Consider the following 72,089-nt stretch of genomic DNA (forward strand, 5'->3'; position numbering starts at 1 on the left):
GAGCTATCTCGATACATGAGATTACAATACGATGCATGGGTTGTGCTGTTGGGAACCGAGATGACGATGAGATGCAACAATGTTGTGTCTCACATGATTGAACATGCACGCATAGACGGCGTGTGTGGTCAAACAAGTTTTAATTCCACATTATGGATGTTTGAATGCGGAAGAAAACTCTACCTAAGGTATAACAAAGCCATAAAGTCGAGTGAAAAATATGAATAGAGATTGAGTACTCCTTTAGATTTGTCGTGAGCATGACAAGATCACGAGACACTGGTTGGAGTTGGGTTAGAGTTGGGTTAGAATCTCTTCATAATAGACGAGTTTTAAAACCATACCCTTTTAAACCAGAGACTAAATCTAGCACCTTGGACCACTAAGCCAAACTATCCCAACAATTGTGTTTGGACTACTAAGATAGTCGAGCTATCTCAAGACATGAGATTGCATCACGATGCATGGGTCGTGTTGTTGGGAACCGAGATGACCATGAGATGCAATGTTGTTGTGTTACAAATGATTGAACATGCACGCATAGGCGGCGTGTGCGGTCAAATAAGTTTTAATTCCACATTATTCATGTTTGAAACCCATAGGCAAACCCTGCCTAAGGTCCAACAAAGCCACAAAGCCACAAAGCTAGATGAAAAATATGAAAGGGAATTAAGTACTCCTTAAGGTTTGTCATGATCGTGTCAAGATCACAAAGCCGCACATTTGAAAAAGTATGACTTTGACACGATGCACTGGTCGGAGTTGGGCTAGACTCTCTCCATATTAGACGCGTTTTAAAACTACGATGTTAACAACGATAAATAAAAAGTCAAAACAAACAATATGTGTTAGCAGTGGGCACGAGGCTTTACAAAACATTAAAATAAATGACAGCTGTGGGATTTGAATCCATGCCCTTTTGAACCAGAGTCAAAGTCTAGCACCTTCGACAACTCGGCCAAACTATCCCGACGAATGTGTTTGGACAAATCAAGATGGTCGAGCTTTCTCGAGACATGAGATTACAATACGATGCATGGGTTGTGCTGTTGGGAACCGAGATGACGATGAGATGCAATAATGTTGTGTCGCACATGATTGAACATGCAAGCATAGACGGCGTGTGTGGTCAAACAAGTTTTAATTCCACATTATGGATGTTTGAATGCGGAAGAAAACTCTACCTAAGGTATAACAAAGCCATAAAGTCGAGTGAAAAATGTGAATAGAGATTGAGTACTCCTTTAGATTTGTCGTGAGCATGACAAGATCACGAGACACTGGTTGGAGTTGGGTTAGAGTTGGGTTAGAATCTCTTCATAATAGACGAAACTAGAGTTGGGTTAGAGTTGGGTTAGAATCTCTTCATAATAGACGAAACTAGAGCCCAAATCTATTGGACTAAACTGTACGACAGATGTGCCTTGACAAACCAAGATAGTCAAGCTATCTCTAGACATGAGATTGCAATACGATGCATGGGTCGGACGATGAGATTGAAAAAGTATGATTATGACAGCTGTGGGATTTGAACCCACGCCCTTTCGGACCAGAGCCTAAATCTGGCGCCTTAGACCACTCGGCCAAACTGTCCCAACGAATGTGTCTAGAAAAACCAAGATGATCGAGTATCTCAAGACATGAGATTGCATCACGATACATGGATCGTGTTGTTGGGAACCGAGATAACCATGAGATGCAACATTGTTGTGTCGCACATGATAGAACATGCACGCATAGGCGGCGTGTGTGGTCAAACAAGTTTTGATTCCACATAAGTGATGTTTCAACGTTGAAGGCAAACCTTGCCTATGGTATAACAAAGCCACAAAGCCGAGGTGAAAAATGTGAATGGAGATTGTGTACTCCATAAGGTTTTTGGCTAGCGTGTCAAGATCACGAAGCCGCACATTTGAAGAAGTATGACCGTTACACGATGCACTGGTCGGAGTAGGGCTAGACTCTCTCTATAGTAGACGCGTTTTAAAATCATGAGGTTTTTATAATATGTGCTAGCAGCGGGCTTGAAGGTTTACAAGCTGTGGGACCACGCCCCTTCAAACCAAAGCCTGAATCTGGCACCTTAGACCACTTGGCCAAACTGTCCCGAGGGATGTGTCTACACAACCAAGATGGTCAAGCTATCTCGAGAAGCTATCTTGAGACTTGAGATTGCCTCACGATGCATGGGACGTGTTGTGAGGAACCGAGATGACGATGAGATGCAACGTTGTTGTGTCGTACACAATTGAACATGCATGCATAGACAGCGTGTATGGTGAAACAAGTTTTGATTCCACATAAGTGATGTTTGAATGTCGAAGGTAAACCTTGCGTAAGGTCCAACAAAGCCAGGTAAAAAATATGAATGTAGGCAGGTAAAATATATGAATGTAGATTAAGTACCCCATAAGATTTTTGGTGAGCGTGTCAAGATTAGAGGCCGCACATTTGAAGAAGTATGACCGTTACACTGCACTGGTCAAAGTACGGCGAAACTCTCAATATAGTAGACGCATTTTAAAACCATGGACAGCACCCATAGAGTATTTAAAAGAGTATTATACACCGACATTGTAGTTGATAGGAATGCTATTTATTGTTGGTATCAGAGCCAAGTTTCGATCCTGGGACCTGTGGGTTATGGGCCCACCACGCTTCCGCTGCGCCACTCTGATTTGTTAATTAATATCATTTTGATCCCTAACAGATGCTTTTAAAACCGTGAGACTCACGACGATACGTAACGGGCCAAAGTAGACAATATTTGCTGGTGGTCAACTTGGCTATTACATAACCTAAATCACTATAAGTGAATTCATTCCAAGGAATCTTATGCTTACACTCTTCATTGAGAGCGGTAGTTATCCTTCGAGAAATATACTTTGGAAGTCCTTCAATGAAGCGCATCATCCATAATTAAAGGGTACTATCATATCTTGTCATAACCTTAGTTACAATTATATCTTTGTACCATCAGAAGTAGCTAACTTTTCGCATCTTATAATCATAAGAATTTTCTCAAACGTTCAGTATGGATTTCTAGTTTGCCTACGACAAACTTTAAGACAATATATAAAAGGGTATTAATGGCTATTCAACACTTATATCATTCTCCATAACTTGAGATATTCCAATTTCACTTTTTATATTTGTACTTCTCTTTCTATAGTAGTATGGTTGAGTATCCTTTGCTTTTCTTCGTCGGAGATATGCTTCTCCAACCCATCCTTGAGTACTCCTGTGAAACCAAAAGTTACAATTTGAGCAATAGCGTGGTCAAACTTACCTCGAAGACTATAGGCGCTAGCTCCCATCAACATTTTGTTGATTACATTTACGACTAGATGACCGGATAGACCATCTATATTCCACTTATGTATGAATGTTCCTTCATAGGTGGATTGAGTCATTTGAGTTTTTTCTTCGAAAGGAACATCGGGGAAAGAGGGCTTAGGATACCAATTTTTCTTCATCTAGTTTTTTGGACTTTGTCCTCTAATTTAACAATTTTGTTGATGAGGTCTAGTTTTTTTGGGCATCTTTTCTTCTTTGGAGAAATCATTTTTAAAATTTTTGAGGTCATTCTCATATGGTTCATTAGGACACTAAAAGTTTAATTACTTAAGCTTCTATCAAAATTGAAAGATTGTTTAGCTTTTCTTCAATCAGAGCAAGTGCCTCTTCTGTTGAGCCGAGACTAATTACTTTGTCTAAAATAGCTGGTATGAAGAAAAGAATTTTCCTCAACTTTTGGGAATCTCACGCCATTAATATTTGCAATAGTTTTTTTTATTTCTTTTGTTGTCGTTTTTCCTTGATTTTTTCTTCAATCTTCTTAACTTGTCTTGCAATGGTTGAGAGAATCTTGTTTGAGAAGTTATTTTGATGTTGGATATTTAGGATATCCTTCGAGGTTGTAATGCGTTTTTAAGGAATTCTTTATTAGTGGACAATTCATTTGTGATAATATGGATTTGGTTGAAGATAGATGTAGTATCCAATTCGGTTTGAGTTGGAGATCTGGGATTGCCCTCATAATCGACTAAAACTACTTCTTTGTTGTAATCAACCGGCTCTATTTGCATAGACTTTGACATGTTGATTTTTTATGGAGATCTCGAGATTCATGAGGTACTAGATCTCGAGCTTAAGAATCTTTACCTTTGGAAAGAAAATTTAATTTTCATTGAATTTTACTTTTACGCTTTCCATCATCATGTTCGATGACTTGAGCAAACTGTGGGTCTTTCCTGATTGGAAGGCTCACATATTTAAGGATCCAGGTAGAATTCTTAGTAATCTGATCCCATGAAAGGGTTTTGGAAACAGGTTGACGATTTCTCCAGATTTACCTCTATGAGCATAGTAAATCTTTTTGGAGAAGATCTAAGAGTTGTGGGGGAGACATTTGAATGCTTCTGATGAGATGTTAAGGTTCTCTATGTGAACATCAAACATGAGGGCAGAAAGGATATGACGATCCTTTAACGAAAAGTAAATAGTTTTGATATGTCTTTCGACAAATGGTCATTTACAAGATCTGCCACAAAGGAAAAACACTGAATTTCTCAACTCAATGTCTAGGCTACTAGCAGTTTTAGCCCAGACATCTTCGGTAGGTGATTTTTAAAAGATTCTTCAAGGGTCCGCCTCAATCGGTTTAACGTCTTCTCCTTCCATCATTGAAGAAGAACACACAATATATGACCTTAATGATCGTTCTTAGATTCACATCCTCAAGGTTTGTAACAACAAACGCCACCGACCACAATTGTCATTTGAAAATGATGATTCCTTCGACACTATGAGTCATTTGAAAATTTTATATTCCATCATCAAGTTTTTGGCATGATTATTAGATTATGACATGTTTAACAAGATTTGCGTGAGGATTGTTATATGGTTGCAATGGCACATTACCCCTGTCCTATAAAATGTGGCCCTTATTTTCATATTTTTCCAAGCCAGGATTTATGCCTGAGCTAATGATTTATCTTAATCTTAAAATAGATAACATTTTCTATGGTTGATGAAAGAAACAAGAAAGTAAGAGATGGCATAGGTGTGCCAATATTGCTCCCCAACCAATGTGTCGAAGGTTGGATCATGCACCCGTTATCAAGAAAGTATGTCGTAAATGGTTTAGCATGTACACGGGAGAGTCTGATGCTCAAGAGAATCCAGATGGATGAATGTTTGAAATGTCCTAATGAGATGATCGACACATGGGTGAGTTCCCAACATATGGTTTGAGCAAACTAAGATGGTCATGCATCATATCATGATGCATGGATCGTGTTGTTGGGAACTGATATGACAATGAGAAGCAACGTTGTTGTGTTGCGCACGATTGAACATGCATACGCAGGCGACGTGTGTGGTCAAACAAAATTGAATTCCACAAAAGTGATGTTTGGTTGTCGAAGGCAAGCAATGCCTAAAGCTAGACTTGTAGCTCAAGGTTATTGTCAGGAGGAAGGTATAGACTATGAAGAAACTTTTGCACCTGTTGCTAGATTATAAGGTATTAGAATGTTACATGAATTTGCTTCTTACAAAAATTTTATATTATATCAAATGAATGTGAAAAGTGCATTCTTAAATTGTTATATTATGGAGGAAGTTTATGTAAAACAACCTCCTGGATTTGAAAATTTTGACTTTCCACGTCATGTTATAAGTTGAAAAAGGCTCTTTAGGGCTTAAAACAATCTCCAAGAGCTTGGTACGATAGACTTAGTATTTTTCTTATTGAGAATGATTTCAAAATGGGTAAGCTCGACACAACTCTCTTTATTAAAATTACAGAAAATGATATGTTATTAGTGCAAATATATGTGGATGATATTATATTTGGTTCTACTAACCCTTCTTTATGTGAAGAATTTTTCAAATGTACGTGTAATGAGTTTGAGATGAGTACGATGGGAGAGCTCAGTTTCTTTCTTGGACTTCAAATCAAACAACTGAAAGATGGTATGTTCTTAAATCAAGAGAAGTACATCAAGGATTTACTCAAAAGGTTAATTGATGTTCGGATGATAACAAACCTACCTTATAAACATGTTAAAATCTAAATATTCAAATATACATTGATAGGTTATGGAGCCTGATGCTTATTTATAGCTTGGTCAACGGTTATATCCGTAAAGCTATATTTGGTAAAGCTATATCCGGTAAAGTTATATATAGTAAATAGCTATATATAGTAGATGGTTAAATCGGGTAAAACTATATATAGTAAATAGCTATATATAGTAGATGGTTAAATCTGGTAAAGATATATATAGTAAATTGAACTATATATATATATCCCGTCCGGTAGAGCTTTGAGATGTAACTTTCTATTCTCTCTACTTTCTCTTGTTTTACATACCTGAAGTCATCAATAAAAAAAATCCTTTTAGCCAGAGTTCTCCTTGCAATTTTCTTTATCTCATTCTTTGTGTTCATCTAGATCGAGCGTGTGCGTTGTTGTGCGATCCTAACAACTGGTATCAGAGCTAGGCAAAATTCACCACGATCTTTGAAGATGGAAAGTTCAAAGATTGGAATTGAGAAGTTCGATGGATCCGATTTCGGTTTCTGGAAGATGTAGATTGAAGATTATCTGTACCAGAAAGATCTTCACGAACCTCTGTTGGGGGTGAAGCCGGATACCATGACCACGGAACAGTGGAAGCACAAGGATCGACAAACCTTTGGGATGATCCGGTTGACGCTATCCAGAAACGTGGCTTTCAAAATTATCAAGGAGAAGACAACGTCAGATTTGATGAAGGCGCTGTCGAATATGTACGAAAAACCGTCGGCTATGAACAAGGTGTATTTGATGCATAAATTGTTCAATCTACAGATGTCTGAAGGTGAACGTGTTGCTGATCATATAAATGAATTCAACATGATCGTAAGTCAACTGAGTTCGGTGGAAATTAATTTCGAAGATGAAATTAAAGCATTGATTTGGATGTCATCCTTACCCGAGTCATGGGATACTATTGTTGCCGCAATCAGCAGTTCCCGAGGATCTGATAAACTGAAGTTTGGTGAAATTCGAGATGTAGTTCTCAGCGAAAGTATTCGCAAACGAGAAACTGGAGATTCATCAGGCATTGCTCTCAGTGTTGATCGAAGGTGAAGAAGTAAACCAAAGGGCCCAAACAAAGGGCGATCAAAATCAAATAGCCGAGAAAAATATCCAAATAGACCAAACGTAACGTGTTGGAATTATGAAGAAAAAGGCCACTTTCGGACAGGTTGTACAAGACCAAAGAGGAAGCAGAATCACAAATCTGGAGATGATGATTTTATAAATTCAGCAGAAGACATTGGGGATGCTCTAATCCTCAGCGCGGACAGTTGGATTGAATCCTGGATTTTGGATTCAGGTGCATCTTTTCATTCATCTCCAAATAAAGAGTTGTTCTGGAATTCAAGTCTGGAAATTTCGAGAAGGTGTATCTTGCCGACAACAAAGATTTGGAGATTAAAGGAAAAGGAGATGTCTGCATAAAAACTCCAGCAGGAAATCAGTAGACATTAAATGATGTCAGATATATTCCTGGTCTCAAAAGGAACCTGATCTCTATTGGTCAGTTGGACAGCACAGGTTATGCAACAAAGTTATGGAAGGGTTCGTGGATGATTATGAAGGGTGCTACGGTGGTAGCACGTGGCTCAAAATCTGGAACCCTATACACCACTGCAGGGTGTATGAACATAGCTGCTGTTGCTGAGAGTACTTCAAATTCAAGTCTACAGCACAATAAACTTGAACCGATGAGCGTGAAAGGAATGAAGAGGCTGGCTGCGAAAGGAGTTTTAGAAGGTCTGAAATCTGCTGATGTGGGTCGTTGTGAGAACTACGTTATGAGCAAGCAGAAACGAGTTAGCTTCACAAGGACCGCCAGAGAGTTGAAGAAAGTGCGGTTGGAAATGGAACCAGATGTGGAGCAAGGTTCCAAGACCACGAAGCAAGTGGGAGTTGAGCTTGAGTTGCAGGGAAACTCACCTAGTGATGTTGTAGCAGATACTCAAGAAACTCCTAAGACTACTCTTGAGGAACTAGATGTGGAGCAAGGTTCCAAGACAACAAAGCAAGTGAGAGTTGAGGTTGAGTTGCGGAGAAAATCACCAAGTGATTTTGTAGCAGATACTCAACAAACTCCTGAGGTTGTTGCGGAGGAATCAGCAGTGGAGCAAGTGACACCTGAACTGGTGTTGAGAAGATCATCCTGTACTATCAGAGTACCAAATATGCATGTACCTTCATTAAACTATCTGTTGCTGATGAAAGGGAACCACAACCCTTTGATGAGGCCCTACAGTTGGAGGATACAACCAAATGGGAGCAAGTCATGGATGATGAGACGCCTAGGCTTAAAAAATGCGTTGTACTAAGGCTGAGTACGTGGCAATAGTTGAAGCTGGAAAGAAGACGATATGGATGACTGACTATCTGGAAGAATGGGCAAGAAGTAGCACGAAGATATTCTTTACAGAGATAGTCAGAGTGTCAAACAGTTGGCGAAGGAACTCGGTCTATCATTTCAAGAGAAAACACAGAAGACGATACCATTTCACTTGCAGGTTAGTGAAAGAGGGTGATGTATTTGAAGAAGATAAAGGGTGCAAAGAATCCAGCAAACATGTTGACAAAATGTGTTGATGTTGGAATATTGAGGTTGTGCAAAGCCTCAATTGATATGGTGCCATGAAGACCATGAAGATGCTCATGGTCGTTTGAGAATGAAATTCTTGGTTGACTAGATCAGTCTCCAAGTGGGAGAATTGATAGGTTATGGAGCCTGATGCTTATTTATAGGTTGGTCAACGGTTATTATCCGGTAAAGCTATATTTGGTAAAGCTATATCCGGTAAAGCTATATATGGTAAATAGCTATATATAGTAGATGGTTAAATCGGGTAAAGCTATATATAGTAAATAGCTATATATAGTAGATGGTTAAATCTGGTAAAGCTATATATAGTAAATTGAACTATATATATATCCCGTCCGGTAGAGCTTTGAGATGTAACTTTCTATTCTCTCTACTCTCTTGTTGTACATACCTGAAGTCATCAATAAAAAAAATCCTTTTAGCCAGAGTTCTTCTTGCAATTTTCTCTCTCCTATTCTTTGTGTTCATCTAGATCGAGCGTGTGTGTTGTAGTGCGATCCTAACATACATTCGTTTTTATAATGTATTTCGGCTTCTTTGAGCCCATTAATTTTTAATAGTATGACCCATTCCAGACCGTTAGTAAATGGCGCCGTTTACATCCGTACAAATCAGACGAATTACCGCAATACTTTTTTACCATTTTCTCCTCCGTAAATAAAACGCAACTGGCAAACGTTTCCGTAAAGCTCTATATAAACCAAGAGCGGGAACTTGAAGGAGAGTTAAAGAAGGCGAAATTTGCGTGCGGCCTTTGAGTTTTCTCGAAAAGAAATGCGACGAGTCAGTGGTTGGAATTTATCGGTGGCTCACAAATCACAAGCAATCAGGTATGTCGGATGGATAATCTTTCAGAAAACGTAACGATTTCCTCTTTAATCAGTAATCGTGATCTCTTGGTTCCATAGTTCGTAATCACTATACGATTTTGATTCTTCGATGAGGAAATCAAATAGTCTCTTTAGTTGAATATCTTGAATGCTAGGTCTTATAGTTTCTTCAATGTCGTTTATTAGTCGACGAGGAATATAACTCACTAATATTGATAGTGATTGCTACGAGTATAATTCGTCGAGAGGAAACTAAATAGTTTATTAAATAAATGAATCGTTGATTTATCTTTCAGTAAATCAAAGGATTTCTTCTTTAATCGGTAATAAAAGTCGTAATCACCTAGGATTTTGATTCGTTGAGGAAATCAAATAGTTTCTACAATTAATTAAGAGTCACGAACGACAGGTCTTATGATTTCTTTACTGTACGATTTTGACTAGTCGACGAGGAAATCAAACAGTTCTCTAATATAATGATAGTGATTACTAGGTCTAGTAATTTCTTTGTTCTACGATCTTGATTAGTCAAGAGGAAAACAAATAATTTTTATGAAGTAAATGATAGTGACGATACGTCTCTTAGTTTGTAGTCACTGAAGAGTTTTGATTAATCAACGAGGAAATCATATTGTTTCTTTACGATTTTGATTAGTCGAGAGGAAAACAAATAGTTTTTATTAAATAAATGATAGTGATGATACCATCTTTCACTTAAAGCCCAAATACATTATAAACACGAAGGTTAATTAATTAATTGATGTTCGGATGATATCAAACCTACCTTCAATTATTAACAATTCTCAGTATTCTGTCCACAGTGTAAGGTTGGGAATAACGATTTGAACGTCTTTTTTGGTTCACTCAAATTAGATATAAAACGGAGGAGTTTCAGTCAAAACAAGATACCCGACGTGATGATGTAGCGGCAAAATTGACATCATGGACCAATCAAATTCAAAACAAGATAGTTGACGTGATGATATGGTGACAAAATTGATGATATGGTGACAAAATTGATGATGTAGTGACAAAATTGACGGACCAGCGGACAAAATTGACATCATAGACCAATCGAAGTATGACATTTATAACTTTGGTAGAGTAACAAATGGTGGAATTTTCAATTGCTTTAAACTAAAATAAAAGTTGTTACTATTTCAATGAAAACTAGTTTTCTTGAATTTTAAAATTATTAAAATTACATTTATAATATTTCAATTAGAATTATAAAACTTTCTAATTTGTAACTCACATGTTTTTCATTAATATTTTTTTTTATTATATTATTACATACTTGGCTCATTATTGTTGAGATAATGGTATTTATATATCTATATATATATATATATATATATATATATATAGATATACTTAAATGAAACATGTGATCTATAATTTTTTACGATAAATTTAAAAATAAATAAATATTATTTTTCGTGTTTCACATTTTATTGGTCCGTATCAATTCCTATTTTTACAACTTCATCCCTATTTAAACTCATCACCTCTTCATATTTTTCAGAATAAACACACACAACATAGAACATAATACACAATTTCCATAGTTTTCTCAACTTCATCACTATTTAAACTCATCACCTCTTTATATTTTTCAGAACACAACACGCACAACATAAACACAATACACAATGTCCATAGTTTTCTCGATCTAAAATTTTTGTTTAAAAGCCTCATTCTATTTCTCTCATCACTTCTTCATATTTTTCAGAACACAACACACAACATAGAACACAATACACAATTTTCATAGTTTTCTCGAAATAAATTTTTTGTTTAAAAGCCTCATTTTATTTTGTTTAAAAGCCTCATTTTATTTCTCTCATCACCTCTTCATATTTTTCACAACACAAGACACACAACATAGAACACAATACACAATTTTCATAGTTTTCTCGATCTAAAATTTTTGTTTAAAATACTCCATTGTTGCTCTCTCAAAAGCTTCCAATTCTATTTCTTGTTTATCTTATTCTTGAGAGAGATGTCTGTTGTATTGTGAGAAAATTGTAAATTTATTACTTCAGAGAGCTGTGGTCTTGCTCTCTCCAAAGCTTCCTGTATTTAACTCATCACCTCTTCATATTTTTCAGAACACAACACACACAACATAGAATACAATACACAATTTCCATAGTTTTCTCGATCTAAATTTTTTTGTTTAAAAGCCTCCATTGTTGCTCTCTCCAAAGCTTCCAATTCTATTTCTTGTGTATCTTATTCTTGAGAGAGATTGAGAGATGCTTCCAATTCTATTTCTCTCATCACCTCTTCATATTTTTCAGAACACAACACACACAACATAGAACACAATACACAATTTTCATAGTTTTATCGATCTAAAATTTTTGTTTAAAAGCCTCCATTGTTGCTCTCTCCAAAGCTTCCAATTCTATTTCTCTCATCACCTCTTCATATTTTCCAGAACACAATACACAATTTCCATAGTTTTCTCGATCTAAAATTTTTGTTTAAAAGCCTCATTCTATTTCTCTCATCACCTCTTCCTATTTTTCAAGAACACAACACATACAACATAGATTTCTGGATTTAAAATTTTTGTTTAAAAGCCTCTATTGTTGCTCTCTCCAAAGCTTCCAATTCTATTTCTTGTTTATCTTATTCTTGAGAGAGATTGAGAGAGATGTCTATTGTATTGCGAGAAAATTGTAAATCTATTACTTCAAAGAGTTGTGGTGCGTTTCGATCTAAATTTTTTGTTTAAAAGTCTCCATTGTTGCTCTATCCAAAGCTTCCAATTCTATTTCTTGTTTATCTTATTCTTGAGAGAGATCAATTGTATTGTGAGAAAATTGTAAATCTATTACTTAAGAGAGTTGTGGTGTGTTTCTATAAGATTTCAGACAGTTGTACCGGTTTGATCTTGAGCCGTGGAAACGATTGAGTTTGCTCTTGAACTCGTAAAAAGAACTGTATACCGGTTTGATCCTGAGCCGTGGAAAGGATTGAGTTTGCTCTTGCACTCGTAAAAGGAGCGGTGTAGCGGTTCGGCTCGGGCTCTGATCCGAGGAAAGAGTCAGAAAGTTTTATTCAAATTCCCAAGAGGCGCTTGGGTAGTGGAGTATGTCGAGTTTGACCCAAACACTACAAAACTAAGGTGTTATATTTTCTAACCCTTTTCCTATTTAAATTCCTTTTTCAATTTAAATTCTAAATTATTGTTAATTTTTATGGCATGGTATTGATGGTGTTAATATAACACATGCGGAAACAATTTGTGTAACAGCCCAAAAATAAATAAATAAACAAATAAAAATTATTATTATGTATAAAAAAAATAATAATAAATTAATAAATAAGTAAATAAAAAAAAAACAATTATTCACTCTTTTCTCTCCCGTAAGTCACTTCCCCAATAATTTCTCCTCAACACACCTCACAATCCTAGCAAATGAAACACAAATGAAAAATCTCAGATTTGAGAAAACAGACATGCCTTGCATCAAATTTATAGGAGATGGGTTGACAGAGATGATCAAGATTTATCTGGAGAGGGGAGAGAGATTTGAGATTTCTCTGTAAGTTATATCTCAGATCTCCTCTCCTTTTATCCAATTATTTAGTTTTATTTAGCAATTTAATTAGAAAGATACGTCATGATGCAGAAACAAAATAGAATCGATTAAATTGGCCAGAAGTAATTGCCAACCTAATTGAAAAAGTAACAAACAAAAATAAAAAGAAAGGATTAAACCGATTTAACTAATCAGATTTTTTTCTCTCCTGCAAAAACAAGCACAAAAAGGGTTCAGATAAAATTTTGTTTTGGTAGAAAGAGATATTTTTGCTAAAAAGAGATATTGCATTTGAAGAGGTTAGTTTTCGTTTTATTTTATTTAATGATATTAAAAGTCATTCTCAAACAGAGAGAAAGATAATTAAAAGAAAGAAAATACAGTAAGAGACAGAGAGGGAAGACTGTAAATATAATTGAAAATTATCTGGAAAATGTTAAGAGGGTATTAAACACAATCAGAGAAAATAGAATATCTGGTAACTTTTAATGAGTATTAAATGGTTTGTATGAAAATAATACTATAACAAACATATATAAATATTTCAACACCTAACTCAAGCAAAGACCCTAACGTTCAAGACTCTAACGTTCGCGTGAAGTATAACACATGGGTCAACATAAATTAGAGAAATAATTTTATAGAGTTCAAACTTGAAACTGATGTCATGGGCTCACATAGGTTGACTTGGAGTTCAATGGACTTTCATCAAGGATAACGACGGAATCGAACTTTCATTAAGGATATATTCGTGACAACGACTTAAGCTAACCAGGTAAGTGACCTTACTATCGGCATGGTTATTTTTTATGTTGACACGTGCCCTGTGGTTCTGCACGTGTCATATATATTGATATGTGTGCATTGTTTGTGGATCGATATGCTTCCTATATGTTATGTTATGTTATAATATGTGGATTGTATGATAATAATTATGGTACGATGTTCTCTAGGAGATGTTTGAGATAGGATACGAGAAGGATGCACAAAACAAAATGTAACGATAGGAGTAAGATACGTTCATGAAACGTTAAGGTTAGGTTACATACCGGAGTGCTATGGATAGGAGAGATTGATGAAAGAATACGGTTAGGTTATGGGTAGAAAGGGATAGGTTTGTGATAGGTTGATAGAACGATGGTGTTAGGATACGTTCTGGTGATGATATGACTAAGGTACGTCACGTAATGATATGTCTGTGATAGGTATAAGAACGTTAAGGCTATGGTAAGTTAGAGAACGATATGACTATGAAGTGTTTACGTTATGACTTGGTTATGATATGATACATTGTATGCTAGATTATTGTGCTTAAGTACGAACTCATGTGAACGTGAATGTATGTTATTTATGCTGCTTAGTTGATGTGATATGAATGCATGTGACGATATGTGGCCCTTGTACGATTATGGCTTGTTGTATGGATATTGAAATGTAACTGAATGAATTGTATGACATGAAATACGGTAAATTGCATGATACATAACCCCGCTAGGAATATGTATGATATGTAACGAAATGAGAATGAGAATGACATGTAAGCATGAAAACGTGACACGGGGTCATGTTCATTAAATGATGACTGTAGGACTAGTGGGACCTCATGCATATTGTGTGATCATGCATTTGGGGGGATACCCCTATCCCATCACGAGGGTACGGACGCGTATATCCAAATGGCAGGACAACGATCGTTATGCCCTACATAGCGCTGTCGTGACGGTTTTAGTTTTAACGGGTCCTGGTGGGCCTCCAGAGCATGCCCACCGGCTAGGGACAGTGGCCCAGCGGTGTGTGAACTAGCTGGTGAGCCCATACTCGCACGTATGGGCTGCGTGTAGAGTATATGGTACACGTCCACGATTACCTGTTAGGATTACACCGTAGGGAAAACGAAACGAAATGAAATGAAACGAAATGAAAGATAGGTCCCATCATTTCATTGCATGTGATTGTTGCATTTAACCCCAATAGTGGGGTCACTTACTGAGTATTTCTTTAAATACTCAGGCCATGTGCTACTACATTTTTTCAGGTTAAGGCAAGGCATTCCTGTACGGCTGACGACGGCATCGCAACTCGAGATCATGGCACATGCATAGGATAGTGGTATTTATTTTCTTAGACTTAGGATAGAATAGGATGTTTTAAACTTAAACGCTTATTTATTTTATTTCGGGTCTTTTGTTGTGTCGTTTTAAAGATGTTTTCGAAACACGTAAGTCCATGGCTGTGTTTTTAAGTTAAAGGTTATGTTTTATGGAATTTAAATGAAGTCTTCCACATTCAATGTTTATGGTATGTATACAGTAGCGACCTTAAATTAAGTAGAAAATTTTGGGTCGTTACAATTTGGATCTTAGGCACTTTTAGAACATCAATTATAGTAAATAACTAGCATGTTCATAAGTATTAAAACTTAATAAGTTTGAATACTAACCTTTTGTAGTTCAAACTTCTTTTTCCTCACGAACCGGTTTCGAACCACCACTAGTGTCTTCTCCACTATCCTCCGGCCTTAGAACGGGATTGTGGAATCCAGTGAGTGACTAAACTTGGGAGGGATTTTGTATATATGAAGAGAGTGTTTGTGAGAGGTTTTTCTCAAGGTTTTCACCAAGAAGAAGAAGACCTTCCATGTACCATGATCACTCTATTTAAAGAGTCATGTTTGCATGTTCATGCAAATTTGAGATCACCAAATTTTGACACTTAAAATTCAACTCAAATATTTGGGATTATGTGGCAAGCATGCATGTTTGAGTTAACCAAATTTTGACACTCAAAATTCCACTCAAACTTGTGGGGTTTATTTGGCAAACATACAAGTTTGGTTAAACCAAATTTTGACATCTCAAAATTCCACTAACATGGATTTTTCCATTAAATGAAGTCAACATTTTGACTTTCTCCATTTTAATTCAACAATTAATTTGAATAATGAATTTCAAATTAAAGTAACATTAAATGATTAATTAAACTATTTAATTAATATTTAATATTAATTCAAATGCCAATCCCAATCAATTCCGACACATAATTGATTAAGATATTTAAATCTTATTTAAATATCTCAGATTCTCTCCTTTTGTTTAATTCGTAAATAAAACAAAAATGCGGTTAAATATATCGTATATATGTAGCGCATATTCCCTAATTTGAATTCGAACACTTCGAACTCACTCGTCATACTGTTCTATGGTTTAGTCCGATATGAGCTAGCAGAGGGACCTAATGGACCTATAGATTATGGGCTCCAACGATCCAAGATTAACCGGCTAAACTCATTAATCTTGTTAACCAACATTCGTTAACTACTAGGGCACTCCACTATAGCCTAGTAGTTGCACTCCCCTCACTATAGATATATTTATGTCCATTTGATATAACCATGATTAGTAAGTCGATCCTTCACAGGTTGTTCGTAACTAGAGCTGGATCAATTTACCGTTTTACCCCTAAAGTTACTTCTTGTTCGTTATGTCTCACTGATCCTCTAATGAACAATTGGTTTGTGGTCCAACCAGTAAACCGAATCCCTCTCAGGCCAATGAGAGGGTGGGGCACCTTGTTCAAGACCTGGAGTCAGTGCTTAAGGGAACTACCTTTCTTCTATCCCTAAAAGTGGGTAGGAGTGAATTCCGTCTTGCACCCCACGTCCCCAGCCATTCACCCAGTCTTACCCCTGAAATGGGAGGCCTATTGAGTCGGCGAACTAGAGCCACTCTCACCCATGCAAATCTAAGGATAATTCCGAATAAACAGGAGTTCATGGTTAGCTCAGGATTAAAACCGAGTTACCTAGGTTATCGAATGAAAAAAAAAAATCAGTCTTAACAGTAAACGACATTATAAAGTGAGAGTGGTTTTCTTCATGGTCCGATCTTATGCAATACTCATTGCATAGGATGCCCCCACTCACATGTCTCCACATGTACAATTTAGTGATCACATTGTTTATATCATATACAAAAGTTGGCCGCATCCATAGTGTCCCCAGAATAAGGTACTCAACCTTATCCTCATACTATAGATCATTTTGACTATATACTTGAACTTGATCCACTCTTATGTCTCTACATATAGTTCAAGTAATCATACTATAGCCAGAGTGTTCTTAGTTTATTGGATTTAGATTAATGATCGTAAAGTTCACTTTATTCAATAACAATCTTTACTGAATAAACAACAATAATAACTTTATTGAAAATAGAATATGTTTTTGTTTACAAACTATGAGTTTTAGGACATAAAACCCTACACGTATCAAGTTTTATTGTTATTAAAAAAAATTATTGTTGAAACCCTGTTCACCCCTTCTAGGGTTGTCATATCAATCCAACAAGCTCTCCATACAAACTAAATTAAACAGAGGAATTTGCATCTCAATCATGTAAAATTGATGGAATGAGAAAAGAGAATAAGGAAATAGAAAGTTATCCTGTTTTGTTGTCGTTCTGGAAGTTCCCTTCCCTTGAGCTCTCACGTCCACCTCTTTGCCCTAATCAATCCTTGTTGGTCTCCTTTTCCTTCTGCTGTCAATAGTTGCTGGATTAGGATTTTCTTCTTCTTCCCTCGTTTCACAACAGCGAAGGCTGCTGCTGTCTAATCCGATTTCTCTCCCCAAGTGTGGCCCCTCCGCTGCTGCTATCTAATCCGATTTCTCTCCCCCAAGTGTGGCCCCTCCCTATTTTAGGTATCCTTTTCCTTTTATAATGCTTGTTTCTTCTAATTTAGGGCTGAGAAAGGATAAAATTGTCCACCTACGATGTTTCTAATTTGGTAGCCAATGATCCACATGGACTGCTGATGTGGATTAAAATTTTCAGGTCATCCCCGAAAAGTTTACTTTCCGGACTGCTTCAGCATCAAGGTCTGCAATTTATTTCTAGATTTGCAAGCAGTGTTGTTTCCAGATTTGCTATAGCATCATGGTTTCAACATAAATGTTCTAGAATTTTACCAAATAGCTCAATTAAGCTCGATTTATGGAAATTAATCTTCTTTTCATATTAAACCACAATTGGCTATTTCATGTATACTAATTAGAATAAATGGAGCAATTAATGAGAAAATGGTGAGTATAAGTGCAAAATTAACTGTAAAAAGACTTGATATAACTCTACTTTTGGAGAGTTATCAAAAAACGAAAAAAAAAAAAAAAAAAAAAAAAAAGAAGAAAAAGAAACAAGGTCGAAAATTACCAAAAGAAGAGACGAGGAGCAATATCATCGCAATAATGAAAGCAAAGTTGAGACTAAGTTTGTTTGCGATTATGTTGTATTGTAAATGGTTTGATGGGATGAGGTTCGTTTCATTGTTGTCCATCCCATTGTATAATCTTTGGGACAATATTCAATTAATTTGCTAATATGAATTTTAGAAATACAACATTAAATGGGATGTTATGAATTTAATACACTAAGATTATCATTTACAAACTTAGTGTAAAGACCACAAAAGGGATGCACCCCTAAGAAATATTTTTCGGCTTGACCGGTTACAACAGCCCAAGTCCACCGCTAATAGATATTGTCTGCTTTGATCTGTTACAATAGTCCAAGCTTACTGTTAATAAAAATTGTCTTCTTTGATATGTTACAACGGTCCAAGCCCACCGCTAAAAAATATTGTCCGTTTTGAGCCGTTACATATTGCTCTCAACCTCACGGTTTTAAAACGTGACTGCTTGGGAGAAGTTTCTACGACATTATAAGGAATGTTTCGTTCCCCTCTTCAACCGATGTGAGATCCTACAGTTACATTTTTATTATACTTCGAAGTTTAGTTTTCATTTGGTTATTGGTTCAAATATTTTACATTTTACTCCTAATTGTCACTGATGCTCAGTTTGGTCTTTAGCATTATCTTTTGGTTAATTAATTTAAAATAATTATGATGCTGATCCATTTTGTATCATATCGAAGAGATTCCTAGGTTCGAGCAGAAGAAGCAATGTCACTCGATCACTATCAAACTGACTGCAATCTTTTTTGTCCGTGAGGATCCCAATCCAAACAGAGCGCCTTCTACTTCTAATAGGTCATGAACTAGATCAGAATCATTCTCATCGAGTCCATAAGAAGTGTTCCCATTTTATTCATCGGGTCCGGATAGAGATCAAAGGTCTTGAACGATCGATCCAGCACAACAACTCAAAAAATAAAAAAGTATCGTTAATTTCTTCATAAATTTTTTTATAAATTTATTTAATTCTTTTAAACGTTTATAGATATTAACCTTTTACAAACCAAAACATCGTAATTAGTAAAAATTCATGGATGAAAATGTAAATTATGTGTAACGTCTCTAATATTAAGGTATGCAATATACATATTAGGAGAGTTTTCAAATGTTTTCATGAAACCTTGGAGCCTTTATAGAAATATTTCAAATATTTACTTTACAATAAAATTTAAATTAATAGTTATGAATCATGTTTTTAACAGAAAAATTGTTAGGAAGAGAATGACTATTTAAAAAAACACCATAAGTGACCCTATTGTTAAGATAAAAAAAATACACACATGTAAGTCTTTCAATGTCTAATGGGACCTAAAATCATATTCTGGTTTTAGGCTTATTTAAGACAAGGTCGTAGTACCGGACTAGTGAGGAAGGTGACAACATCAACCATGTGATGACTCCAGTATTTTTGTGTATTAAAATACACCTACTTCAATTTTTTTTAAGTTTTCGGGTATAGACAAGGTCGTGGCACGCGAGAGGGACGAGGAGATTGAACTGATTCTGATCTTTTAATAACTTTCATAGTATTGTAATTTTTTGTTTAATGAATTGTGCTCATCTTATAGAGTGAAAAGTCAAAATTAAGTTGTAGTCTTGTTGTTCGTTGTTCGCTTCCACCACAGATTCCTTTCTCTCCCGCACATAATCCCACACTAAAAAGAGAGAGCATAGAGCTTTGACTGGTCCTACTAACACAAAGTAAGGACTTGAGCATGAAGTGGCTAATCAAGAATGCTCTGTTTATTGTTTTTAGTTGAAAGATTTGGATTTTCGGCAGCAAAGACATTTGCCTGTAAGATATATTACAACTAAAGTATAACTACTCAAGCCCTCCACTAAGAGATATTGTTCGCTTTGGCTTGATATGTATCGTCGTCAGCCTCATGGTTTTAAAATGTGTCTATTAGGAAGAGGTTTCCACACCCTTGTAAGGAATGTTTCGTTCCACTCTCCAACCAATGTGGGATCTCACAATCCACCCCTTTGAGGGCCTAACGTCCTCGCTAACACACCGCCCGGTGTTTGGCTCTGATACCATTTGTAACAGCCAAGCCCAACTTTGTCTGCTTTGGGCCATTACAAATGGTACGAAAGCCAGTCACCAGACGACGCAAAGACTAGTCGGAGTAAGGCTAGACCCTCTCCATAGTAGATGCGTCATAAAACTTTGAGGCTGACGACGATACATAACGGCCCTATAAAACGTTGTATAAAACGACGGAATTCACGCAGTCATTTCTCATCTACCTCAATCGCTCATCCACAATAATCATACTCGAACTCATAAATCATAAATGAAAAGTAATTTTTCAATTTAATCTAATATATAATATTGAAATACATGGTTTTATCACAGTCTTATTCATTTGTGTAAAGCATATTGCAATGAAAATAATGGTATTTATTGAATAGTTGTTGAGAGTCACTTCTTAGTTTTGAGTGGTATCACTGATGTTGTCATGGTGGAAGCTGAAGTGCGGCGACGGGCTCATAGGTACGCAAAAACACAGCCCAAATTTGCACTCACAAACCTTAGGATTAAAGCAATCTTGGACAGTGTTGCACGTAATATGAATATGACTTCCTTGTATTCCCAATGGTTTGCTTGTCACTGTTCATCAAACAAAGTAATACTCAAATTAATATCAAAATCAATCTAATGACTCAAAAAATTCGATCAACCCAACCCAACCTGTGCGGTTCGAGTTAGGTTATGAACTTATTTGGACTGAATTCAAATAACTGAAAACTTTTATGATTGAGTTGGTTTAAGAGTTCTCCCGAAACTAGATGGATTGACTGAACCAATCTGGTTCGAGTTCAATTATGAACTTATTTGGACTAGATTCAAATAACTGAAAACTTTTATGAGTGAGGTTGTTTATGGGTCCCCAAAACTAGATTGAACCAAAACCATCTAAAGTGATTGTTAATTTTAAAATGTACATTTTTGTGTACAATAAAATTATATATACGTATTTATTTTATTTCATGATTATTTATTTTCTACTAGATCCGGTAAAAGTGTTTATATATATGTATTTATTTTATTTCATAATTATTTATTTTCTACCAGATCTGGTTAAAGTAATTTTTCAAAACATATGTTGAATTGAGTTCTACTGGTTCGTTCTTTGGTAACCCTAAAACTTATTAGTTTGAATCTTTGTACAATCAAACTTACGTTTAATTTTAAGATATACATGTTTGCTCACAAAATTGAATTGCAAATGGTAACCAAACGTATGAAAATAAATAAACATATATTTTACAAACTAATTTTTATTTTTATCAAAATAAAAAAAAAAATGAATAAATAACTCGAACTACCTGAACCAACTATCTATCCCAAAAATTTATGGTCGAGTTGGGTTGAGTTGGATTCATTATATAACAAGGGTTGTTTATGCTGAAAAATTTATAATGCAAATAATTGAGTTCGGTCTAGAAAATCTCATAATCTGACCTGACCCGACTCAACCCTCAAACACTTATACATTTTTTAATAACTACAAGATACCTGTATCGAAGACGGTGAAGAACAAGATGATTGCACTTGTACATTTTTGGGGGCTGATAATTCTACCCAAACTCTTATATAATTGAGAATCTTAACTCCTTTCCAAATTAGGTAATATGAAACCAAAATATGGTAGGATAACTAAAATGGGAAGATTAAAAAAAAAAAAAAAAAAAAGAACTAATGTACAAATCAATGAATAAATTTATTTAAGGTCATCACTGTATAAATATCATTAACATTGAATGCGGAAATACTTTATTTAAACTTTCATAAGACGACATCTTCATTTTAAGATACAGTCATTTTCTTACGTGTTTTGAAAACACTTTTAAAAACGACACAACAAAAGAATAAATAAAATAAATAAATGTTTAAATTAAAAACATCCTATTCTAGCCTAAGTCTAAGAAAATAATACAACTACCCTATGCATGTGCCATGGTCTCGAATTACAATATCGTCGTCAGCCGTACAGAAATGCCTTGCCTTAACTTGAAATAGAGGTAACACGTGGCTTGAGTATTTTGAGAAATACTCAGGAAGTGACCCCATTATTGGGATTAAATGCAATAAACATGCGAATGCAATGACGGGACCTATCATATCAGTCTTTTTTCCCACGATACTATATTAATGGGCAGCTTAAATGTGTGTCATATACTCTACACACAGCCCATACGTGCAAGTACAAGCTCATTAGATAGTTCGTACACCGCTGGACCCCTTTTCTTGTCGGACAAGCCTACTCTGGTAGCTCCTTATGCTAGACACCCATTAGAATTAATAACCGCAATGGCAGCATTATCTAAAACATAATAATACTTCATCTGTCTAGTGGTGTATGTGTCCGTTCCCTCGTGATGGAATAGGGGTATCTCCCAATGCATGAGCATAATGCATGAAGTCTCGATTAGGGTCGAGAAATGCACACATGCAAATATGAGTTCGTGTCTAGTGGCATAAAACATCATGTCTTGGTTTTGGCTCTAATTTCATTTTTTGGTGGATTTGGATGCATTGTACTTTTCTACACACTGCCCACACACATGCTCCCTGCTTGGGTTCTAGATGCTCTATTTTATTTTTTTCTATTGAGGAACCTAAACCAAAGCTTGAGAGATAGTCATAAATATAATAATGAGGGATGTATATGCTCTCTATAAGAGAGGAGCAAAGATGTTCCCCAAACCGACTAGATTCCATAAGGGAATTGAACGTTATGTCCATGATAGATCTCACCTGAACCGCCTCATCATAATATAATAATTGAATCAACAAAGTAATTCGTTCTCATGAAGCATGATTTAACTTCGGTTTGATGACGGAGACGCCTCGTGGAGGGACACTGAAAGAAGGACAATCAAACCAAAAAAGATAGGTGAGTGATGTGTGGTTCGCTGCCACTTTTATGTATTGTAGGATAAGTAGTGTCCCTTATTTTTGCTGACTATGTTATTTCACATGTAGTATGATGATATCAAAGCTAGGTTTCAATCGTGGGACCTGTGAGTATTGGGCCCACCACGCTTCTGCTGATATTAATCATTTTGATCTCTAGCTTTCATCATAGATGTTTAGTTCACTTATGGCAAACTTTGAGACAGTATATAAAAAGGTATTAACGGCCCTTCAACCCTTATATCTATCTCCATGACTTGAGACATTCTAACTTTACTTTTGATATTTGTACTACTTTTTCTATATTTGTGCTATTTTTTTTTTAATTTTTTTTTTTAATTTTTTATTATAGTAGTATGATTGGGTGTCCTTTGCTTTTCTTCGTCGCCAGATAGCTTTCATCTATGCTTTCCGTTATGATGTTCGATGATTTGAGTAGACTGTGAGTCTTACCTTATTGGGGGGCTCTCATCTACAATGAGATGCAACGTGTTGTGTCGCACATGATTAAACATGCATGCATAGGCGGCGTGTGTGGTCAAACAAGTTTGAATTCCACATAAGTGATGTTTGAATTCCGAAGGAAAATCCTGCCCAAGGTCCAACAAAGCCACAAAGCCACAAAGCCACAAAGCCACAAAGCCACAAAGCCACAAAGCCACAAAGCCACAAAGCCGGGTGAAAAATGTGAATGGGGATTGAGTACTCCTAAAGGTTTTAAAAAAATAAAAATAAATGACAGTTATGGGATTAGAAACCAATCCCTTTGTAAACCAAAGACTAAATCTAGCACCTAGGACCACTAAGCCAAACTATCCCAACAATTGTGTTTGGACTACTAAGATAGTCGAGCTATCTCAAGACATGAGATTGCATCACGATGCATGGGTCGTGTTGTTGGGAACCGAGATGACCATGAGATGCAATGTTGTTGTGTTACAAATGATTGAACATGCACGCATAGGCGGCGTGTGCGGTCAAATAAGTTTTATTTCCACATTATTCATGTTTGAAACCCGTAGGCAAACCCTGCCTAAGGTCCAACAAAGCCACAAAGCTAGATGAAAAATATGAGAGGGAATTAAGTACTCCTTAAGGTTTGTCATGATCGTGTCAAGATCACAAAGCCGCACATTTGAAAAAGCATTGACTTTGACACGATGCACTGGTTGGAGTTGGGCTAGACTCTCTCCATATTAGATGCGTTTTAAAACCACGATGTTAACAACGATAAATAAAAAGTCAAAACAAACAATATGTGTTTGCAGCGGGCACGAGGCTTTACAAAAAATTAAAATAAATGACAGCTGTGGGATTTGAATCCATGCCCTTTTGAACAAGAGTCGAAGTCTAACACCTTAGACAACTCGGCCAAACTATCCCGACGAATGTGTTTGGACAAATCAAGATGGTCGAGCTATCTCGAGACATGAGATTACAATACGATGCATGGGTTGTGCTGTTGGGAACCGAGATGACGATGAGATGCAACAATGTTGTGTCGCACATGATTGAACATGCACGCATAGATGGCGTGTGTGGTTAAACAAGTTTTAATTCCACATTATGTTTGTTTGAATGCGGAAGAAAAACTCTGCCTAAGGTATAACAAAGCCATAAAGTCGAGTGAAAAATGTGAATAGAGGTTGAGTACTCCTTTAGATTTTTCGTGAGCGTGACATGATCACGAGACACTGGTTGGAGTTGGGTTAGAATCTCTTCATAATAGACGAGTTTTAAAACCATACCCTTTTAAACTAGAGCCCAAATCTATCTGGCATCTTAAACCACTCGACTAAACTGTAGGACAGATGTGCCTTGACAAACCAAGATAGTCAAGCTATATTGCAATACGATGCATGGGTCGGACGATGAGATTGAAAAAGTATGATTATGACAACATTGTGGGATTTGAACCCACGCCCTTTTGGACCAGAGCCTAAATCTAGCGCCTTAGACCACTCGGCCAAACTGTCCCAACGAATGTGTCTAGAAAAACCAAGATGATCGAGTATCTCAAGACATGAGATTGCATCACGATACATGGATCGTGTTGTTGGGAACCGAGATAATGATGAGATGCAACATTGTTGTGTCGCACATGATAGAACATGCACGCATAGGCGGCGTGTGTGGTCAAACAAGTTTTGATTCCACATAAGTGATGTTTCAACGTTGAAGGCAAACCTTTCCTATGGTATAACAAAGCCACAAAGCCGAGGTGAAAAATGTGAATGGAGATTGTGTACCCCATAAGGTTTTTGGCTAGCGTGTCAAGATCACGAAGCCGCACATTTGAAGAAGTATGACCGTTACACGATGCACTGGTCGGAGTAGGGCTAGACTCGCTCTATAGTAGACGCGTTTTAAAATCATGAAGTTTTTATAATATGTGCTAGCAGCGGGATTGAAGGTTTACAAAAAATGAAAATAAATGACAGCTGTGGGACCACGCCCCTTCAAACCAAAGCCTAAATCTGGCACCTTAGACCACTTGGCCAAACTGTCCCGAGGGATGTGTCTACACAACCAAGATGGTCAAGGTAGAATTCTTAGTAATCTGTGCTAGCAGCGGGCTTGATTGGAAGGCTCACATATTTAAGGATCCAGGTAGAATTCTTAGTAATCTGATCCCATGAAAGGGTTTTGGAAACAGGTTGACGATTTCTCCAGATTTACCTCTATGAGCATAGTAAGTTGTGGGGGAGACATTTGAATGCTTCTCATAAGATGTTAAGGTTCTCTATGTGAACATCAAACATGAGGGCAGAAAGGATATGACGATCCTTTAACGAAAAGTAAATAGTTTTGATATGTCTTTCGACAAATGGTCATTTACAAGATCTGCCACAAAGGAAAAACACTGAATTTCTCAACTCAATGTCTAGGCTACTAGCAGTTTTAGCCCAGACATCTTCGGTAGGTGATTTTTAAAAGATTCTTCAAGGGTCCGCCTCAATCGGTTTAGCATCTTCTCCTTCCATCATTGAAGAAGAACACACAATATATGACCTTAATGATCGTTCTTAGATTCACATCCTCAAGGTTTGTAACAACAAACGCCACCAACCACAATTGTCATTTGAAAATGATGATTCCTTCGACACTATGAGTCATTTGAAAATTTTATATTCCATCATAAGTTTTTGGCATGATTATTAGATTATGACATGTTTAACAAGATTTGCGTGAGGATTGTTCATTACCCCTGTCCTATAAAATATGGCCCTTATTTTCAAATTTTTCCAAGCCACAATTTATGCCTGAGCTAATGATTGATCTTAATCTTAAAATAGATAACATTTTCTATGGTTGATGAAAGAAACAAGAAAGTAAGAGATGGAATAGGTGTACCAATACTCCTAATTGTCACTAATGCTCAGTTTGGTCTTTAGCATTATCTTTTGGTTAATTAATTTAAAATAATTATGATGCTGATCCATTTTGTATCATATCGAAGAGATTCCTAGGTTCGGGCAGAAGAAGCAATGTCACTCGATCACTATCAAACTGACTGCAATCTTTTTTGTCCGTGAGGATCCCAATCCAAACAGAGCGCCTTCTACTTCTAATAGGTCATGAACTAGATCAGAATCATTCTCATCGAGTCCATAAGAAGTGTTCCCATTTTATTCATCGGGTCCGGATAGAGACCAAAGGTCTTGAACGATCGATCCAGCAGAACAACTCAAAAAATAAAAAGTATCGTTAATTTCTTCATAAATTTTTTAAAAAATTTATTTAATTCTTTTAAACATTTATAGATATTAACCTTTTACAAACCAAAATATCGTAATTAGTAAAAATTCATGGATGAAAATGTAAATTATGTGTAACTTCTCTAATTTTAAGGTATGCAATATACATATTAGGAGAGTTTTCAAATGTTTTCATGAAACCTTGGAGCCTTTATAGAAATATTTCAAATATTTACTTGACAATAAAATTTAAATTAATAATTATGAATCATGTTTTTAACAGAAAAAATGTTAGGAAGAGAATGACTATTTAAAAAAACACCATAAGTGACCCTATTGTTAAGATAAAAAAATACACACATGTAAGTCTTTCAATGTCTAATGGGACCTAAAATCATATTCTGGTTTTAGGCTTATTTAAGACAAGGTCGTAGTACCGGACTAGTGAGGAAGGTGAAAACATCAACCATGTGATGACTCCAGTATTTTTGTGTATTAAAATGCATCTACTTCAATTTTTTTTATGTTTTCGGGTATAGACAAGGTCGTGGCACGTGAGAGGGACGAGGAGATTGAACTGATTCTGATCTTTTAATAACTTTCATAGTATTGTAATTTTTTTTTAATGAATTGTGCTCATATTATAGAGTGAAAAGTCAAAATTAAGTTGTAGTCTTGTTGTTCGTTGTTCGCTGCCACCACAGATTCCTTTCTCTCCCACACATAATCCCACACTAAAAGAGAGAGCATAGAGCTTTGACTGGTCCTACTAACACAAAGTAAGGACTTGAGCATGAAGTGGCTAATCAAGAATGCTCTGTTTATTGTTTTTAGTTGAAAGATTTGGATCTTCGGCAGCAAAGACACTTGCCTGTAAGATATATGACAACTAAAGTATAACTACTCAAGCCCTCCACTAAGAGATATGGTCCGCTTTGGCTTGATATGTATCGTCGTCAGCCTCATGGTTTTAAAATGTGTCTATTAGGAAGAGGTTTCCACACCCTTGTAAGGAATGTTTCGTTCCCCTCTCCAACCAATGTGGGATCTCACAATCCACCCCTTTGAGGGCCTAACGTCCTCGCTAACACACCGCCCAGTGTTTGGCTCTGATACCATTTGTAACAGCCAAGCCCAACTTTGTCTGCTTTGGGCCATTACAAATGGTACGAAAGCCAGTCACCAGACGACGCAAAGACTAGTCGGAGTAAGGCTAGACCCTCTCCATAGTAGATGCGTCATAAAACCTTGAGGCTGACGACGATACATAACGGCCCTATAAAATGTTCTATAAAACGACAGAATTCACGCAGTCATCTCCCATCTACCTCAATCGCTCATCCACAATAATCATACTCGAACTCATAAATCATAAATGAAAAGTAATTTTTCAATTTAATCGAATATATAATATTGAAATACTTGGTTTTATCAGTCTTATTCATTTGTGTAAAGCATATTGCAATGAAAATAATGGTATTTATTGAATAGTTGTTGAGAGCCACTTCTTAGTTTTGAGTGGTATCACTGATGTTGTCATGGTGGAAGCTGAAGTGCGGCGACGGGCTCTTAGGTACGCAAAAACATAGCCCAAATTTGCACTCACAAACCTTAGGATTAAAGCAATCTTGGACAGTGTTGCACGTAATATGAATATGACTTCCTTGTATTCCCAATGGTGTGCTTGTCACCGTTCATCAAACAAAGTAATACTCAAATTAATATCAAAATCAATCTAATGACTCAAAAAATTCTATCAACCCAACCCAACCTGTGCGGTTCGAGTTAGGTTATGAACTTATTTGGACTGAATTCAAATAACTGAAAACTTTTATGATTGAGTTGGTTTAAGGGTTCTCCCGAAACTAGATGGATTGACTGAACCAATCTGGTTCGAGTTCAGTTATGAACTTATTTGGACTAGATTCAAATAACTGAAAACTTTTATGAGTGAGGTTGTTTATGGGTTCCCCAAAACTAGATTGAACCAAAACCATCTAAATTGATTGTTAATTTTAAAATGTACATTTTTGTGTACAATAAAATTATATATACGTATTTATTTTATTTCATGATTATTTATTTTCTACTAGATCCTGTAAAAGTGTTTATACATATGTATTTATTTTATTTCATAATTATTTATTTTCAACTAGATCTGGTTAAAGTAATTTTTCAAAACATATGTTGAATTGAGTTCTACTGGTTCGTTCTTTAGTAACCCTAAAACTTATTAGTTTGAATCTTTGTACAATCAAACTTACGTTTAATTTTAAGATATACATGTTTGCTCACAAAATTGAATTGCAAATGGTAACCAAACGTATGAAAATAAATAAACATATATTTTACAAACTAATTTTTATTTTTATCAAAATAAAAAAAATGAATAAATAACTCGAACTACCTGAACCAACTATCTATCCCAAAAATTTATGGTCGAGTTGGGTTGAGTTGGATTCATTATATAACAAGGGTTGTTTATGCTGAAAAATTTATAATGCAAATAATTGGGTTCGGTCTAGAAAATCTCATAATCTGACCTGACCCGACTCAACCCTCAAACACTTATACATTTTTTAATAACTACAAGATACCTGTATCGAAGACGGTGAAGAACAAGATGATTGAACCTAGGATAGCGAACTTATAGAAATGTTCTTGTCCATGACTAAGGGATTTTAGAGCTTTTTGGGGGCTGATAATTCTACCCAAACTCTTATATAATTGAGAATATTTACTCCTTTCCAAATTAGGTAATATGAAACCAAAATATGGTATGATAACTTAAATGGGAAGATTAAAAAAAAAAAAAAAAAAAAAAAAAAAAAAAAACTAATGTACAAATCAATGAATAAATTTATTTAAGGTCGTCACTGTATAAATATCATTAACATTGAATGCGGAAATACTTTATTTAAACTTTCATAAGACGACATCTTCATTTTAAGAAACAGTCATTTTCTTACGTGTTTTGAAAACACTTTTAAAAACGACACAACAAAAGAATAAATAAAATAAATAAACGTTTAAATTAAAAGCATCCTATTCTAGCCTAAGTCTAAGAAAATAATACAACTACCCTATGCATGTGCCTTGGTCTCGAATTACAATGTCGTCGTCAGCCGTACAGAAATGCCTTGCCTTAACTTGAAATAGAGGTAACACGTGGCTTGAGTATTTTGAGAAATACTCAGGAAGTGACCCCACTATTGGGATTAAATGCAATAAACATGCGAATGCAATGACGGGACCTATCATATCAGTCTTTTATCCCACGATACTATATTAATGGGCAGCTTAAATGTGTGTCATATACTCTACACACAGCCCATACGTGCAAGTACAAGCTCATTAGATAGTTCGTACACCGCTGGACCCCTTTTCTTGTCGGACAAGCCTACTCTGGTAGCTCCTTATGCTGGACACCCATTAGAATTAATAACCGCAATGGCAGCATTATCTAAAACATAATAATACTTCATCTGTCTAGTGATGTATGTGTCCGTACCCTCGTGATGGAATAGGGGTATCTCCCAATGCATGAACATAATGCATGAAGTCTCGATTAGGGTCGAGAAATGCACACATGCAAATATGAGTTCGTGTCTAGTGGCATAAAACATCATGTCTTGGCTTTGGCTCTAATTTCATTTTTTGGTGGATTTGGATGCATTGTACTTTTCTACACACTGCCCACACACATGCTCCCTGCTTGGGTTCTAGATGCTCTATTTTATTTTTTTCTATTGAGGAACCTAAACCAAAGCTTGAGAGATAGTCATAAATATAATAATGAGGGATGTATATGCTCTCTATAAGAGAGGAGCAAAGATGTTCCCCAAACCGACTAGATTCCATAAGGGAATTGAACGTTATGTCCATGATAGATCTCACCTGAACCGTCTCATCATAATATAAAAATTGAATCAACAAAGTAATTCGTTCTCATGAAGCATGATTTAACTTCGGTTTGATGATGGAGACGCCTCGTGGAGGGACACTGAAAGAAGGACAATCAAACCAAAAAAGATAGGTGAGTGATGTGTGGTTCGCTGCCACTTTTATGTATTGTAGGATAAGTAGTGTCCCTTACTTTTGCTGACTATGTTATTTCACATGTAGTATGATGATATCAAAGCTAGGTTTCAATCGTGGGACCTGTGAGTTATGGGCCCACCACGCTTCTGCTGATATTAATCATTTTGATCTCTAGCTTTCATCATAGATGTTTAGTTCACTTATGGCAAACTTTGAGACAGTATATAAAAAGGTATTAACGGCCCTTCAACCCTTATATCTATCTCCATGACTTGAGACATTCTAACTTTACTTTTGATATTTGTACTACTTTTTCTATATTTGTGCTATTTTTTTTTTAATTTTTTTATTATAGTAGTATGATTGGGTGTCCTTTGCTTTTCTTCGTCGCCATATAGCTTTCATCTATGCTTTCCGTTATGATGTTCGATGATTTGAGTAGACTGTGAGTCTTACCTTATTGGGGGGCTCTCATCTACAATGAGATGCAACGTGTTGTGTCGCACATGATTAAACATGCATGCATAGGCGGCGTGTGTGGTCAAACAAGTTTGAATTCCACATAAGTGATGTTTGAATTCCACATAAGTGATGTTTGAATTCCGAAGGAAAATCCTGCCCAAGGTCCAACAAAGCCACAAAGCCGGGTGAAAAATGTGAATGGGGATTGAGTACTCCTAAAGGTTTTAAAAAAATAAAAATAAATGACAGTTATGGGATTAGAAACCAATCCCTTTGTAAACCAGAGACTAAATCTAGCACCTTAGACCACTAAGCCAAACTATCCCAACAATTGTGTTTGGACTACTAAGATAGTCGAGCTATCTCAAGACATGAGATTGCATCACGATGCATGGGTCGTGTTGTTGGGAACCGAGATGACCATGAGATGCAATGTTGTTGTGTTACAAATGATTGAACATGCACGCATAGGCGGCGTGTGCGGTCAAATAAGTTTTAATTCCACATTATTCATGTTTGAAACCCGTAGGCAAACCCTGCCTAAGGTCCAACAAAGCCACAAAGCCACAAAGCTAGATGAAAAATATGAAAGGGAATTAAGTACTCCTTAAGGTTTGTCATGATCGTGTCAAGATCACAAAGCCGCACATTTGAAAAAGTATTGACTTTGACACGATGCACTGGTCGGAGTTGGGCTAGACTCTCTCCATATTAGATGCGTTTTAAAACCATGATGTTAACAACGATAAATAAAAAGTCAAAACAAACAATATGTGTTCGCAGCGGGCACGATGCACTGGTCGGATTTGAATCCATGCCCTTTTGAACAAGAGTCGAAGTCTAACACCTTAGACAACTCGGCCAAACTATCCCGACGAATGTATTTGGACAAATCAAGATGGTCGAGCTATCTCGAGACATGAGATTACAATACGATGCATGGGTTGTGCTATTGGGAACCGAGATGACGATGAGATGCAACAATGTTGTGTCTTACATGATTGAACATGCACGCATAGATGGCGTGTGTGGTCAAACAAGTTTTAATTCCACATTATGTTTGTTTGAATGCGGAAGAAAAACTCTGCCTAAGGTATAACAAAGCCATAAAGTCGAGTGAAAAATGTGAATAGAGGTTGAGTACTAGAGCCCAAATCTATCTGGCATCTTAAACCACTCGACTAAACTGTACGACAGATGTGCCTTGACAAACCAAGATAGTCAAACTCTCTCTAGACATGAGATTGCAATACGATGCATGGGTCGGACGATGAGATTGAAAAAGTATGATTATGACAGCTGTGGGATTTGAACCCACGCCCTTTCGGACCAAAGCCTAAATCTGGCGCCTTAGACCACTCGGCGAAACTGTCCCAACGAATGTGTCTAGAAAAACCAAGATGATCGAGTATCTCAAGACATGAGATTGCATCACGATACATGGATCGTGTTGTTGGGAACCGAGATAATGATGAGATGCAACATTGTTGTGTCGCACATGATAGAACATGCACGCATAGGCGGCGTGTGTGGTCAAACAAGTTTTGATTCCACATAAGTGATGTTTCAACGTTGAAGGCAAACCTTGCCTATGGTATAACAAAGCCACAAAGCCGAGGTGAAAAATGTGAATGGAGATTGTGTACCCCATAAGGTTTTTGGCTAGCGTGTCAAGATCACGAAGCCGCACATTTGAAGAAGTATGACCATTACACGATGCACTGGTCGGAGTAGGGCTAGACTCTCTCTATAGTAGACGCGTTTTAAAATCATGAGGTTTTTATAATATGTGCTAGCAGCGGGCTTGAAGGTTTACAAAAAATGAAAATAAATGACAGCTGTGGGACCACGCCCCATCAAACCAAAGCCTAAATCTGGCACCTTAGACCACTTGGCCAAACTGTCTCGAGGGATGTGTCTACACAACCAAGATGGTCAAGCTATCTCGAGAAGCTATCTCGAGACTTGAGATTGCATCACGATGCAGGGAACGTGTTGTGAGGAACCGAGATGACGATGAGATGCAACGTTGTTGTGTCGTACACAATTGAACATGCATGCATAGGCAGCGTGTATGGTGAAACAAGTTTTGATTCCACATAAGTGATGTTTGAATGTCGAAGGTAAACCTTGCCTAAGGTCCAACAAAGCCAGGTAAAAAATATGAATGTAGATTAAGTACCCCATAAGGTTTTTGGTGAGCGTGTCAAGATTAGAGGCCGCACATTTGAAGAAGTATGACCGTTACACGATGCACTGGTCAAAGTAGGGCGAAACTCTCAATATAGTAGACGCATTTTAAAACCATGAGTGGGACAGCACCCATAGAGTATTTAAAAGAGTTTGGTGAAGTTCCTAATTTAAAATTCTTTTCTTGATCGGAATGTTATTTATGGTTGGTATCAAAGCCATATTTGTCTTTGAGTATGAGTATTCCTGTGAAACCAAAAATTATACCGACCTTGTAGTTGATGGGAATGCTATTTATTGTTGGTTTCAGAGCCAGGTTTCTGGCCTGGGACCTGTGGGTTATGGGCCCACCACGCTTCCGCTGCGCCACTCTGATTTGTTAATTAATATCATTTTGATCCCTAACAGATGCTTTTAAAACCGTGAGACTCACGACGATACGTAACGGGCCAAAGTAGACAATATTTGCTGGCGGTCGACTTGGCTATTACATAACCTAAATCACCATAAGTGAATTCATTCCAAGGAATCTTATGCTTACACTCTTCATTGAGAGCGGTAGTTATCCTTCGAGAAATATACTTTGGAAGTCCTTCAATGAAGCGCATCATCCATAATTAAAGGGTACTATCATATCTTGTCATAACCTTAGTTACAATTATATCTTTGTACCATCAGAAGTAGCTAACTTTTCGCATCTTATAATCATAAGAATTCTCTCAAACGTTCAGTATGGAGTTCTAGTTTGCCTACGACAAACTTTAAGACAATATATAAAAGGGTATTAATGGCTATTCAACACTTATATCATTCTCCATAAATTTCACTTTTTATATTTGTACTTCTCTTTCTATAGTAGTATGGTTGAGTATCCTTTGCTTTTCTTCGTCGGAGATATGCTTCTCCAACCCATCCTTGAGTACTCCTGTGAAACCAAAAGTTACAATTTGAGCAATAGCGTGGTCAAACTTACCTCGAAGACTATAGGTGCTAGCTCCCATCAACATTTTGTTGATTACATTTACGACTAGATGACCGGATAGACCATCTATATTCCACTTATGTATGAATGTTCCTTCATAGGTGGATTGAGTCATTTGAGTTTTTTCTTCGAACGGAACATCGGGGAAAGAGGGTTATGGGCCCACCACGCTTCCGCTGCGCCACTCTGATTTGTTAATTAATATCATTTTGATCCCTAACAGATGCTTTTAAAACCGTGAGACTCACGACGATACGTAACGGGCCAAAGTAGACAATATTTGCTGGCGGTCGACTTGGCTATTACATAACCTAAATCACCATAAGTGAATTCATTCCAAGGAATCTTATGCTTACACTCTTCATTGAGAGCGGTAGTTATCCTTCGAGAAATATACTTTGGAAGTCCTTCAATGAAGCGCATCATCCATAATTAAAGGGTACTATCATATCTTGTCATAACCTTAGTTACAATTATATCTTTGTACCATCAGAAGTAGCTAACTTTTCGCATCTTATAATCATAAGAATTCTCTCAAACGTTCAGTATGGAGTTCTAGTTTGCCTACGACAAACTTTAAGACAATATATAAAAGGGTATTAATGGCTATTCAACACTTATATCATTCTCCATAAATTTCACTTTTTATATTTGTACTTCTCTTTCTATAGTAGTATGGTTGAGTATCCTTTGCTTTTCTTCGTCGGAGATATGCTTCTCCAACCCATCCTTGAGTACTCCTGTGAAACCAAAAGTTACAATTTGAGCAATAGCGTGGTCAAACTTACCTCGAAGACTATAGGCGCTAGCTCCCATCAACATTTTGTTGATTACATTTACGACTAGATGACCGGATAGACCATCTATATTCCACTTATGTATGAATGTTCCTTCATAGGTGGATTGAGTCATTTGAGTTTTTTCTTCGAACGGAACATCGGGGAAAGAGGGCTTAGGATACCAATTTTTCTTCATCTAGTTTTTTGGACTTTGTTCTCTAATTTAACAATTTTTTTTATGAGGTCTAGTTTTTTTTGGGCATCTTTTCTTCTTTGGAGAAATCATTTTTAAAATTTTTGAGGTCATTCTCATATGGTTCATTATGACACTAAAAGTTTAATTACTTAAGGTTCTATCAAAATTGAAACACTAAAAGTTTAATTACTTAAGGTTCTATCAAAATTGAAAGATTGTTTAGCTTTTCTTCAATCAGAGCAAGTGTCTCTTCTGTTGAGCCGAGACTAATAACTTTGTCTAAAATAGCTGGTATGAATAAAAGAACTTTCCTCAACTTTTGCGAATCTCACGCCATTAATATTTGCAATAGTTTTTTTTTTATTTCTTTTGTTGTCGTTTTTCCTTGATTTTTTCTTCAATCTTCTTAACTTGTCTTGCAATGGTTGAGAGAATCTTGTTTGAGAAGTTATTTTGATCAATCTTCTTAACTTGTCTTGCAATGGTTGAGAGAATCTTGTTTGAGAAGTTATTTTGATGTTGGATATTTAGGATATCCTTCGAGGTTGTAATGCATTTTTAAGGAATTCTTTATCAGTGGACAATTCATTTGTGATAATATCGATCTGGTTGAAGATAGATGTAGTATCCAATTCGGTTTGAGTTGGAGATCTGGGATTGCCCTCATAATTGACTAAAACTACTTCTTTGTTGTAATGAACCGGCTCTATTTGCATAGACTTTGACATGTTGATTTTTTATGGAGATCTCGAGATTCATGAGGTACTAGATCTCGAGCTTAAGAATCTTTACCTTTGGAAAGAAAATTTAATTTTCATTGAATTTTACTTTTACGCTTTCCATCATCATTTTCGATGACTTGAGGAAACTGTGGGTCTTTCGTGATTGGAAGGCTCACATATTTAAGGATCCAGGTAGAATTCTTAGTAATCTGATCCCATGAAAGGGTTTTGGAAACAGGTTGACGATTTCTCCAAATTTACCTCTATGAGCATAGTAAATCTTTTTGGAGAAGATCTAAGAGTTGTGGGGGAGACATTTGAATGCTTCTGATGAGATGTTAAGGTTCTCTATGTGAACATCAAACATGAGGGCAGAAAGGATATGACGATTCTTTAACGAAAAGTAAATAGTTTTGATATGTCTTTCGACAAATGGTCATTTACAAGATCTGCCACAAAGGAAAAACACTGAATTTCTCAACTCAACGTCTGGGCTACTAGCAGTTTTAGCCCAGACATCTTCGGTAGGTGATTTTTAAAAGATTATCCAAGAGTTCGCCTCAATCGGTTTAGCGTCTTCTCCTTCCATCATTGAAGAAAAACACACAATATATGACCTTCATGATCGTTCTTAGATTCACATCCTCAAGGTTTGTAACAACAAACGCCACCGACCACAATTGTCATTTGAAAATGATGATTCCTTCGACACTGTGAGTCATTTGAAAATTTTATATTCCATCATCAAGTTTTTGGCATGATTATTAGATTATGACATGTTTAACAAGATTTGGGTGAGGATTGTGATATGGTTGCAATGGCACATTACCCGTGTCCTATAAAATGTGGCCCTTCTTTTCATATTTTTCCAAGCCAGGATTTATGCCTGAGCTAATTATCGATCTTAATCTTAAAATAGATAACATTTTCTATGGTTGATGAAAGAAACAAGAAAGTAAGAGATGGCATAGGTGTGCCAATATTGCTCCCCAACCAATGTGTCGAAGGTTGGATCATGCACCCGCTATCAAGAAAGTATGTCGTAAATGGTTTAGCATGTACACGGGAGAGTCTGATGCTCAAGAGAATCTAGATGGATGAATGTTTGAAATGTCCTAATGAGATGATCGACATATGGGTGAGTTCCCAACATATGGTTTGAGCAAACTAAGATGGTCATGCATCATATCATGATGCATGGATCGTGTTGTTGGGAACTGATATGACAATGAGAAGCAACGTTGTTGTGTTGTGCATAATTGAACATGCATGCGCAGGCGACGTGTGTGGTCAAACAAAATTGAATTCCACAAAAGTGATGTTTGGTTGTCGAAGGCAAGCAATGCCTAAAGCTAGACTTGTAGCTCAAGGTTATTGTCAGGAGGAAGGTATAGACTATGAAGAAAATTTTGCACCCGTTGCTAGATTATAAGGTATTAGAATCTTACATGAATTTGCTTCTTACACAAAAATTTTATATTATATTAAATGAATGTGAAAAGTGCATTCTTAAATGGTTATATTATGGAGGAAGTTTATGTAAAACAACCTCCAGGATTTGAAAATTTTGACTTTCCACGTCATCTCTATAAGTTGAAAAAGTCTCTTTAGGGCTTAAAACAAGCTCCAAGAGCTTGGTACGATAGACTTAGTAATTTTCATATTGAGAATGATTTCAAAATGGGTAAGCTCGACACTACTCTCTTTATTAAAATTAAAGAAAATGTTATGTTATTAGTGCAAATATATGTGGATGATATTATATTTGGTTCTACTAACCCTTCTTTATGTGAAGAATTTTCCAAATGTATGTATAATGAGTTTGAGATGAGTACGATGGGAGAGCTCAGTTTCTTTCTTGGACTTCAAATCAAACAACTGAAAGATGGTATCTTCTTAAATCAAGAGAAGTACATCAAGGATTTACTCAAAAGGTTAATTGATGTTCGGATGATAACAAACCTACCTTATAAACATGTTAAAATCTAAATATTCAAATATACATTGTTAGGTTATGAAGCCTCATGCTTATTTATAGCTTGGTCAATAGTTATATTTGGTAAAGCTATATTCGGTAAAGGTATATATGGTAAATAGCTATATATAGTAGATGGTTAAATCGGGTAAAGCTATATATAGTAAATAGCTATATATAGTAGATGGTTAAATCTGATAAAGATATATATAGTAAATTGAACTATATATATATCCCCGGTAGAGCTTTGAGATGTAACTTTCTATTCTCTCTACTCTCTCTTGTTGTACATACCTTAAGTTATCAATAAAAAAAATCCTTTTAGCCAGAGTTCTCCTTTGCAATTTTCTCTATCCTATTCTTTGTATTCATCTAGATCGAGCGTGTGCGTTGTTGTGCGATCCTAACATACATTCGTGTTTATAATGTATTTGGACTTCTTTGAGCCCATTAATTTTTAATAGTATGACCAAGTCCAGACCGTTAGTAAATGACGCCGTTTACATCCGTGCAAATCAGACGAATTACCGCAATACTTTTTTACCATTTTCTCCTCCGTAAATAAAATGCAACTGGCAAACGTTCCCGTAAAGCTCTATATAAACCAAGAGCGGGAACTTGAAGGAGAGTTAAAGAAGGCGAAATTTGCGCGCGGCCTTTGAGTTTTCTCGACAAGAAATGCGACGAGAATCACAAGCAATCAGGTATGTCGGATGGATAATCTTTCAGAAAACGAAATGATTTCCTCTTTAATCGGTAATCGTGATCTCTTGGTTCCATAGTTCATAATCATTATACGATTTTGATTCTTCGATGAGGAAATCTGTAACGACCCAGATCCACCGCTAGCAGATATTGTCCTCTTTGGGCTTTCCCTTTCGGGCTTCCCCTCAAGGCTTTAAAACGCGTTTGCTAGGGGAAGGTTTCCACACCCTTATAAAGGGTGATTTGTTCTCCTCCCCAACCAATGTGGGACATCACAATCCACCCCCCTTCGGGGCCCAGCGTCCTCGCTGGCACTCGTTCCTTTATCCAATCGATGTGGGACCGCCCCCAAATCCACCCCCCTTTGGGGCCCAGCATCCTTACTGGCACACCGCCTCGTGTCTACCCCCCTTCGGGGAACAGCGAGAAGGCCGGCACATCGTCCGGTGACTGGCTCTGATACCATTTGTAACGACCCAGATCCACCGCTAGCAGATATTGTCCTCTTTGGGCTTTCCCTTTCGGGCTTCCCCTCAAGGCTTTAAAACGCGTCTGCTAGGGGAAGGTTTCCACACCCTTATAAAGGGTGATTTGTTCTCCTCCCCGACCAATGTGGGACATCACAAAATCAAATAGTCTCTTTAGTTGAATATCTTGAATGCTAGGTCTTATAGTTTCTTCAATGTCGTTTATTAGTCGACTTGGAATATAACTCACTAATATTGATAGTGATTGCTACGAGTATGATTTGTCGAGAGGAAACTAAATAGTTTATGAAATAAATGAATCGTTGATTTATCTTTCAGTAAATCAAAGGATTTCTTCTTTAATCGGTAATAAAAGTCGTAATCACCTAGGATTTTGATTCGTTGAGGAAATCAAATAGTTTCTACAATTAATTAAGAGTCACGAACGACAGGTCTTATGATTTCTTTACTGTACGATTTTGACTAGTCGACGAGAAAATCAAACAGTTCTCTAATATAATGATAGTGATTACTAGGTCTAGTAATTTCTTTGTTCTACGATCTTGATTAGTCAAGAGGAAAACAAATAATTTTTATTAAGTAAATGATAGTGACGATACGTCTCTTAGTTTGTAGTCACGAAGAGTTTTGATTAATCAACGAGGAAATCATATTGTTTCTTTACGATTTTGATTAGTCGAGAGGAAAACAAATATTTTTTATTAAGTAAATGATAGTGATGATACCATCTTTCAGTTGAAGCCCAAATACATTATAAACACGAAGGTTAATTAATTAATTGATGTTCGGATGATATCAAACCTACCTTCAATCATTAACAATTCTCAGTATTCTGTCCACAGTGTAAGGTTGGGAATAACGATTTGAACGTCTTTTTTGGTTCACTCAAATTAGATATAAAACGGAGAAGTTTCAGTCAAAACAAGATACCCGACGTGATGATGTAGCGGCAAAATTGACATCGTGGACCAATCAAATTCAAAACAAGATAGTTGACGTGATGATGTGGTGACAAAATTGATGGACCAGCGGGCAAAATTGAAATCATGGACCAATCGAAGTATGACATTTATAACTTTGGCAGAGTAACAAATGGTGGAATTTTCAATTGCTTTAAACTAAAATAAAAGTTGTTACTATTTCAATGAAAACTAGTTTTCTTGAATTTTAAAATTATTTAAATTATATTTATAATATTTCAATTAGAATTATAAAACTTTCTAATTACTTTGTAACCCACATGTTTTTCATTAATATTTTTTTATATTATATCATTACATACTTGGCTCATTATTGTCGAGATAATAGTATATATATATATATATATATATATATATATATATATATATATATATATATATATATATATATGTATATATATATAAATGAAACATGTGGTTTATAATTTTTTAAGATAAATTTAAAAATAAATAAATATTATTTTTCGTGTTTCACGTTAGTTATTGGTCCGTATCAATTCCTATTTTTACAACTTCATCCCTATTTAAACTCATCACCTCTTCATATTTTTCAGAACAAACACACACAACATAGAACATAATACACAATTTCCATAGTTTTCTCAACTTCATCACTATTTAAACTCATCAACTCTTCATATTTTTCAGAACACAACACACACAACATAAAACACAATACACAATGTCCATAGTTTTCTCGATCTAAAATTTTTGTTTAAAAGCCTCATTCTATTTCTCTCATCACCTCTTCATATTTTTCAGAACACAGCAAACAACATAGAACACAATACACAATTTTCATAGTTTTCTCGATCTAAATTTTTTTGTTTAAAAGCCTCATTTTATTTCTCTCATCACCTCTTCATATTTTTCACAACACAACACACACGACATAGAACACAATACACAATTTCCATAGTTTTCTCGATTTAAAATTTTTGTTTAAAAGACTCCATTGTTCCTCTCTCAAAAGCTTCCAATTCTATTTCTTGTTTATCTTATTCTTGAGAGAGATGTCTATTGTATTGTGAGAAAATTGTAAATTTATTACTTCAGAGAGACGTGTGGTGTTGCTCTATCCAAACCTTCCAATTCTATTTCTCTCATCACCTCTTCATATTTTTCAGAACACAACACACACAACATAGAATACAATACACAATTTCCATAGTTTTCTGGATCTAAATTTTTTTGTTTAAAAGCCTCCATGGTTGCTCTCTCCAAAAAGCTTCCAATTCTATTTCTTGTGTATCTTATTTTTTAGAGAGATTGAGAGATGCTTCCAATTCTATTTCTCTCATCACCTCTTCATATTTTTCAGAACACAACACACACAACATAGAACACAATACACAATTTTCATAGTTTTATCGATCTAAAATTTTTGTTTAGAAGCCTCCATTGTTGCTCTCTCCAAAGCTTCCAATTCTATTTCTCTCATCACCTCTTCATATTTTTCAAAATACAATACACAATTTCCATAGTTTTCTCGATCTAAAATTTTTGTTTAAAAGCCTCATTCTATTTCTCTCATCACCTCTTCATATTTTTCAGAACACAACACATACAACATAGAACACAATACACAATTTTCCATAGTTTTCTAGATCTAAAATTTTTGTTTACAAGCCTCTATTGTTGGTCTCTCCAAAGCTTCGAATTTTAAACTTATTTATCTTATTCTTGAGAGATATAGAGAGATGTCTATTGTATTGCGAGAAAATTGTAAATCTATTACTTCAAAAAGTTGTGGTGTGTTTCGATCTAAAATTTTTGTTTAAAAGCCTCCATTGTTGCTCTCTCCAAAGCTTCCAATTCTATTTCTTGTTTATTTTATTCTTGAGAGAGATCTATTGTATTGTGAGAAAATTGTAAATCTATTACTTCAGAGAGTTGTGGTGTGTTTCTATAAGATTTCAGACAGTTGTACCGGTTTGATCTTGAGCCGTGGAAACGATTGAGTTTGATCTTGAACTCGTAAAAAGAACGGTATACCGGTTTGATCCTGAGCCGTGGAAAGGATTGAGTTTGTTCTTGCACTCGTAAAAGGAGCCGTGTAGCGGTTCGGCTCGGGCTCTGATCCGAGGAAAGAGTCAAAAAGTTTTATTCAAATTCCCAAGAGGCGCTTGGGTAGTGGAGTATGTCGAGTTTGACCCAAACACTATAAAACTAAGGTGTTATATTTTCTAACCCTTTTCCTATTTAAATTCCTCTTTCTATTTAAATTCTAAATTATTGTTAATTTTTATGGCATGGTATCAAGTTTTATTGTTATTAAAAAAAAATAAAAATTATTGTTGAAACCCTGTTCACCCCTTCTAGGGTTGTCATATCGATCCAACAAGCTCTCCATACAAACTAAATTAAACAGAGGAATTTGCATCTCAATCATGTAAAATTGATGGAATGAGAAAAGAGAATAAGGAAATAGAAAGTTATCCTGTTTTGTTGTCGTTCTGGAAGTTCCCTTCCCTTGAGCTCTCACGTCCACCTCTTTGCCCTAATCAATCCTTGTTGGTCTCCTTTTTCTTCTGCTGTCAATAGTTGCTAGATTAGGATTTTCTTCTTCTTCTCTGGTTTCACAGCAGCGAACGCTGCTGCAGTCTAATCCGATTTCTCTCCCCAAGTGTGGCCCCTCCGCTGCTGCTGTCTAATCCGATTTCTCTCCCCCAAGTGTGGCCCCTCCCTATTTTAGGTATCCTTTTCCTTTTATAATGCTTGTTTCTTCTAATTTAAGGCTGAGAAAGGATAAAATTGTCCACCTACGATGTTTCTAATTTGGTAGCCAATGATCCACATGGACGGCTGATGTGGATTAAAATTTCCAGGTCATCCCTGAAAAGTTTACTTTCCGGATTGCTTCAGCATCAAGGTCTGCAATTTATTTTCAGATTTGCTGATTACTTCAGCATCAAGGTCTGCAATTTATTTCTAGATTTGCAAGCAATGTTGTTTCCAGATTTGCTATAGCATCATGGTTTCAGCATAAATGTTCTAGAATTTTACCAAGTAGCTCAATTAAGCGTACAATTAAGCTCGATTTATGAAATTTAATCTTCTTTTCATATTAAACCACAATTGGCTATTTCATGTATACTAATTAGAATAAATGGAGCAATTAATGAGAAAATGGTGAGTATAAGTGCAAAATTAACTGTAAAAAGACTTGATATAACTCTACTTTTGGAGAGTTAACAAAAAAACGAAAAAAAAAAAAAAGAAGAAAAAAAAACAAGGTTGAAAATTACCAAAAGAAGAGACGAGGAGCAATATCATCGCAATAATGAAAGCAAAGTTGAGACTAAGTTTGTTTGCGATTATGTTGTATTGTAAATGGTTTGATGGGATGAGGTTCGTTTCATTGTTGTCCATCCCATTGTATAATCTTTGGGACAATATTCAATTAATTTGCTAATATGAATTTTAGAAATACAACATTAAATGGGATGTTATGAATTTAATACACTAAGATTACCATTTACAAACTTAATGTAAAGACCACAAAAGGGATGCAAGTAATGAATTGGGATCAAGTTTTTATTTCTTCCAAAGGATGGAAAGAATTAAAAAAATATATATATATCATTTTAATCTCACCCCTCAGAAATATTTTTCGGGTTGACCGGTTACAACAGCCCAAGTCCACCGCTAATAGATATTGTCTGCTTTGATCTGTTACAATAGTCCAAGCTTACTGTTAACAAAAATTATCTTCTTTGATATGTTACAACCGTCCAAGCCCACCGCTAAAAAATATTGTCCGTTTTGAGCCGTTACATATTGCTCTCAACCTCACGGTTTTAAAACGTGACTGCTTGGGAGAAGTTTCTACGACATTATAAGGAATGTTTCGTTCCCCTCTCCAACCGATGTGAGATCCTACAGTTACATTTTTATTATACTTCGAAGTTTAGTTTTCATTTGGTTATTGGTTCGAATATTTTACATTTTACTCCTAATTGTCACTGATGCTCAGTTTGGTCTTTAGCATTATCTTTTGGTTAATTAATTTAAAATAATTATGATGCTGATCCTTTTTGTATCATATCGAAGAGATTCCTAGGTTCGGGCAGAAGAAGCAATGTCACTCGATCACTATCAAACTGACTGCAATCTTTTTTGTCCGTGAGGATCCCAATAAAAACAGAGCGCCTTCTACTTCTAATAGGTCATGAACTAGATCAGAATCATTCTCATCGGGTCTCTATCCGGACCCGATGAATAAAATTCCCATTTTATTCATCGGGTCCGGATAGAGACCAAAGGTCTTGAACGATCGATCCAGCAGAACAACTCAAAAAATAAAAAAGTATCGTTAATTTCTTCATAAATTATTTTAAAAATTTATTTAATTCTTTTAAACATTTATAGATATTAACCTTTACAAACCAAAACATCGTAATTAGTATAAATTCAAGGATGAAAATGTAAATTATGTGTAACGTCTCTAATATTAAGGTATGCAATATACATATTAGGAGAGTTTTCAAATGTTTTCATGAAACCTTGGAGCCTTTATAGAAATATTTCAAATATTTACTTGACAATAAAATTTAAATTAATAGTTATGAATCATGTTTATAACAGAAAAAATGTTAGGAAGAGAATGACTATTTAAAAAAACACCATAAGTGACCCTATTGTTAAGATAAAAAAATACACACATGTAAGTCTTTCAATGTCTAATGGGACCTAAAATCATATTCTGGTTTTAGGCTTATTTAAGACAAGGTCGTAGTACCGGACTAGTGAGGAAGGTGAAAACATCAACCATGTGATGACTCCAGTATTTTTGTGTATTAAAATGCATCTACTTCAATTTTTTTTATGTTTTCGGGTATAGACAAGGTCGTGGCACGGGAGAGGGACGAGGAGATTGAACTGATTCTGATCTTTTAATAACTTTCATAGTATTGTAATTTTTTGTTTAATGAATTGTGCTCATCTTATAGAGTGAAAAGTCAAAATTAAGTTGTAGTCTTGTTGTTCGTTGTTCGCTGCCACCACAGATTCCTTTCTCTCCCGCACATAATCCCACACTAAAAGAGAGAGCATAGAGCTTTGACTGGTCCTACTAACACAAAGTAAAGACTTGAGCATGAAGTGGCTAATCAAGAATGCTCTGTTTATTGTTTTTAGTTGAAAGATTTGGATTTTCGGCAGCAAAGACATTTGCTTGTAAGATATATGACAACTAAAGTATAACTACTCAAGCCCTCCACTAAGAGATATTGTCCGCTTTGGCTTGATATGTATCGTCGTCAGCCTCATGGTTTTAAAATGTGTCTATTAGGAAGAGGTTTCCACACCCTTGTGAGGAATGTTTCGTTCCCCTCTCCAACCAATGTGGGATCTCACAATCCACCCCTTTGAGGGCATAACGTCCTCGCTAACACACCGCCCGGTGTTTGGCTCTGATACCATTTATAACAGCCAAGCCCAACTTTGTCTGCTTTGTGCCATTACAAATGGTACGAAAGCCAGTCACCAGACGACGCAAAGACTAGTCGGAGTAAGGTTAGACCCTCTCCATAGTAGATGCGTCATAAAACGTTGAGGCTGACGACGATACATAACGGCCCTATAAAACGTTCTATAAAACGACAGAATTCACGCAGTCATCTCCCATCTACCTCAATCGCTCATCCACAATAATCATACTCGAACTCATAAATCATAAATGAAAAGTAATTTTTCAATTTAATCTAATATATAATATTGAAATACATGGTTTTATCACAGTCTTATTCATTTGTGTAAAGCATATTGCAATGAAAATAATGGTATTTATTGAATAGTTGTTGAGAGCCACTTCTTAGTTTTGAGTGGTATCACTGATGTTGTCATGGTGGAAGCTGAAGTGCGGCGACGGGCTCTTAGGTACACAAAAACACAGCCCAAATTTACACTCACAAACCTTAGGATTAAAGCAATCTTGGACAGTGTTGCACGTAATATGAATATGACTTCCTTGTATTCCCAATGGTTTGCTTGTCACTGTTCATCAAACAAAGTAATACTCAAATTAATATCAAAATCAATCTAATGACTCAAAAAATTCTATCAACCCAACCCAACCGAACCTGTGCGGTTCGAGTTAGGTTATGAACTTATTTGGACCGAATTCAAATAACTGAAAACTTTTATGATTGAGTTGGTTTAAGGGTTCTCCCGAAACTAGATGGATTGACTGAACCAATCTGGTTCGAGTTCAGTTATGAACTTATTTGGACTAGATTCAAAAAACTGAAAACTTTTATGAGTGAGGTTGTTTATGGGTTCCCCAAAACTAGATTGAACCAAAACCATCTAAATTGATTGTTAATTTTAAAATATACATTTTTGTGTACAATAAAATTATATATACGTATTTATTTTATTTCATGATTATTTATTTTCTACTAGATCTGGTAAAAGTCTTTATATATATGTATTTATTTTATTTCATAATTATTTATTTTCTACCAGATCTGGTTAAAGTAATTTTTCAAAACATATGTTGAATTGAGTTCTACTGGTTCGTTCTTTGGTAACCCTAAAACTTATTAGTTTGAATCTTTGTACAATCAAACTTATGTTTAATTTTAAGATATACATGTTTGCTCACAAAATTGAATTGCAAATGGTAACCAAACGTATGAAAATAAATAAACATATATTTTACAAACTAATTTTTATTTTTATCAAAATAAAAAAAATTGAATAAATAACTCGAACTACCTGAACCAACTATCTATCCCAAAAAATTTATGGTTGAGTTGGGTTGAGTTGGATTCATTATATAATAAGGGTTGTTTATGCTGAAAAATTTATAATGCAAATAATTGGGTTCGGTCTAGAAAATCACATAATCTGACCTGACCCAACTCAACCCTCAAACACTTATACATTTTTTAATAACTACAAGATACCTGTATTGAAGACGGTGAAGAACAAGATGATTGCACTTGTACATTTTGAGAAATACTCAGGAAGTGACCCCACTATTGGGATTAAATGCAATAAACATGCGAATGCAATGACGGGACCTATCATATCAGTCTTTTTCCCCACGATACTATATTAATGGGCAGCTTAGATGTGTGTCATATACTCTACACACAACCCATACGTGCAAGTACAAGCTCATTAGATAGTTCGTACACCGCTGGACCCCTTTTCTTGTCGAACAAGCCTACTCCGGTAGCTCCTTATGCTGGACACCCATTAGAATTAATAACCGCAATGGCAGCATTATCTAAAACATAATAATACTTCATCTGTCTAGTGGTGTATGTGTCCGTACCCTCGTGATGGAATAGGGGTATCCCCCAATGCATGAGCATAATGCATGAAGTCTCGATTAGGGTCGAGAAATGCACACATGCAAATATGAGTTCGTGTCTAGTGGCATAAAACATCATGTCTTGGCTTTGGCTCTAATTTCATTTTTTGGTGGATTTGGATGCATTGTACTTTTCTACACACTGCCCACACACATGCTCCCCGCTTGGGTTCTAGATGCTCTATTTTATTTTTTTATATTGAGGAACCTAAACCAAAGCTTGAGAGATAGTCATAAATATAATAATGAGGGATGTATATGCTCTCTATAAGAGAGGAGCAAAGATGTTCCCCAAACCGACTAGATTCCATAAGGGAATTGAACGTTATGTCCATGATAGATCTCACCTGAACCGTCTCATCATAATATAATAATTATAATCGTAATCATAATATAAATAATTATGACAATAATTTTTAGATAACTCTCTTCCTCTCTCTTTCTCTCTTTCTTGTCCTTCTAAATTGAGCATTTTTTAAAGGTTACTACTATATCAAGCTACTCTTTCTTTTTAAATAGAAACTAACTGCAGACAGGAGACGAGAGTGTGTATGAACTATGGAGCTATAGAGTTCGAGATAGAGTCGAGTCTCAATTTTTGACTCATGATGTCTTTGTCATGTATATGATTCTTTATGATATGTTGTTATATGAATAATTTGTTGCATTAAATAGCTTCATGTGGAACGAGCATGTCAGTGTATCTTGTATGATATACTATGACCCGAAACCTTAAGAGGCACACGAACTAAACAAAAATATCGTTTATTTATTATGAGAATCTAAATACAGGGTCACATCGATCAAGTTCTTTATGATCATCTTCATTATATTGATTAGTTGTTTTGAGGCACTTCTTTGATCTCCTTGTTGTCTTCTAAATGAATGTTCTTACTCATCTTGTGAGAGTTGGAGTTGAAGTTGAAGGGATGCTTCTTGCCATGACAAAAGCAGATGTTTAATTTACAATCACAAAACACATTATCCCTACAATCATCTGCAGTCCTACATGAAATACCTTTAAGATAGTTGCCTTTTGTGCCTAATGGTTTGGTTGTACCTGCATACGCAAATAATTTTCAATCAAATTTGAGCCATCTAGTCACGTATAATCAAAGAGTACTAAATTTCAGCTCGATGTCTAGGATTCTTAGCATTTGAAGGCTCCGACATTCTCCTGCAACATGCTCACGTTACCTAGTCCTCGGTTCTAAGAGGGAAGACAGTCCCGACATACCAACATGTTTTGTTCTCACTGACATACTGATTGAGCCATTGAAATGAAATTTACACGTTGTTTGTATCTACTAGGAGAGGTGTCGCCTAATACCGTTTATAACACCACATGCATAGGATTCATAATCTGAAGTCGATACTTGATGGCACCGACATAAATCCTATGCAACCCTAGCGACATGGTCAAGTTATTGACACCTAGTTTCTAAGAGGTAAAGAATATCACCAAAGACTCACATGGGTCATTTCGACATGATTTGATCTCAATCATATGCTTCTTAGGAAATTTTCTAGGAGGATACCCAAAAACAATTGCTTCCTGAAAAACACACTTAATTTTAAAGTTCCTACAGATTGAAACTCTTTTTATATATATATATTTAATTTATAATGCCTCGGGCCGAAGATTTAGATCAAGATTCGAAATTCAGATTCAACATCTGATGGCCTCGACATTCCACTCTAACAAGATCACATTACTTACTCCTTGTTTCTAAGAGTGAAAACTATCCCCACAGATCAACACGAATCATTTCAACATATTATATCCTCACTCAACATATAATTAATCCATGAAAAACACACATAAAGTTATATATATAATTCGTAATATCTATCCATACAATTATTTTATCAACATTTCCCTCAATATTATCATAAAATTTAAATATAGGCTTTTAAAATGAAGAACAACAAAACAGAAGAAAAATAAATGAGATTGAAAGTTACCGAAAGAAGAGACGAGGAACAATATCATGGCAACAACGAAAGCCAAGTTGAGACTAAGTTTGTTTGCTATTATGTTGTATTGTAAAATGGTTTGATGGGGTGAGGTGAGTTTCATTGTTGTCCATCCCATTATGGGACATTCAATTACTTTACTAATATTTGATTTTAGAAATACAACATTAAATGGGATGTTATTTTTTTAATACAAGAAGAAATATTATGATTAACAAAATTAACCTACCAGATCACAAAAGGGATGCATGTAATGAATTGGGATCATTTTTATCATTTGAAAAAAAAAAAAGATATTTCATTTTAATAACTACAACATATTTTAAACCTGTATCGATTATGGCGAAGAACAAGATGATTGTAGCTAGGAAAGCGAACTTGATAGAAATGTTCTTGTCCATGACTTTGGAAGGGATTTTAGAGATTTTTGGGTGATGATAATTTTGTGTCTTCAATTTTGTACCCAAAACTTTTATATAATTGAGGAATATTTGCTAAATTAGGTAATATGAAACCGAAATATGGTATGATAACCCAAATGGGAATAACTAAAAAGACTAACCTACAATAATCAACCAATGAATTTTTCAAAATTTGATGGTAATGATCCTATATTTTGGATGTGATTCAAATAGAAATACTTTTGACCTCTAAACAAATATTTCAAACTTTTATTTTTAATGGTAGAATGAATATTGAAAAATACTCAGGAGGTGACCCCATAGTGACTCTTGTAAAACGAAATTAAAAGAGAGAAAAATATAATAAATGTTGGATTTAGCACAAAAGATTTCGTTCTATAGCCTCCATAGGAGAAGCCAACAACCGTTTATATGTCCTTTTCATTACTGTAAATTTTTTTTTAATGATAGAATGCATATTGAAAAATACTCAAGAAGTGACCCCACTACTAAGGTCGGGAAATGCACATATGCAAATATGATTTTGTGTCTTGTGGATTAAAACATCATGTTTTCGCTTTGGCTCTAATTTCATTTATCGGTTGATTTGGATGCATTGTACTTTTCTACACACTCCCCACACGCATGCTCTCCGCTTGGGTTCTAGATGCTCTACTTTATTTTTCTATTGAGGATAAACCTAAACCATAACTCGAGAGATAGTTGTCCATATAATAATGAGGGATGTATAAATTCTCAAGAAGAGAGGAGCAGAGATGATCCCCAGACCAACTAGATTTAAGGGAATTGAAAGTTGGGTCTACGGTAGATCTCACCTAAACCGTCTCATCATAATATAATAATCGCAATCATAATATAAATAATTATAACAATAATTTTTAGATTACTCTCTTTCTTGTCCTTCAAAATTGAGCATTTTCTAAACATTGTTACTATATCACACTACTCATCTTTTTAAATATAAACTAACTGCACATCCGAGACGAGAGTGTGCATGAACTATGGAGCTATAGAGTTCGAGATAGATTCGAGTCTCGATTTTTGACTCATGATGTCTTTGTCATGTATATGATTCTTTATGGTATATTGTTATGAATAATTTGTTGCATTAAATAGCTTCATGTGGAACGAGCATGTCAGTGTATCTTGTATTCGTATGATATACTATGACCCGAAACCTTAAGACGCACACGAACTAAACAAAAATATCGTTTATTTATTATGAGAATCTAAATACAGGGTCACATCGATCAAGTTCTTTATGATCATCTTCATTATTTTGATTAGTTGTTGAGAGGCACTTCTTTGATCTCCTTGTTGTCTTCTAAATGAATGTTCTTACTCATCTTGTGAGACTTGGAGTTGAAGTTGAAGGGATGCTTCTTGCCATGACAGAAGCAGATGTTTAATTTACAATCACAAAAAACATTATCCCTGCAATCATCTGAAGTCCGGCATGAAATACCTTTAAGATAGCTTCCTTTTGTGCCTAATGGTTTGCTTGTACCTGCATACATAAACAATTTCCAATCAAATTTGAGTAATCTAGTCACGTGTTGTAACACCCTAAAAGTGAAGGAAACCCACCTATGCATGACCAAAAAGATCCCAGGAAAGAAATTATGAGAATTAAGCAAGGAAACGAGACTTAGTAAGTCATTTCTATACCCTAAGGAGTAATCTTAAGGACTTAAGACCTTTGGAGAATGATTGGAATGAAAGCATAAGCGAAAGGGACGAAAATGTCATTTTTCCAATATCAAGGATCTTGCTAGATTTTTAATTCCTTATCTAGAAGGAATTTTAAGATGTTCAAGACCTGAGAAATGACCAACAAGAGATGAAGAATTTTTAGGAAAATTATGGATTTTTTGAGAAAATAATAATAAAATATTCGAAAAGTGGCAAATTACCAAAATACCCTTGAAGTTAAGGATAATTACGGATTTACCATTCTGCTAAAAAATCAGAACCTTCATAGTGCCTTCTGCATAAAATCCTTCGAATGTCGAGTCTCAGCCGTTGGATCACCTCCAAACTTGTATATATTCTAGAAAACTCACGGATCGTCACATCCAACGGCTAGGATTCAAAACCAACGTCGGTGAAGCTCTGATCGGAATAGATATTTCCAACGGATTTTCTAGAAAATCAAACCGACAATTCACGATGATTCTGGAGCTCCCAATGTTGGTTTAAGTTTCCCCTATAAATTCTGTAGTTGGGGCAATCATTTGGAACAAGAATCGAGCAAGGTCGAGCACCTAGCTGTTGGCAATAAGTGTTTAGATTTTGGGTCTCCTACTCTCAGGCTTCTTCCAAATTCGAGAGCAATTCTCCACCATTTCCTTTCAAACTTGTTCCTATAGCTTCTAAACAACATTACCCACAAGTTTTACGAAGGAATAGAGTCCTGAAAGTGCCTAGAAACCATTCGCCCAATCCAATCTGCCATTAAAAAGCTTCAAGGAAAACTCAAAATTCCAATCCAAGGATATACAAGTATTCTTCGAGTAGCGCACGACCTGAAAAGGACACTCTTCGAGAAATGCATGTGTGACCTGACAAACTAGTCATGCTCTTCTCATGTGCAGCGCACACGCTTCCCACGTCAGTCGCAACTCACACGACTCGTGTGTCAACTCCATTATCATTTGTTTTCTAGTTTTTGGATATATATGTTTATTATCATTTCTTATATGTTTTCGATTTATTTACGAATTTTATTTTTATTATGTAAGTCCATGGGACTGATGAAACATTTAAAATGAATATTTCCACATAAAAAGATCACATCATGCATATGGTACGACTCTATTTTAGTAAAAAAAAATAAGATCGTTACATTTTCACAGTGGTTAATTATAGTCCTAAAAGTATGAATGACACAACTCTTAAAATTTCTCATTTTCATAGTGGCTAACTATAGTCCTAAAAGTATGAATGATACAACTCTTAAAATTCCTAGTGGAAGGTTAAGGGTTTCATGTTGAGGCTATATATAACCACTTATGTTGTCTTGTAGACTTGAAAAAGGTAGTAAAAAGATCATTTATGCCTTCTTTTAACTAAGTAATAAGTTTTTTTTTGTAATGCTATGTAGTTTAGGTTGTATGTTTAGTATCATCTAAGCTTGACATGATCGATCTTGCCTGCGGAGTGATTCAAATCTCAAACAAGTATTTTTTTTTCTTTAAGATATTCAATCAACAAAGTAAATCGTTATCATGAAGCATGATTTAACTTTGGTTTGATGACGGAGACGCCTCGTGGAGGGACACTGAAAGAAGGACAATCAAACCAAAAAAGATAGGTGAGTGATGTGTGGTTCGCTGCCACTTTTATGTATTGTAGGATAAGTAGTGTCCCTTATTTTTGCTGACTATGTTATTTCACATGTAGTATGATGATATCAAAGCTAGGTTTCAATCGTGGGACCTGTGAGTTATGGGCCCACCACGCTTCTGCTGATATTAATCATTTTGATCTCTAGCTTTCATCATAGATGTTTAGTTCACTTATGGCAAACTTTGAGACAGTATATAAAAAGATATTAACGGCCCTTCAACCCTTATATCTATCTCCATGACTTGAGACATTCTAACTTTACTTTTGATATTTGTACTACTTTTTCTATATTTGTACTACTTTTTCTATATATATATATATTTTTTTTTTTTTTTTTTTTTTTTTTTTAGTTGTATGATAGGGTGTCCTTTGCTTTTCTTCGTCGCCAGATAGCTTTCATCTATGCTTTCCGTTATGATGTTCGATGATTTGAGTAGACTGTGAGTCTTACCTGATTGGGGGGCTCTCATCTACAATGAGATGCAACGTGTTGTGTTGCACATGATTAAACATGCATGCATAGGCGGCGTGAGTGGTCAAACAAGTTTGAATTCCACATAAGTGATGTTTGAATTACGAAGGAAAATCCTGCCCAAGGTCCAACAAAGCCACAAAGCCGGGTGAAAAATGTGAATGGGGATTGAGTACTCCTAAAGGTTTTAAAAAAATAAAAATAAATGACAGTTATGGGATTAGAAACCAATCCCTTTTTAAACCAAAGGCTAAATCTAGCACCTTGGACCACTAAGCCAAACTATCCCAACAATTGTGTTTGGACTACTAAGATAGTCGAGCTATCTCAAGACATGAGATTGCATCACGATGCATGGGTCGTGTTGTTGGGAACCGAGATGACCATGAGATGCAATGTTGTTGTGTTACAAATGATTGAACATGCACGCATAGGCGGCGTGTGCGGTCAAATAAGTTTTAATTCCACATTATTCATGTTTGAAACCCGTAGGCAAACCCTGCCTAAGGTCCAGCAAAGCCACAAAGCCACAAAGCTAGATGAAAAATATGAAAGGGAATTAAGTACTCCTTAAGGTTTGTCATGATCGTGTCAAGATCACAAAGCCGCACATTTGAAAAAGTATTGACTTTGACACGATGAACTGGTCGGAGTTGGGCTAGACTCTCTCCATATTAGATGCGTTTTAAAACCACGATGTTAACAACCATAAATAAAAAGTCAAAACAAACAATATGTGTTCGCAGCGGGCACGAGGCTTTACAAAAAATTAAAATAAATGACAGCTGTGGGATTTGATTCCATGCCCTTTTGAACCAGAGTCAAAGTCTAATACCTTAGACAACTCGGCCAAACTATCCCGACGAATGTGTTTGGACAAATCAAGATGGTCGAGCTATCTCGAGACATGAGATTACAATATGATGCATGGGTTGTGCTGTTGGGAACCGAGATGATGATGAGATGCAACAATGTTGTGTCGCACATGATTGAACATGCACACATAGATGGCGTGTGTGGTCAAACAAGTTTTAATTCCACATTATGTTTGTTTGAATGCGGAAGAAAAACTCTGCCTAAGGTATAACAAAGCCATAAAGTCGAGTGAAAAATGTGAATAGAGGTTGAGTACTCCTTTAGATTTTTCGTGAGCGTGACAAGATCATGAGACACTGGTTGGAGTTGGGTTAGAATCTCTTACCAACATCTTAAACCACTCGACTAAACTATACGACAGATGTAGAGATAGCAATACGATGCATGGGTCGGACGATGAGATTGAAAAAGTATGATTATGACAGCTGTGGGATTTGAACCCACGCCCTTTCGGACCAGAGCCTAAATCTGGCGCCTTAGACCATTCGGCCAAACTGTCCCAACGAATGTGTCTAGAAAAACCAAGATGATCGAGTATCTCAAGACATGAGATTGCATCACGATACATGGATCGTGTTGTTGGGAACCGAGATAATGATGAGATGCAACATTGTTGTGTCGCACATGATAGAACATGCACGCATAGGCGGCGTGTGTGGTCAAACAAGTTTTGATTCCACATAAGTGATGTTTCAACGTTGAAGGCAAACCTTGCCTATGGTATAACAAAGCCACAAAGCCGAGGTGAAAAATGTGAATGGAGATTGTGTACCCCATAAGGTTTTTGGCTAGCGTGTCAAGATCACGAAGCCGCACATTTGAAGAAGTATGACCGTTACACGATGCACTGGTCGGAGTAGGGCTAGACTCTCTCTATAGTAGACGCATTTTAAAATCATGAGGTTTTTATAATATGTGCTAGCAGCGGGCTTGAAGGTTTACAAAAAATGAAAATAAATGACAGCTGTGGGACCACGCCCCTTCAAACCAAAGCCTGAATCTGGCACCTTAGACCACTTGGCCAATCTGTCCCGAGGGATGTGTCTACACAACCAAGATGGTCAAGCTATCTCGAGAAGCTATCTCGAGACTTGAGATTGCATCACGATGCATGGGACGTGTTGTGAGGAACTGAGATGACGATGAGATGCAACGTTGTTGTGTCGTACACAATTGAACATGCATGCATAGGCAGCGTGTATGGTAAAACAAGTTTTGATTCCACATAAGTGATGTTTGAATGTTGAAGGTAAACCTTGCCTAAGGTCCAACAAAGCCAGGTAAAAAATATGAATGTAGATTAAGTACCCCATAAGGGGTGAGCGTGTTAAGGTTTTTGGTGAGCGTGTCAAGATTAGAGGCCGCACATTTGAAGAAGTATGACCGTTACACGATGCACTGGTCAAAGTAGGGCGAAACTCTCTATATATATAGTAGACGCATTTTAAAACCATGAGTTGGACAGCACCCATAGAGTTATTTAAAAGAGTATTATACCAACCTTGTAGTTGATGGGAATGCTATTTATTGTTGGTATCAGAGCCAAGTTTCGATCCTGGGACCTGTGGGTTATGGGCCCACCACGCTTCTGCTGCGCCACTCTGATTTGTTAATTAATATCATTTTGATCCCTAACAGATGCTTTTAAAACCGTGAGACTCACGACGATACGTAACGGGCCAAAGTAGACAATATTTGCTGGCGGTCGACTTGGCTATTACATAACCTAAATCACCATAAGTGAATTCATTCCAAGGAATCTTATGCTTACACTCTTCATTGAGAGCGGTAGTTATCCTTCGAGAAATATACTTTGGAAGTCCTTCAATGAAGCGCATCATCCATAATTAAAGGGTACTATCATATCTTGTCTAACCTTAGTTACAATTATATCTTTGTACCATCAGAAGTAGCTAACTTTTCGCATCTTATAATCATAAGAATTTTCTCAAACGTTCAGTATAGATTTCTAGTTTGCCTACGACAAACTTTAAGACAATATATAAAAGGGTATTAATGGCTATTCAACACTTATATCATTCTCCATAACGAGATATTCCAATTTCACTTTTTATATTTGTACTTCTCTTTCTATAGTAGTATGGTTGAGTATCCTTTGCTTTTCTTCGTCGGAGATATGCTTCTCCAACCCATCCTTGAGTACTCCTGTGAAACCAAAAGTTACAATTTGAGCAATAGCGTGGTCAAACTTACCTCGAAGACTATAGGCGCTAGCTCCCATCAACATTTTGTTGATTACATTTACGACTAGATGACCGGATAGACCATCTATATTCCACTTATGTATGAATGTTCCTTCATAGGTGGATCGAGTCATTTGAGTTTTTTCTTCGAACGGAACATCGGGGAAAGAGGGCTTAGGATACCAATTTTTCTTCATCTAGTTTTTTGGACTTTGTTCTCTAATTTAACAAATTTTTTTTATGAGGTCTAGTTTTTTTTGGGCATCTTTTCTTCTTTGGAGAAATCATTTTAAAAATTTTTGAGATCATTCTCATATGGTTCATTATGACACTAAAAGTTTAATTACTTAAGGTTCTATCAAAATTGAAAGATTGTTTAGCTTTTCTTCAATCAGAGCAAGTGCCTCTTCTGTTGAGCCGAGACTAATTACTTTGTCTAAAATAGCTTGTATGAATAAAAGAACTTTCCTCAACTTTTGCGAATCTCAAGCCATTAATATTTGCAATAGTTTTTTTTATTTCTTTTGTTGTTGTTTTTCCTTGATTTTTTCTTCAATCTTCTTAACTTGTCTTGCAATGGTTGAGAGAATCTTGTTTGAGAAGTTATTTTGATGTTGGATATTTAGGATATCCTTCGAGGTTGTAATGCATTTTTAAGGAATTCTTTTTCAGTGGACAATTCATTTGTGATAATATCGATCTGGTTGAAGATAGATGTAGTATCCAATTCGGTTGGAGTTGGAGATATGGGATTGCCCTCATAATCGACTAAAACTACTTCTTTGTTGTAATCAACCGGCTCTATTTGCATAGACTTTGACATGTTGATTTTTTATGGAGATCTCGAGATTCATGAGGTACTAGATCTCGAGCTTAAGAATCTTTACCTTTGGAAAGAAAATTTAATTTTCATTGAATTTTACATTTACGCTTTCCATCATCATGTTCGATGACTTGAGCAAACTGTGGGTCTTTCTTGATTGGAAGGCTCACATATTTAAGGATCCAGGTAGAATTCTTAGTAATCTGATCCCATGAAACGATTTTGGAAACAGGTTGACGATTTCTCCAGATTTACCTCTATGAGCATAGTAAGTTGTGGGGGAGACATTTGAATGCTTCTGATAAGATGTTAAGGTTCTCTATGTGAACATCAAACATGAGGGTAGAAAGGATATGACGATCCTTTAACGAAAAGTAAATAGTTTTGATATGTCTTTCGACAAATGGTCATTTACAAGATCTGCCACAAAGGAAAAACACTGAATTTCTCAACTCAATGTCTAGGCTACTAGCAGTTTTAGCCCAGACATCTTCAGTAGGTGATTTTTAAAAGATTCTTCAAGGGGCCGGCTCAATCGGTTTAGCGTCTTCTCCTTCCATCATTGAAGAAGAACACACAATATATGACCTTAATGATCGTTCTTAGATTCACATCCTCAAGGTTTGTAACAACAAACGCCACCGACCACAATTGTCATTTGAAAATGATGATTCCTTCGACACCATGAGTCATTTGAAAATTTTATATTCCATCATCAAGTTTTTGGCATGATTATTAGATTATGACATGTTTAACAAGATTTGCGTGAGGATTGTTATATGGTTGCAATGGCACATTACCCCTGTCTTATAAAATGTGGCCCTTATTTTCATATTTTTCGAAGCCACGATTTATGCCTGAGCTAATGATTGATCTTAATCTTAAAATAGATAACATTTTCTATTGTTGATGAAAGAAACAAGAAAGTATAAGAGATGGCATAGGTGTGCCAATATTGCTCCCCAATGGTGAGTATAAGTGCAAAATTAACTGTAAAAAGACTTGATATAACTCTACTTTTGGAGAGTTATAAAAAAAACGAAAAAAGAAAAGAAGAAAAAAAAACAAGGTTGAAAATTACCAAAAGAAGAGACGAGGAGCAATATCATCGCAATAATGAAAGCAAAGTTGAGACTAAGTTTGTTTGCGATTATGTTGTATGGTAAATGGTTTGATGGGATGAGGTTCGTTTCATTGTTGTCCATCCCATTGTATAATCTTTGGGACAATATTCAATTAATTTGCTAATATGAATTTTAGAAATACAACATTAAATGGGATGTTATGAATTTAATACACTAAGATTACCATTTACAAACTTAATGTAAAGACCACAAAAGGGATGCAAGTAATGAATTGGGATCAAGTTTTTATTTCTTCCAAAGGATGGAAAGAATTAAAAAAAATATATATATCATTTTAATCTCACCCCTAAGAAATATTTTTCGGGTTGACCGGTTACAACAGCCCAAGTCCACCGCTAATAAATATTGTCTGCTTTGATCTGTTACAATAGTCCAAGCTTACTGTTAACAAAAATTGTCTTCTTTGATATGTTACAACCGTCCAAGCCCACCGCTAAAAAATATTGTCCGTTTTGAGCCGTTACATATTGCTCTCAACCTTGCGGTTTTAAAACGTGACTGCTTGGGAGAAGTTTCTAAGACATTATAAGGAATGTTTCGTTCCCCTCTTCAACCGTTGTGAGATCCTACAGTTACATTTTTATTATACTTCGAAGTTTAGTTCTCATTTGGTTATTGGTTCGAATATTTTACATTTTACTCCTAATTGTCACTGATGCTCAGTTTGGTCTTTAGCATTATCTTTTGGTTAATTAATTTAAAATAATTATGATGCTGATCCTTTTTGTATCATATCGAAGAGATTCCTAGGTTCGGGCAGAAGAAGCAATGTCTCTCGATCACTATCAAACTGACTGCAATCTTTTTTGTCCGTGAGGATCCCAATCCAAACAGAGCGCCTTCTACTTCTAATAGGTCATGAACTAGATCAGAATCATTCTCATCGAGTCCATAAGAAGTGTTCCCATTTTATTCATCGGGTCCGGATAGAGACCAAAGGTCTTGAACGATCAATCCAGCAGAACAACTCAAAAAATAAAAAAGTATCGTTAATTTCTTCATAAATTTTTTTAAAAATTTATTTAATTCTTTTAAACATTTATAGATATTAACCTTTTACAAACCAAAACATCGTAATTAGTAAAAATTCATGGATGAAAATGTAAATTATGTGTAACGTCTCTAATTTTAAGGTATGCAATATACATATTAGGAGAGTTTTCAAATGTTTTCATGAAACCTTTCTTTTTAAATAGAAACTAACTGCACACCGGAGACGAGAGTGTGTATGAACTATGGAGCTATAGAGTTCGAGATAGAGTCGAGTCTCGATTTTTGACTCATGATGTCTTTGTCATGTATATGATTCTTTATGATATGTTGTTATATGAATAATTTGTTGCATTAAATAGCTTCATGTGGAACGAGCATGTCAGTGTATCTTGTATTCGTATGATATACTATGACCCGAAACCTTAAGAGGCACACGAACTAAACAAAAATATCGTTTATTTATTATGAGAATCTAAATACAGGGTCACATCGATCAAGTTCTTTATGATCATCTTCATTATATTGATTAGTTGTTTTGAGGCACTTCTTTGATCTCCTTGTTGTCTTCTAAATGAATGTTCTTACTCATCTTGTGAGAGTTGGAGTTGAAGTTGAAGGGATGCTTCTTGCCATGACAAAAGCAGATGTTCAATTTACAATCACAAAACACATTATCCCTACAATCATCTGCAGTCCTGCATGAAATACCTTTAAGATAGTTGCCTTTTGTGCCTAATGGTTTGGTTGTACCTGCATACGTAAATAATTTTCAATCAAATTTGAGCCATCTAGTCACGTATAATCAAAGAGTACTAAATTTCAGCTCGATGTCTAGGATTCTTAGCATTTGAAGGCTCCGACATTCTCCTGCAACATGCTCACGTTACCTAGTCCTCGGTTCTAAGAGGGAAGACAGTCCCGACATACCAACATGTTTTGTTCTCACTAACATACTGAGAAGTCATCCAACATAATGAAAATTACGCTTAATTTTTTAGGTCATGTGATTGAGCCATTGAAATGAAATTTACACGTTGTTTGTATCTACTAGGAGAGGTGTCGCCTAATACCGTTTATAACACCACATGCATAGGATTCATATAAGGATTCATAATCTGAAGTTGGTACTTGATGGCACCGACATTAATCCTATGCAACCCTAGCGACATGGTCAAGTTATTGACACCTAGTTTATAAGAGGTGAAGAATATCACCAAAGACTCACATGGGTCATTTCGACATGATTTGATCTCAATCATATGCTTCTTAGGAAATTTTCTAGGAGGATACCCAAAAACAATTGCTTCCTGAAAAACACACTTAATTTTAAAGTTCCTACAGATTGAAACTCTTTATATATATATATATATATATATATATATATATATATATATATATATATATATATATTTAATTTATAATGCCTCGCGCCGAATATTTAGATCAAGATTCGAAATTCTGATTCAACATCTGATGGCCTCGATATTCCACTCTAACAAGATCACATTACTTACTCCTTGTTTCTAAGAGTGAAAACTATCCCCACAGATCAACACGAATCATTTCAACATATTATATCCTCACTCAACATATAATTAATCCATGAAAAACACACATAAAGTTATATATACAATTCGTAATATCTATACATACAACTATTTTATCAACATTTCCCTCAATATTATCATAAAATTTAAATATAGGCTTTTAAAATGAAGAACAACAAAACAGAAGAAAAATAAATGAAATTGAAAGTTACCGAAAGAAGAGAAGAGGAACAATATCATCGCAACAACGAAAGCCAAGTTGAGACTAAGTTTGTTTGCTATTATGTTGTATTGTAAAATGGTTTGTCCATCCCATTATGGGACATTCAATTACTTTACTAATATTTGATTTTAGAAATACAACATTAAATGGGATGTTATTTATTTAATACAAGAAGAAATATTATGATGAACAAAATTAACCTACAAGATCACAAAAGGGATGCATGTAATGAATTGGGATCATTTTAATCATTTGAAAAAAAAAGATATATCATTTTAATAACTACAACATATTTTAAACCTGTATCGATCACGGCGAAGAACAAGATGATTGCAGCTAGGAAAGCGAACTTGATAGAAATGTTCTTGTCCATGACTTTGGAAGGGATTTTAGAGATTTCTGGGTGATGATAATTTTGTGTCTTCAATTTTGTACCCAAAACTTTTATATAATTGAGAAATATTTGCTAAATTAGGTAATATGAAACCAAAATATGGTATGATAACCCAAATGGGAATAACTAAAAAGACTAACCTACAATAATCAACCAATGAATTTTTCAAAATTTGATAGTAATGATCCTATATTTTGGATGTGATTCAAATAGAAATACTTTTGACCTCTAAACAAATATTTCAAACCTTTATTTTTAATGGTAGAATGAATATTGAAAAATACTCAGGAGGTGACCCCATAGTGACTGTTGTAAAACGAAATTAAAAGAGAGAAAAATATAATAAATGTTGGATTTAGCACAAAAGATTTCGTTCTATAGCCTCCATAGGAGAAGCCAACAACCGTTTATATGTCCTTTTCATTACTGTAAATTTTTTTTTAATGATAGAATGAATATTGAAAAATACTCAAGAAGTGACCCCACTATTAAGGTCGGGAAATGCACGTATGCAAATATGATTTTGTGTCTTGTGGATTAAAACATCATGTTTTCGCTTTGGCTCTAATTTCATTTATCGGTTGATTTGGATGCATTGTACTTTTCTACACACTCCCCACACGCATGCTCTCCGCTTGGGTTCTAGATGCTCTACTTTATTTTTCTATTGAGGATAAACCTAAACCATAACTCGAGAGATAGTTGTCCATATAATAATGAGGGATGTATAAATTCTCAAGAAGAGAGGAGCAGAGATGATCCCCAGACAAACTAGATTCCATAAATAAATTCTCAAGAAGAGAGGAGCAGAGATGATCCCCAGACAAACTAGATTCCATAAGGGAATTGAAAGTTGGGTCTACGGTAGATCTCACCTAAACCGTCTCATCATAATATAATAATCGCAATCATAATATAAATAATTATAACAATAATTTTTAGATTACTCTCTTTCTTGTCCTTCAAAATTGAGCATTTTCTAAACATTGTTACTATATCACACTACTCATCTTTTTAAATATAAACTAACTGCACACCCGAGACGAGAGTGTGCATGAACTATGGAGCTATAGAGTTCGAGATAGATTCGAGTCTCGATTTTTGACTCATGATGTCTTTGTCATGTATATGATTCTTTATGGTATGTTGTTATGAATAATTTGTTGCATTAAATAGCTTCATGTGGAACGAGCATGTCAGTGTATCTTGTATTCGTATGATATACTATGACCCGAAACCTTAAGAGGCACACGAACTAAACAAAAATATCGTTTATTTATTATGAGAATCTAAATACAGGGTCACATCGATCAAGTTCTTTATGATCATCTTCATTATTTTGATTAGTTGTTGAGGGGCACTTCTTTGATCTCCTTGTTGTCTTCTAAATGAATGTTCTTACTCATCTTGTGAGACTTGGAGTTGAAGTTGAAGGGATGCTTCTTGCCATGACAGAAGCAGATGTTTAATTTACAATAACAAAAAACATTATCCCTGCAATCATCTGAAGTCCTGCATGAAATACCTTTAAGATAGCTTCCTTTTGTGCCTAATGGTTTGCTTGTACCTGCATACATAAACAATTTCCAATCAAATTTGAGTAATCTAGTCACGTGTTGTAACACCCTAAAAGTGAAGGATAGCCACCTATGCATGACCAAAAAGATCCCAGGAAAGAAATTATGAGAATTAAGCAAGAAAACGAGACTTAGTAAGTCATTTCTATACCCTAAGGAGTAATCTTAAGGACTTAAGACCTTTGGAGAATGATTGGAATGAAAGCATAAGCGAAAGGGACGAAAATGTCATTTTTCCAATATCAAGGATCTTGCGAGATTTTTAATTCCTTATCTAGAAGGAATTTCAAGATGCTCAAGACCGGAGAAATGACCAACAAGAGATGAAGAATTTTTAGGAAAATTATGGATTTTTTGAGAAAATAATAATAAAATATTCGAAAAGTGGCAAATTACCAAAAATACCCTTGAAGTTAAGGATAATTACGGATTTACCATTCTGCTAAAAAATCAGAACCTTCATAGTGCCTTCTGCATAAAATCCTTCGAATGTCGAGTCTCAGCCGTTGGATCACCTCCAAACTTGTATATATTCTAGAAAACTCACGGATCGTCACATCCAACGGCTAGGATTCAAAACCAACGTCGGTGAGGCTCTGATCGGAATAGATATTTCCAACGGATTTTCTAGAAAATCCAACCGACAATTCACGATGATTCTGGAGCTCCCAATGTTGGTTTAAGTTTCCCCTATAAATGCTGTAGTTGGGGCAATCATTTGGAACAAGAATCGAGCAAGGTCGAGCACCTAGCTGTTGGCAATAAGTGTTTAGATTTTGGGTCTCCTACTCTCAGGCTTCTTCCAAATTCGAGAGCAATTCTCCACCATTTCCTTTCAAACTTGTTCCTATAGCTTCTAAACAACATTACCCACAAGTTTTACGAAGGAATAGAGTCCTGAAAGTGCCTAGAAACCATTCGCCCAATCCAATCTGCCATTAAAAAGCTTTAAGGAAAACTCAAAATTCCAATCCAAAGATATACAAGTATTCTTCGAGTAGTGCACGACCTGAAAAGGACTCTTCGAGAAATGCATGTGTGATCTGACAAACTAGTCATGCTCTTCTCATGTGCAGCGCACACGCTTCCCACGTCAGTCGCAACTCACACGACTCGTGTGTCAACCCATCATCATTTGTTTTCTAGTTTTTGGATATATATGTTTATTATCATTTCTTATATGTTTTCGATTTATTTACGAATTTTATTTTTATTATGTAAGTCCATGGGACTGATGAAACATTTAAAATGAATATTTCCACATAAAAAGATCACATCATGCATATGGTACGACTCTATTTTAGTAAAAAAAAATAAGATCGTTACATTTTCACAGTGGTTAATTATAGTCCTAAAAGTATGAATGACACAACTCTTAAAATTTCTCATTTTCATAGTGGCTAACTATAGTCCTAAAAGTATGAATGATACAACTCTTAAAATTCCTAGTGGAAGGTTAAGGGTTTCATGTTGAGGCTATATATAACCACTTATGTTGTCTTGTAGACTTGAAAAAGGTAGTAAAAAGATCATTTATGCCTTCTTTTAACTAAGTAATAAGTTTTTTTTTGTAATGCTATGTAGTTTAGGTTGTATGTTTAGTATCATCTAAGCTTGACATGATCGATCTTGCCTGCGGAGTGATTCAAATCTCAAACAAGTATTTTTTTTCTCTAAGATATTCAATCAACAAAGTAAATCGTTATCATGAAGCATGATTTAACTTCGGTTTGATGACGGAGACGCCTCGTGGAGGGACACTGAAAGAAGGACAATCAAACCAAAAAAGATAGGTGAGTGATGTGTGGTTCGCTGCCACTTTTATGTATTGTAGGATAAGTAGTGTCCCTTATTTTTGCTGACTATGTTATTTCACATGTAGTATGATGATATCAAAGCTAGGTTTCAATCGTGGGACCTGTGAGTTATGGGCCCACCATGCTTCTGCTGATATTAATCATTTTGATCTCTAGCTTTCATCATAGATGTTTAGTTCACTTATGGCAAACTTTGAGACAGTATATAAAAAGGTATTAACGGCCCTTCAACCCTTATATCTATCTCCATGACTTAGACATTCTAACTTTACTTTTGATATTTGTACTACTTTTTCTATATTTGTGCTACTTTTTTTTTTTATTATTATTATTATTTTTTATAGTAGTATGATTGGGGGTCCTTTGCTTTTCTTCGTCGCCAGATAGCTTTCATCTATGCTTTCCGTTATGATGTTCGATGATTTGAGCAGACTGTGAGTCTTACCTGATTGGGGGGCTCTCATCTACAATGAGATGCAACGTGTTGTGTCGCACATGATTAAACATGCATGCATAGGCGGCGTGTGTGGTCAAACAAGTTTGAATTCCACATAAGTGATGTTTGAATTCCGAAGAAAAATCCTGCCCAAGGTCCAACAAAGCCACAAAGCCGGTGAAAAATGTGAATGGGGATTGAGTACTCCTAAAGGTTTAAAAAAAATAAAAATAAATGACAGTTATGGGATTAGAAACCAATCCCTTTTTAAACCAGAGACTAAAAGTAGCACCTTGGACCACTAAGCCAAACTATCCCAACAATTGTGTTTGGACTACTAAGATAGTCGAGCTATCTCAAGACATGAGATTGCATCACGATGCATGGGTCGTGTTGTTGGGAACCGAGATGACCATGAGATGCAATGTTGTTGTGTTACAAATGATTGAACATGCACGCATAGGCGGCGTGTGCGGTCAAATAAGTTTTAATTCCACATTATTCATGTTTGAAACCCGTAGGCAAACCCTGCCTAAGGTCCAACAAAGCCACAAAGCCACAAAGCTAGATGAAAAATATGAAAGGGAATTAAGTACTCCTTAAGGTTTGTCATGATCGTGTCAAGATCACAAAGCTGCACATTTGAAAAAGTATGACTTTGACACGATGCACTGGTCGGAGTTGGGCTAGTCTCTCTCCATATTAGACGCGTTTTAAAACCACGATGTTAACAACGATAAATAAAAAGTCAAAACAAACAATATGTGTTAGCAGCGGGCACGAGACTTTACAAAAAATTAAAATAAATGACAGCTGTGGGATTTGAATCCATGCCCTTTTGAACCAGAGTCGAAGTCTAGCACCTTAGACAACTCGGCCAAACTATCCCGACGAATGTGTTTGGACAAATCAAGATGGTCGAGCTATCTCGAGACATGAGATTACAATACGATGCATGGGTTGTGCTGTTGGGAACTGAGATGACGATGAGATGCAACAATGTTGTGTCGCACATGATTGAACATGCACGCATAGACGGCGTGTGTGGTCAAACAAGTTTTAATTCCACATTATGGATGTTTCAATGCGGAAGAAAACTCTGCCTAAGGTATAACAAAGCCATAAAGTCGAGTGAAAAATGTGAATAGAGATTGAGTACTCCTTTAGATTTGTCGTGAGTGTGAGAAGATCACGAGACACTGGTCGGAGTTGGGTTAGAATCTCTTCATAATAGACGACTAGAGCCCAAATCTGGCATCTTAAACCACTCGACTAAACTGCACGACAGATGTGCCTTGACAAACCAAGATAGTCAAGCTAACTCTAAACATGAGATTGCAATACGATGCATGGGTCGGACGATGAGATTCAAAAAGTATGATTATGACAGCTGTGGGATTTGAACACACGCCCTTTCGGACAAGAGCCTAAATCTGGCACCTTAGACCACTCGGCCAAACTATCCCAACAAATGTGTCTAGAAAAACCAAGATGATCGAGTATCTCAAGACATGAGATTGCATCACGATACATGGATCGTGTTGTTGGGAACCGAGATAACCATGAGATGCAACATTGTTGTGTCGCACATGATAGAACATGCACGCATAGGCGGCGTGTGTGGTCAAACAAGTTTTCATTCCACATAAGTGATGTTTCAACGTTGAAGGCAAACATAGTAGACGCATTTTAAGACCATGAGTTGGACAGCACCCATAGAGTATTTAAAAGAGTTTGGTGAAGTTCCTGAAAGAGTTAATTAATATCATTGATCCCTAATAGATACATTTATAATCGTGAGGTTGAAGGTGAGGGAGGGTGAAGACGACAATATTTGTTAGTGATAACCTTCAATTTATCTTTATGAGTATTCCTGTGAAACCAAAAATTATAACGACCTTGTAGTTAATGGGAATGTTATTTATTGTTGGTATCAGAGGCAGGTTTCAATCTTGGGACCTATGGGTTATGGGCTCACCACGCTTCCGCTGCGCCACTCTAATTTGTTAATTAATATCATTTTGATCCCTAACAGATGCTTTTAAAACCGTGAGACTCACGACGATACGTAATGGGCCAAAGTAGACAATATTTGCTGGCTGTCGACTTGGCTATTACATAACCTAAATCACCATAAGTGAATTCATTCCAAGGAATCTTATGCTTACACTCTTCATTGATGCTTATTTATAGCTTGGTCAACCGTTATATCCGTAAAGCTATACATGGTAAATAGCTGTATATAGTAGATGGTTAAATCAGGTAAAGCTATATATAGTAAATAGCTATATATAGTAGATGATTAAATCTGGTAAAGATATATATAGTAAATTGAACTATATATATATATATATCACGTCCGGTAGAGCTTTGAGATGTAATTTCTATTCTCTCTACTCTCTTGTTGTACATACCTGAAGTCATCAATAAAAAAAAATCCTTTTAGCCAGAGTTCTCCTTGCAATTTTCTCTCTCCCATTCTTTGTGTTCATCTAGATCGAGCGTGTGCATTGTTGTGCGATCCTAACAATTGGTATCAGAGCTAGGCAAAATTCACCACGATCTTTGAAGATGGAAAGTTCAAAGATTGGAATTTAGAAGTTCGATGGATCCGATTTCGGTTTCTGGAAAATGCAGATTGAAGATTATCTGTACCAGAAAGATCTTCACGAACCTCTGTTGGGGGTGAAGCCGGATATCATGACCAGGGAACAGTGGAAGCTCAATGATCGACAAGCCTTAGGGATGATCAGGTTGACGCTATCTAGAAACGTGGCTGTCAACATTATCAAGGAGAAGACAACGTCAGATCTGATGAAGGCGCTATCGAATATGTACGAAAAACCGTCGGCTATGAACAAGGTGTATTTGATGCGTAGATTGTTCAATCTACAGATGTCTGAAGGTGAACGTGTTGCTGATCATATAAATGAATTCAATATGATCGTAAGTCAACTGAGTTCGGTGGAAATTAATTTCGAAGATGAAATTAAAGCATTGATTTTGATGTCATCCTTACCCGAGTCATGGGATACTGTTGTTGCCGCAATCAGCAGTTCCCGAGGATCTGATAAACTGAAGTTTGGTGAAATTCGAGATGTAGTTCTCAGCGAAAGTATTTGCAAACGAGAAACTGGAGATTCATCAGGCAATGCTCTCAGTGTTGATCGAAGGGGAAGAAGTAAACCAAAGGGCCCAAACAAAGGGCGATCAAAATCAAAGAACCGAGAAAAATATCCAAATTGACCAAACGTAACGTGTTGGAATTGTGGAGAAAAAGGCCACTTTCGGACAGGTTGTACAAGACCAAAGAGGAAGCAGAATCACAAATCTGGAGATGATGATGATTCTATAAATTCAACAGAAGACATCGGGGATGCTCTAATTCTCAGCGCGGACAGTTCGATTGAATCCTGGATTTTGGATTCAGGTGCATCTTTTCATTCATCTCCAAATAAAGAGTTGTTCTGGAATTTCAAGTCTGGAAATTTCGAGAAGGTGTATCTTGCCGACAACAAAGATTTGGAGATTAAAGGAAAAGGAGATGTCTGCATAAAAACTCCGGCAGGAAATCAGTAGACATTAAATGATGTCAGATATATTCCTGGTCTCAAAAGAAACCTGATCTCTATTGGTTAGTTGGACAGCACAGGTTATGCAACAAAGTTAGGGAAGGGTTCGTGGAAGATTATGAAGGGTGCTACGGTGGTAGCATGTGGCTCAAAATCTGGAACCCTATACACCACTGCAGGGTGTATGAACATAGCTGCTGAGAGTGCTTTAAATTCAAGTCTACGGCACAATAGACTTGAACCTATGAGCGCGAAAGGAATGAAGAGGCTGGCTGCGAAAGAAGTTTTATGATGGTGTTAATATAACACATGCGGAAGCAATTTGGATTTTAGAAATTCCACTCAAACTTGTGGGGTTTATTTGGCAAACATGCAAGTTTGGTTAAACCAAATTTTGACACCTCAAAATTCCACTAACATGGATTTTTCCATGAAATGAAGTCAACATTTTGACTTTCTTCATTTTGATTCAACAATTAATTTGAATATTTAATTTCAAATTAAAGTAACATTAAATGATTAATTAAAATATTTAATTAATATTTAATATTAAGTCAAATGCCAATCCCAATCAATTCCGACACATAAAAAATGCGGTTAAATATATCGTATATATGTAGCGCATATTCCCTAATTTGAATTCGAACACTTCGAACTCACTCGTCACACTGTTCTATGGTTTAGTCCGATATGAGCTAGCAGAGGGACCCAATGAACCTATAGATCATGGGCTCCAACGATCCAAGATTAACCGGCTAAACTCATTAACCTTATTAACCAACATTCGTTAACTACTAGGACACTCCACTATAGCCTAGTAGTTGCACTCCCCTCACTATAGATATATTTCTGTCCATTTGATATAACCATGATTAGTAAGTCGATCCTTCACAGGTTGTTCGTAACTAGAGCTGGGTCAATTTACCGTTTTACCCCTAAAGTTACTTCTTGTTTCTTATGTCTCACTGATCCTCTAATGAACAATTGGTTTGTGGTCCAACCAGTAAACCGAATCTCTCTCAGGCCAATGAGAGGGTGGGGCCCCTTGTTCAAGACCTGGAGTCAGTGCTTAAGGGAACTACCTCTCTTCTATCCCTAAAAGTGGGTAGGAGTGAATTCCATCTTGCACCCCACGTCCTCAGCCATTCACCCAGTCTTACCCCTGAAATGGGAGGCCTATTGAGTCGGCGAACTAGAGCCGAGTCACCCATGCAAATCTAAGGATAATTCCGAATAAACAGGAGTTCGTGGTTCGCTCAGGACTAAAACCGAGTTACCTAGGTTATCGAATGAAAAAAAAATCAGTCTCAACAGTAAACGACATTATAAAGTGAGAGCGGTTTTCTTCATGGTCCGATCTTATGCAATACTCATTGAATAGGATGCCCCCACTCACATGTCTCCACATGTACAATTTTGTGATCACGTTGTTTATATCATATACAAAAGTGGGCCGCATCCATAGTGTCCCCAGAATAAGGTACTCAACCTTATCCTTATACTATAGATCATTTGACTATATACTTGAACTTGATCCACTCTTATGTCTCTACATATAGTTCAAGTAATCATACTATAGCCAGAGTGTTCTTAGTTTATTGGATTTAGTCGTAAAGTTCACTTTATTCAATAACAATCTTTACTGAATAAACAACAATAATAACTTTATTGGAAATAGAATATCTTTTTGTTTACAAACTATGAGTTTTAGGACATAAAACCCAACATTTTAGAAGGTCTGAAATCTGCTGATGTGGGTCGTTGTGAGAACTACGTTATGAGCAAGCAGAAACGAGTTAGCTTCACAAGGACCACTAGAGAATTGAAGAAAGTGCGGTTGGAAATGGAACCAGATGTGGAGCAAGGTTCCAAGACCATGAAGCAAGTGGGAATTGAGCTTGAGTTGCTGGAAAACTCACTTACTGAGGTTATAGCAGATACTCATGAAACTCCTGAGACGACTGCTGAGGAACCAGATGTGGAGCAAGATTCCAAGACCACGAAGCAAGTGGGAGTTGAGCTTGAGTTGCAGGGAAACTCACCTATTGATGTTGTAGCAGATACTCAAGAAACTCCTAAGACTACTGCTGAGGAACCAGATGTGGAGCAAGGTTCCAAGACAACAAAGCAAGTGAGAGTTGAGGTTGAGTTGCGGAGAAAATCACCAAGTGATTTTGTAGCAGATACTCAACAAACTTCTGAGGTTGTTGCAGAGGAATCAGCAGTGGAGCAAGTGACACCTGAACTGGTGTTGAGAAGATCATCCTGTACTATCAGAGTACCAAATATGCATGTACCTTCATTACACTATCTGTTGCTGATGAAAGGGAACCACAACCCTTTGATGAGGCCCTACAGTTGGAGGATACAACCAAGTGGGAGCAAGCCATGGATGATGAGACGTCTAGGCTTAAAAAATGCGTTGTACTGAGGCTAAGTACGTGGCAATAGTTGAAGCTGGAAAGAAGACGATATGGAT

The 72,089-nt window shown here is 36.0% G+C and overlaps 4 non-coding genes across 4 annotated transcripts; all 4 read right to left on the reverse strand.

The window, feature by feature from the left end:
- Window positions 1-1,513: 1,513 nt before the first annotated feature.
- On the reverse strand, window positions 1,514-1,593 carry TRNAL-UAG (transfer RNA leucine (anticodon UAG)). Its single transcript has one exon. It is a non-coding gene; the product is annotated as a tRNA-Leu (tRNA).
- Window positions 1,594-25,136: 23,543 nt separating this feature from the next.
- On the reverse strand, window positions 25,137-25,218 carry TRNAL-UAG (transfer RNA leucine (anticodon UAG)). Its single transcript has one exon. It is a non-coding gene; the product is annotated as a tRNA-Leu (tRNA).
- A 7,518-nt stretch (window positions 25,219-32,736) lies between these two features.
- TRNAL-UAG (transfer RNA leucine (anticodon UAG)) lies at window positions 32,737-32,816 on the reverse strand. Its single transcript has one exon. It is a non-coding gene; the product is annotated as a tRNA-Leu (tRNA).
- Window positions 32,817-55,298: 22,482 nt separating this feature from the next.
- Window positions 55,299-55,378, reverse strand: TRNAL-UAG (transfer RNA leucine (anticodon UAG)). Its single transcript has one exon. It is a non-coding gene; the product is annotated as a tRNA-Leu (tRNA).
- Between the last annotated feature and the right edge of the window lie 16,711 nt (window positions 55,379-72,089).

The sequence above is a fragment of the Cucurbita pepo genome, unplaced genomic scaffold (genome assembly GCF_057944985.1).
Source record: "Cucurbita pepo subsp. pepo isolate OVF unplaced genomic scaffold, ASM5794498v1 scafford_13, whole genome shotgun sequence".
NCBI lineage: Eukaryota > Viridiplantae > Streptophyta > Magnoliopsida > Cucurbitales > Cucurbitaceae > Cucurbita > Cucurbita pepo.